This window comes from Rana temporaria, chromosome 4 (genome assembly GCF_905171775.1).
Source record: "Rana temporaria chromosome 4, aRanTem1.1, whole genome shotgun sequence".
NCBI classification, from domain to species: domain Eukaryota; kingdom Metazoa; phylum Chordata; class Amphibia; order Anura; family Ranidae; genus Rana; species Rana temporaria.
The window spans coordinates 228656689-228717636 of record NC_053492.1 but is presented as its reverse complement, the minus strand read 5'-3'; the positions used below and the strand labels follow the sequence as shown (position 1 = coordinate 228717636).

At 44.8% G+C, this 60948-nt stretch overlaps 1 protein-coding gene across 1 annotated transcript; it reads left to right on the top strand.

The window, feature by feature from the left end:
- Positions 1-229: 229 nt before the first annotated feature.
- LOC120937033 (cyclic GMP-AMP synthase-like) lies at positions 230-37942 on the top strand. Its single transcript, XM_040349954.1, has 5 exons — positions 230-1135; positions 7615-7840; positions 16447-16677; positions 28755-28854; positions 34940-37942. The coding sequence occupies exons 1-5, from the start codon at positions 305-307 to the stop codon at positions 35280-35282; spliced, it is 1731 nt and encodes a 576-aa protein (XP_040205888.1). The 5' UTR covers positions 230-304; the 3' UTR covers positions 35283-37942.
- The last annotated feature ends 23006 nt before the right edge of the window (positions 37943-60948 follow it).

Genomic DNA, 60948 nt, shown 5'->3' with positions numbered 1-60948 from the left:
GGCTTCTGGTGTACATTTTTAGTAGTTAGAGACATGTCTTTGTTGCTTGTACACTTTCTTTCAATAATAATTTCAGATTAGGAACTGCCAAAGTAGAATTAATACATTTCTAAGGCAGTTTTTTTCCGTGATGCAGACAATAGGTCACATTTTCAGTTTCGTTTCTCTCTTTCCTATGCCTCTGGGGTGGGAGTGATCTTTACAAGAAAATTAATATAAAAGAGGAAGCACTTAATTTCGTAGTGTATTTGTCAGGAAGACGTGAGACCTGAAACAAGGCATAAAACACGACGCACAGCAAAAAATGGCAACTCGCCCAAAGAAACGAGGTGGCAATTCAACTGATTCAGGCAAAGACAGACATTCAAGAGAGATGCAGGAATCTAAATTATCTACATGCTCAGAGTTTCAACATTCTATTTCTGGTCACTCTGATGGTAATGGGAAAGCAAAACAAAAGACTCAACAACCCGGTAAGAAGAATAACTCAGCATCTACGGTCAGTGGCACAGATATCCATGTAAAAACTACGAGTGAATTCCTTGTTAAATGCAGTGCAAAGAATAAAAAGGAGGAGATACTCCAACATACAGCAAGTGGACAAAATGAAACCAAACCAAGTGTGAGTATGAAAGCAAAGGAGACTACCTCTAAAAGCTGCAGAAGAACAAAATCAGTGGAACAAAATGATCCTGGAATATCTCTGGATCAATTGGACAATGGTCATTTCCATCCAAAGGCGCCAAAGGAGACTAACTTTAATCAGGGGAGAAGATCAAAAACAACAGAACTACATGATCTGGATGCAAAAACTAGGATAGACCACTGCATGGAAAAAAATGTCCCCAAAAGAAGAGATAGCAAAATAAATGAGAATGAAGACACGTATAACTCTGCCAGAGATAGAGATGAGATTATAAGCCAAGCAAGCAGAAGAGACAGTTTGCCAAACTCCAACCTTTCCAAGCACTTGAAAAATGCAGTGGAAAGTTTGAGAATGAAGATGGGTGACATCTCCAAAGCAGCAGAGAAAGTTAACAAGATCATAGAGTTAATGATCGAGTCTACTAAAAGCCACCCTCTATTTAAGAGCATGAAAAAAATGTCAACAGGGAGTTACTACGAAGGCTTAAAGGTAATAAATATACTTTGGTTTTTATAATAAATATTTCACAATGCAAAATATTTTCTTCGCACTAGTGAGAGATTTAGAAAGAAATCACCGTAACCCCTGAAGCAGAAAACTTATAAAAATAACATTAAATTTGCATAATTTTCTAATAGCTGGCTTGGAGTCCTAGAGGTGAATACCATAGCATTGCTGCAATGAGGTCCTGACTAGTTCTAACAGGTACAGATCATTTGGATAGAGGCATATATTTCACAGTTCTCTGTTCAGCATTCCCTTGGTTTCCTCCCACAATTCAAAAACAATGAGCATGAGCCTTTACTAGTGTATATTTATGTGACTTCTATGTAAACTGCTAGTTGCAGGTATAATTTTTCTATCTTCGTTGCAATATATTCATAAAATAAAAACACACATACATTATAGCAGCTATGAATGCTTCTTGTAATTTTCATCATTCTGCATAAATATTTGTGTGTGCCTAGTGCATGTTTAAAGAGTAACTCCACACTTGTTGAGAAAAAAAAAACATTCCCCTCTGGGTGATCTATATACATTGCAAGGATTTTAACAAACTTTGTTGCAGATTCCTACCTTTTGCTATTCTGAAGTAAATCACAGATTGTTTGTGTCCATGTGCAGAATGAAAGTGTATGGGAGTGGGTTCATAATTATCAATCAGCTGCTGCACTTGCAGGGCTCTAACAAGGAAAATTGCCGGGTCTGCATCCCTTTGTGATTTCCCATTGGGAGTATCTCACCAAAAATTGAATTTGTGTTGCAGGGGATGACTGAAATCCAACTTGCATCTTGGTGCAGACTTCTGGGAAAATCCACAAGCCAATTACACAAGCAGAAAACTATGTTTATGGGGGCGTTCTGTGTACAGAACTCCTCCAGGAAGCCATATTGCATTGTATTGCTGAAAATTGCAGCACTGCAGATTGAAAAAGGAGTCATTTTTAATATCATCCAATTACAATATGACTTGTATTGCAATTGTATACGCTATATTATTATTTTTTAATTTGCCATTTTTCCCCCCACTAAAGTGGAGTTACCCTTTAACAGACCTTAGTAACTGCAGCAAAAAGTATACTGTACAAACGTGAAGTGTGTCATCTTGCAAGCAAGTTAATATATACAGTACATCTACACACACACACCATTATTTCAAAAAATTGACAACTTATTTTTTTTTTAAACTGCTCTAATTTAAAACTGAACTTCAGCCAACATTTCCTTCCCACCCCCTGCCCTCCTGATACCTCGAGCAACCTTTTACAAACAATGCTTTAGACAGCCTTTAATCCTGCAGTATTTCAGTTCTTTATTTGTTCCTGCAAAGTCATGGCTTCATCCTCATCCCTTCAGTGAGAGCTGTTCTAATGCTGGTCATTAGAACAGCTCTCACTGTTCCTGGGCATCCCTTGTAGCACTGCATTGGATGTAAGGATGCTGAGGAACAGTCCACAGTGGGAGCATTGGGAACCCCTATGTACCAGAGGAGTAGGATAGAGGAAAGAGTAACCGCTCAGATGAAACAAAGAGCCCTCTGACTGGATACAAACCATGGGTGCCGGCAATGCAATGATAATGAAAAAATATAGAGGAAAACTTGGACAGCCGCACTCCAAAAAACGTTCCTTTTATTAAAACTGGTCACAAAAAAAGCTATTATAGTAAGTGTCACCGGCGCAAAAGAAATGAAAAAAAACGTGATCTGCTGCAGTACTGTGTAGACCCTAAAAAGGGTTAAATGTGCATATAAAAGAAAAGTGTTACTGCGCTGATCTAATTTATCCAGAGAATTCAATCTCTGGAGGTGTGAACTGTAAACTGGTTTAGTGCACTATCAACCATATGTGACATATATTATATCAAGAACTGAATATACCCAATACTCAGTATAGATAAACTTATGCGGATCAATTAGTCTAAATACAAACAATCTATAAAAAATATATATATTATGCAAGTGTTACAATAAACTCAATGCTTTAAACATGACCCCAAAAAGATTTTTTGGTTGGTTTTTCAGCCTACACATCTATATGCCATAGTACTCCTGTGTAGGGAAAAAAATGGCTGCTGATGCTACTCTAAGCTGACCAATAGTGAAAACAATCATAAAATAAAGTGAAATAAAATCAAAACAAATCAGAAAAACCCAAACAAAAAAATAAATAAAAAAATGTGCAATGTGCCAGCTGCACTGAAAATAGTCCAATGACAGACAGTCTTGCTTTTACACAATAGATTCCAATGGGCCTGATGACGCAATAGCGAAACGTGTAGAGGCTGTCTGGACACACACACGGAGGGAGAAGCACGCCAGGATTCCTTGTAGAAATACATGTGGAGAGTAGCGGGGTATGGCTGGCTCCCAGTTGATGGTGGCTTCACATGTGGACTCTCTGACCAGAAGTGCATTCTTTGATTAAAAGTGCCTGAGTTAAAAACCAGGTCTTCATTATTTTTTTCAATCACTGATCCAGAACAAGCTTGCAGCTAATAAAGTTGGAACTCTTGATATATAGATTCAGCGGTGCAGCAGGTGCCCTCATCTTAGTCTGCTCACCCCAGGGATAGTGAGAGCAGGACGCTCTCAAACGAGTCGGCTCTCCCCAGGGATAGTGCAGCCAGGCAGGGTCCTCCCAGCTCTCGGCTGCTGCATACACAGCACAAAAAAACAGGACTCCCACCCCCCCCGCCAATTGATCCAGGGTTGCACCGATCACTGTTAAGGGGTCAGGAAGGAATTTTTTCCCCCGATCGCTGCAGATTGGCACAGCACGCCTGGGGTTTTTCGCCTTCCTCTGGACCAATCGGGGAGAGAAGACTCAACGAGTGACGGCTCACTTGGACAGTCTTCCACCCATCACCATATAAGACCCCCCCAATCAACATTACTTCCCTGCGACCATGGGTTACCTAAAATACTCTGCAGAAACCATCCAGGAACTACAACCATTTGCCTCTATACTCCCAGTTGTCACCAAAAAAGCTCTAAGGAATGAGCGACTGTTGAGAATCAATCGACGATCAACAGTCAAAAACTATGCGCAGGTACCCCAGCCCAAGCGCATAATATGCGCTTTGGTCAACACAAGATCGGCAGTAAAACACCAACAAGAAATCTATGATTTCATCCTTCAACACGATCTAGACTGCCTCTTCATCACAGAGAGCTGGCTGACAGCCGACTGCAACACCATTCTAGCAGAATTGGTGCCAGCAAATTATCGCATTCAAATGCAAAACAGAGTGGGGCAAAGAGGGGGGGGCCTGGCGGTGATCCACAAGACTCACCTCTCGATCACCAAACCAGTCCTTCAAAACTCGCTTCCATTCATGGAAACCCTCACTGGACCCTGTAGCCAACACCTGCATCGACCATCTGGAAGGATTAGGTCTGCAGCAACTAATACAAGGCCCCACTCATGCCTCAGGCCATACGCTCAATCTCATTTTCAAACAAGATTTGGAAATTGACGTCCTGGGAAATGAGCCGCAACCATGGACCGATCACCATGCCATCAAATTCACAATCACCAAAAATGCCAGCCCAAAAAAAACGACAAAACCGGTGACAACTCACTGGACTAGATCTCAGAAGAAGCTCCACTCGGAACTCTTCAAAACAACACTAGGGAACAAAATAAAAACCACCCAACAAAAACAAACAGCCACAGAAACACTTGACGCCATCAACAAGGCGCTACTACAGTCAGCTGACTTAGTAGCACCAAAACGCAAAACTTGCATCCGGAAAAACAACTCCAGCTGGTTTAATGACCAGCTGACGTTGCTAAAGCAAGAGCGTAGAAGAGCAGAAGCTGCGTGGAAAAGGTGCTCTTCAGATAAAAACCACACCATTTACAAGATAATAACAAAGAAATATCACAAAGAAATCTTCACGGCCAAAAAAAATCATTTCTCCAACATCATCGCAAATGCCCTTAACCGCCCCCGAGAACTCTTCAAGCTGGTCACTCAGACCATGAATCCAGCTTGTTTAGAGGCCCCCAATTCTGATTCACAAGAATTTTGCAACGAATTATCGGATTATTTCATTAACAAAATTGAAAAAATCCGTTAAAGTGTTCAGCAAAATGGAACCGTCACCAACTCCCCCCCAAATCACAAACCTAATACCCACATAAATCCGTCGCAACCACCAAAGTTCACTCTAAAACCCATTTCCATCGATATACTGGCACCAGCTATCACGCAGCTCATTAACCAATCATTCAAGGAGGGCATGGTGCCCACCTTGCTAAAACAAGGTACAATAAAACCAATTAAAAAAAAAACTACCCTCGACCCCAAAGACCCAAACAACCGGAGGCCCATAACAGCTCTAAATGTCTTCTCCAAGGTAATGGAGAAAGTAGTTGTACAACAGCTGCAACTGCATTTAGACACCCATAAATTACTCGATCCGTTTCAATCAGGCTTACGTCCGGGTCACGGAACAGAAACGTCGCTGCTTAAAATATGGGATGACGCTCTAGAGGCCGCAGACGAAGGAGAATCTTGTCTCCTGATACTGCTGGACCTAAGCGTGGCTTTTGACACTGTAGACCACGGACTACTACTGGCTAGGCTAGCTGAAGTAGCCGGAGTCGCTGAATGTGTTTTACCCTGGTTCTCCTCCTTCTTGGAAAACCGATCACAAATAGTGAAACTGGGGTCTTTCACTTCTGAAAAACGTACGGTTTAATGCGGAGTCCCTCAGGGATCTCCCTTATCGCCCGTATTGTTTAATATCTATCTTCGCCCTCTCTTTGAAATCATCAGTAACCAGAAGTTACTTTACCACTCCTATGCAGACGACACACAACTGTATTTCCGCATCTGCAACAAAAAGGATCATTCTCTTGGACTAGAGAAATGCCTCACTCTAATAGATAACTGGATGACAAACAGTTATCTTAAACTCAATGGTTCGAAAACAGAACTTCTCCTGTTTCACGCTAACCGGAAAAATCACCCCGCGTCAACATGGACTCCCCCACCCATTCTGGGTAAAACTATCACCCCTAGCACCAAAGTCAAAAGTCTCGGAGTCATTTTCGATACCTACATGACAATGGATGCACAAATAGGGTCAGTAGATCCCACCATCTGCTGCGCCTACTACGCAGACTCATGCCCTTTATCCCGAAAGAGGATATTGCAGTCGTGGTGGGAACAATCATCAATTCCAGACTCGACTACGCAAATGCCCTCTATCTAGGACTCCCCAAATACCAAATCACTCGTCTGCAAGTCGTTCAAAATACGGCCGCTCGACTAGTGACTGGGAAAAAAACATGGGAATCAATCTCACCTTCACTGAGATCCCTTAATTGGTTGCCAGTAAAAGACAGAATCACTTTCAAGGCACTCTGTCTAATACATAAGTGTATTCAAGGCAACGCCCCCCAATATCTATGCGAAAAAATAAAAGCCCATAACCCCAATCGCATTCTGCGATCCACCAATCAAAACCTCCTCCAGATACCCAAGGCCAGATACAAGTCCAAAGGAGATCGAAGATTTGCAGTCCAGGGACCTCGCCTGTGGAATGCACTACCAACCACCATCCGACTGGAGTCGGACCACTTGGCCTTCAGGAGAAAGATTAAAACCCATCTCTTCTGAGGTCAAGGGGTTCCTTACCCATGAAATGGATACAGCGCCCAGAGGCGATTCAGTTCGCATGTGTTGCGCTTTACAAGTCTCTCTCTCTCACACCTTCTAAGACGCCAATTAAATGCTGGTCAGCGGCTTTTAACGGTTGACACTGTTTTGATTTGATTTCACTTTATTTCATGATTGTTTTCACTATTGGTCAGCTTGGAGTAGCATCAGCAGCCATTTTTTTCCCTACACAGGAGTACTATGGCATATAGATGTGTAGGCTGACAAACCAACCAAAAAATCTTTTTGGGGTCACGTTTAAAGCATTGAGTTAATTGTAACACTTGCATAATATATATATTTTTTATAGATTGTTTGTATTTAGACTAATTGATCCGCATAAGTTTATCTATACTGAGTATATTCAGTTCTTGATATTATATTTGTCACATATGGTTGATAGTGCACTAAACCAGTTCACACCTCCAGAGATTGAATTCTCTGGATAAATTAGATCAGCGCAGTAACACTTTACTTTTATATGCACAAAAAAAGCTATGATTAAGCACTGTGTAACGATGTGAAACGTGTCAGCTTCTGTTCTAATTTTTGCTGTGGCATATATTTTTTGTGACCAGTTTTAATAAAAGGAACGTTTTTTGGAGTGCGGCTGTCCAAGTTTTCCTCTATATTTTTGCATTTCCGGAGGAGTGGAGTACCAGGTGAGTGAAATTGCTTTTCTGTTCTCTAGATGGAACTAAGCACTTATCCGGAGGGTTGTTGGGTTATGTGGAAGTGAGGTTTAAAGCTATAAGAAAAATACATTGAACATAAAATAAATTCTCCCTTTTCTCCAGATATCAAACCCAAATGAATTTGACATCATGCTGAACATTTCATTTGAGAGTTACCACACAATTGAGTTGACAAGTATTGATGAGGGTGGTGCTTTCTACACGCTAGCATTTAAAAAGCGGAAACCATCAGCCATGACTCCATACATTGATGGTGAAGGAAATATACTGGCCAAACATATCTTGGATGAATTCAGAACTCTGGTCAAAAATGTCCTTAAACAGTCAGGTATGAAAAAATTCCTGTACATCTATGCCTGTGTATAAAACATGATTATTAAAAGCCAGATAGATTAGACAGAATATCTCATTCCAGTTTATGGCCCGGATTCAGAAAGGACATACGACGGCGTATCTCAAGATACGCCGTCGTATGTCCGAATGAGCGCCGTCGTATCTATGCGACTGATTCCTAAAATCAGTTGCGCTTGAATTCGACCAAGATACGACTGACGTAAGTCTCCTACGCCGTCATATCTTGGGTGCATATTTACGCTGGCCGCTTCCGTATATTTCCGCGTTGAATATGCAAATGAGGTAGATACGCCGATTCAGAACGTTGCTCTGATGCTGTATATGCAAAAATAAATTGCAGCAGAAAGGTGAGAAGGGTGGCATCTTCTTTTGACTTTTTATATATGGGACACTGGGGACTGTCAAAGCGATTACCCTTTCTAATTAGTGTAGAATATACACACAAACACACACACACACACACACACACACACATTATATATATATATATATATATATATAATGGATATTTACCGTATAAGGCGACCCGAATATAAGCCAAGGCACCTAATTTTACCACAAAAAATTGGGAAAACGTATTGAAAACTTATTGACTCGAGTATAAGCCTAGGGTGAGAATGCAGCAGCTACTGTAAGTGGAAAAGAGGGTCAACAATGCCCATCTGCATCCTCACTGTGCCCATATGCAGCCTCACTATGCCCATCTGCAGCCTCACTTCTTTCCTCCATATTATAAGATAACCATATCGCACTGGAAGCAAAGCTCTGGTCTCCATATTATACGATACAGATATAAGATGCACATATTATACTGTAAAGCTCTGTCTATAGTGTAATTAAACTGTCTGTTGTGATGGGAAGTTGCAGTGTCCTTGGTGACTTAATGTGATTTTTATCTATGGTGATACATTATTTTTCAAGGCACCTGCTTGTGGTTATGATCACGAAGAGAACTGCACATTTTCTTGCAGTTGAGAGGCTTTTTATTATACCCTAATGGTTTATCCAGCTTTTGCATACCTGATCAGCCGTGTTATTGCTCAGATGGCGGTGCTCCAGTGTAAATAAGCACCGCCTCCTCCTCCAGGTCCGTGATAGGGGAACACTCAGTTTCCCAGCAGTGAGTCAGTGTTAATTTTTCCACCTATCACGTATGTTCTCTCATCCTCGTCCGTGGGACGAGGATGTCCGTGATAGGCGGAATCACACGGGCTAATCTCACTGCTGGGAAACTAAGTGTTTCCCTATCATGGACCAGGACGAGGAGGAGGTGGGGCTTTTTTACACTGGAGCGCCGCCGTCTGAGCAATGACACAGGCTGATCTGCTCAGACAGCTGGGAAAGAAGGAGGAGGCACGGCTTTTCACTGCTGGGAAAGGAGGAGGAGGCGCGGCTTTTTTACACTGGTCGACTGGGAGCATGACACGGGCTGATCAGGTATGCAATGGGCACAAACTCGAGTATCAGCCGAGGGGTGCATTTTCAGCACAAAAAAAAGTGCTGAAAAACTTGGCTTATACTCGAGTATATATATATATATATATATCAGTGTTTCAACTCCAGTCCTCAAGGCGCCCCAACAGGTTATGTTTTAAGAATTTCCCTCAGATGAAATGGCTGTGGTAATTACTAAGGCATTGAAACTGATCTAATCACCTGTGCAAAATAATGGAAAGCCTGAAAACATGACCTGTTGGGGCGCCTTGAGGACTGGAGTTGAGAAACACTGATTATATATATATATATATATATATAGATGTATATATACACAAACTCACACACACAGTATCTCACAAAAGTGAGTACACCCCTCAAGTTAACCGGCGTGGCTACACGACATATGCAGTCTCCTTTGCTTCCCTGCATGTCTGCTGTGCTGCACGTATATATCCTATGAACATCACCAACATACACCTGAGGAGATCTACTGAGACTGGTCGTATTGGTCGGATTTATATAATGCTGGTAATTGCTACAATCTGGTGAGTACAACACCATAAGGGGAGCACGACAGAGTGAAATTTGGATTATCTGATTATCTGATTGGTGTCCTTTTTTTCCCACAAATAGAGCTTTCTTTGGGTGGTATTTAATCACCTCTGCGATTTTTTTTTTGCGCAACAACTAAAAAAAGACTGATTTTTTTTTTTTTAAATTACGTTTTTATTTTTTTCAGAATTTTTTTTTGTAAATAAGTTTTCTCTTTCAATTACGGGCACTGATATACATTGATGATGTAGTACTGATGGGCACAGATGAGGTGGCACTGATTGGCAGCGCTGGTATGTGGCACTGATGGGCACACATAGGCGGCACTGATGGGCACACATAGGCGGCACTGATGGGCGGCACTGATGGGCACTCATGGGCGGCACAGATGGGCACTCATGGGCGGCACTTATGGGTGGCACTGATGGATACTTATGGGTGGCACAGATGGGCACTGATAGGTGGGCACTGGGCATGGATGGGCACTGATGAACACTGTGGGGCAGCACTGATTTATCCATGTTGCCAGTCAGCGCCCATTTGTGGGCACCGATTGGCATCTTTTTTATTTTTTAATGCTCTTTTTTTTTCTCCCCAATGACTTTTTTTTTTGCCCCCTTTTTTTTTTGTTTGCCTTTCCCTGGTGGTCCAGGGTGGCGATCCGAGGGGGGGCTGCGCTGATAAAGAATCAGCGTGAACCCCCCCCTGTCAGGAGAGCCGCCGATCGGCTCTCCTCTACTCGCGTCTGTCAGACGCGAGTGAGGAAGAGCCATCAACGGCTCTTCCTGTTTACATCGTGATCAGCCGTGATTGGACACGGCTGATCACATGGTAAAGAGCCTCCGCCGGAGGCTCTTTACCGAGATCGGAGATGCAGGGTGTCAGACTGACACCCCGCATCACTGATCGCTGCGCGCCCCAACGGGAACGCGCGGCATGAAATCCTGCAGGACGTCCAGTCAGGATTTCAGAACCACTTCCCGGACGTAAATCCCCTATGGACCGGGCGGGAAGTGGTTAAATTTGGTAAAAAAATAATTGAATTTGAGACAAACAGGCAACACATTCGTCTCAACAACGTGCACCTAGTACTGTTACATAATGTATTAATCCAACAAATGTGATTGCTTGCTGGTTCTACCTCTTAAACACACAGCTCCCGGTCCTGTCAGGGGGAGAAATTACTGTTCGCTGTTCATACAATGTATGAACAGCGATCTGTCATTTCCCCAAGTCAGTCCCACCCCCCTTCAGTTAGAACACACCTAGGGAACATAATTAACCCCTTCCTCACCCCCTAGTGTTAACCCCTTCCCTGCCAGTGAATTTTTTACAGTAATCAATGCATTTTTATAGCACTGATCACTATAAAAATGCCAATGGTCCCAAAAAAGTGTCCGAAGTGTCCGCCATAAGGTCGCAGTACCAATAAAAATCGCTGATCGCTGCCATTACTAGTAAAAAAAAATATTAATAAAAATGCCATAAAACTATGCCCTATTTTGTAGATGCTATAACTTTTGCGCAAACCAATCAATAAACGCTTACTGCGATTTTTTTTACGAAAAATATGTAGAAGAATACGTATCGACCTTAACTGAGAAAACAAATTGTTTTTTTATATGGCCGCTCGCTGTATCACGGGAGCTTGCCCACAAGGACTACACACAATGCGAGCTCTCTCGCATGAATGTGTGTAGTTCTTGCGGGGAGGACCAGAGACAGCTGCCGAGGGACCCCAGAAGACGTGGATCGGGGCCACACTGTGCAAAATGATCTGCACAATGGAGTAAAGTATAACATGTTTGTTATTTATTTATTTTTAATTAAAAAAAATTGTTTACAACCCCTTTAAGTGTTGTCTCAGAATTGTATTACATGTGAAGGATAAAAGTTATTAAAACAGCAAAATTAATTAAGGGACATAGATATTATGGAGAAAAATAAAAGTGGTGTTTCTGGGAAAATTGAAAAGCATTTCAATAAACCATGTTTTCTGATGCTGCTCCTCTTTCCTTTTTATAGTGGCTCTTAGGTACAGTGGAACCTTGGATTACGAGCATAATCCATTCCAGGAGTATACTCGTAATCCAAAGTACTCGCATATCAAAGCGCGTTTCACTATTGAAGTCAATGGAAACTAAAATAATTTGTTCCGCATTGACTTCAATGGGGTGCAATACCGCATGCGGACAGAGGCGGAGGGGGGCGCCGGAGAGCCTCAGAAATGGCCAAAAAGGCCCGAGGACACTTCGGCAAACCTCAGAAAGACTTCCTACCTGAGATTTGCCGAGGTCAGCCATGCTGTCCTCGGGCCTTTCTGTGAATTTACGAACGGTGCTAATCACTGTGATCGGCGACATTCAGGTCTACTCAGTCGCCCCTCCACCTCAGGCCAAAAGCGGTACTGCACACCGGTTTGGCCTGAATAGTGCTCGTTTTGCAAGACAACACTCACAGTGTCACGTTTGTTTTAAAATACAGTGCTCGTATTGCGAAACGCTTGTTAACCACGTTACTCGCAATCAGAGGTTCCACTGTATTGGGGTAAGGTGCAACAGAAATGCCTCAGGTCAGTTCTGTATTTGAAGGTTGGGCAGTTTAGCCATTATATCTTGAATATTTTCCCAAAGCAGATGTATTAACAAGCAGTCCCCAAAAATGTGAAGGTTCCACGTTACCACTGACCCCTCTAATATAGATATGGAGTGGTGGGGAACATTTTATGTGAGAGGGCACCCTCTACCATCTGGTCAGACGCTTACATCCAGCTTCCAGGAATCTGCTTGAGATGTACAACTTATGCAAAAACAAACAAAAAAAACAACATGAGCCCTTTATTTGTAAGAGTGAGCCCTAGAACATTCTCCCATATACTAAGAAAAGGCAGTGCATACCCTTCACCCAGGCAAGAAAAAAGGTTAATAGGAGATCAAGAGTGCATGCTCCAGGGGCAAAACATCAGTACACCGATTCTCAACAGCAGAACACAGCTTCATTTTGACAGTCTGGGGTTTGATGGCAGAAAGATAGTGTTGGACAGGAAAGGCCTACCAGAAGTTCAGTGGAGGAGTGACATGATCATTGATTGAATTTACAGAAAACTATTTCCACAACACTGTAAACCATACATTGATACTGATAATTGGTTAGTAGCTGGGAAAGACTGAAATAGTGGGTTGACAGACACAGTAGGGAAACCAGCAAAGCTGATAACCAGCGTCATTCCTGTTGGTCCTGCAGAGGAGGATACAGCTTAACCTTAAGAGTATTACCTATTAGTGGGTGGAGCTTTACTGGGTGGGAGTGTAGAGTATTTCCATGGTAAAGTATGTAGTGGTAGCGAGGCCATTTCTTGCTCCAAATCTACCCATCTTAATCCAGTCAAGGACTCTAGCCATATAGACTGCTTGGCAGGGCAGGTCGGGGGGGGGGGGGGACAGGGGCAATTGCCCTCCCCCCTGAGAAAATAGCGAGCAGGCTGTGCTGATGCTGACCATCATCAGCCGTTGCGGACAGGCTCTGTGAAGGGACACAGGTAGAGCTGCAGCTGCGGAGGGATTTCCACCCCTACTTCTCCTCCTTGAGCCGAGCATTCATCTGGCAATGCCCGCTCCTATTGACTAAATTCAGAGCAAATGGCTGGTAAACTTCAACCTAGAGGATTATGGGGCATGTAGTCCCGGATACCAGCAGGCCCCAGGATGATTCCCTGAGAGGACTGAAGACCTCAAAATGCAACCACCCTGTCCTCCCCTCCACCTGGCTACAACCACCCTGTCCTCCCCTCCACCTGGCTACAACCGCCCTGTCCTCCCCTCCACCTGGCTACAACCGCCCTGTCCTCCCCTCCACCTGGCTGCAACCACCCTGTCCTCCCCTCCACCTGGCTGCAACCACCCTGTCCTCTCCTCCACCTGGCTGCAACCACCCTGTAATAATAGAAATAATGCGTTCCAATTATCCTGACACCATATTAACCATGGTGCCGTGATGATTGAAGCGCTGACACCAGCCATTGCCCCTACAAATTGCCCGCAGTGCCCCTCCCGAGATTAGACTCTGGATCGCCCCTGCTGCTTGGTAATATTTGAAGGGGTCTGGGAACCCTATGCCTCCCCTTTCCTTAGGCAAAGCCAAGAGTCAGTATGCAATCCCCTCCACCTGGCTGCAACCACCCTGTCCTCCCCTCCACCTGGCTGCATCCACCCTGTCCTCCCCTCCACCTGGCTGCAACAACCCTGTCCTCCCCTCCAAGTGGCTGCATCCACCCTGTCCTCCCATCCACCTGGCTGCAACCACCCTGTCCTCCCATCCACCTGGCTGCAACCACCCTGTCCTCCCCTCCACCTGGCTGCAACCACCCTGTCCTCCCCTCCACCTGGCTGCATCCACCCTGTCCTCCCCTCCACCTGGCTGCAACAACCCTGTCCTCCCCTCCAAGTGGCTGCATCCACCCTGTCCTCCCATCCACCTGGCTGCAACCACCCTGTCCTCCCATCCACCTGGCTGCAACCACCCTGTCCTCCCCTCCACCTGGCTGCATCCACCCTGTCCTCCCCTCCACCTGGCTACAACCACCCTGTCCTCCCCTCCACCTGGCTACAACCACCCTGTCCTCCCCTCCACCTGGCTACAACCACCCTGTCCTCCCCTCCACCTGGCTACAACCACCCTGTCCTCCCCTCCACCTGGCTGCAACCACCCTGTCCTCCCCTCCACCTGGCTGCAATCACCCTGTCCTCCCCTCCACGTGGCTGCATCCACCCTGTCCTCCCCTCCACCTGGCTGCATCCACCCTGTCCTCCCATCCACCTGGCTGCATGCACCCTGTCCTCCCATCCACCTGGCTAAAACCACTAGACATGTGCACAGCAAAAATTTTCGTTTATTTCTGTTTAGTTTCTGTTCGTTTATCGTGATTCGTAACAAGTCGTAATTTCGTAAGACGTTAGTTATCGTATTCGTACTCTTTAGTATTTTCGTAACACTCTTTTTTCAGTTTCCGTTTTTATGTGTTAGTTTATTTTTCGTTGAATCAAGATTCGTATTTTCGTTATATTTTGTATTCTGCCGCGTTCGTATTTTTAAAATGATTTTATTCGTTCCTTCGTTTTTACGTTAGTTTAATTCTCGTTGTTTTGCTATTCGTATTTACATTATATTTTCCATCATGCCGCATTCGTATTTTCGTAAGAAATATATTTTCGTTGCTTTATGATTATTCGTATTTTCGTGTCTAATTTCCTTTGATTGTAAAAATGTACTTTTGTAGATTTTATTGCATTCGTAATTCTGTTAGAATACATTTTACGTTTATTCGACACACTACTCGTTGCAATTTTGTAATTCGTACTTTACTGTGATTGACTTGACTGTCTTAGTTAGCACACACACCCTGTCTAGAATGAAGTCTGACGTAGAAGAAAACTAAAATATGTCAGATATTACAAATACAAATCTAGAAATTAGATGCACTGCAGTCTAACACAGAAAAAGACACAAGGAGCCAGGAGGTAATGAGAAAGAAGCTCATTGGGGGAAGGAACAAACCTCTTCAAAGGAAAGGGACAGCGCTCAGTGGCTATTGGTCAATGTCCAGAAATATTTCAGTACTAACGAAAGCTAATTTACATTATTTCGTATTTTCGTTGTTTTCATTTCTGTTTTCCAAAGATTCGTAATTTATTTTTCGTTAGTTTTGATTTTTGTTTTTTATTCTTTGTTCGGCATTTCGGTTGTTTTCTTTTCGGTCTTCGAATATTAGTAAGTTTGCATTTTCGGTCATTTTGTTTTTCGTAATTATTTTTTTTGGGTTCGGTATTTTCGTTGTTTCTATGTTTTCGTTGCTTTCATCTTTCGTATCTTCGTTGTTTTTCATATTCGTCATTTTGAAAATATCGTTATTCGTTATTAATTGCGCTAAACCGTTCGTTCATTCGTATGTTAACGAATCAACTAAAATAACGAAAAATTACGGAAAACGTATTCGTAACTTAAAAAATTGCACATGCCTAGCAACCACCCTGTCCTCTCCTCCACCTGGCTGCAACCACCCTGTAATAATAGAAATAATGCGCTTCAATTATCCCGACACCATATTAACCATGGTGCCGTGATGATTGAAGCGCTGACACCAGTCATTGCCCCTACATATTGCCCGCATTGCCCCTCCGGAGATTAGACTCTGGATCGCCCCTGCTGCTTGGTAATATTTGAAGGGGTCTGGGAACCCTATGCCTCCCCTTTCCTTAGGCAAAGCCAAGAGTCAGTATGCAATCCCCCTGGAACCATACGCCATGGAAGAAATTTGTGAATTCTGCTTTGAATGAACAGAGGAGAAACAACATTGAAAAAAATAAATCTGTAATCTGCCTGGTGTGCCAGAGGGCCTATGTTTAGTTGTTCGTCTGCAATTCCATTTTAGACTGATGATTTTGAGATAAAAAAATTCACGTCTGCATGAATGATCTACAGTCTCAAATTCACAAGTAGGTGACTCTTTAGGTAAATATGAAGATTGTGATAGGTTTATTTATGAGACTACCAGATAGCACTTCACAAGTACAAACAGGTCTGTCTTCACAACAGGTAATCCAGCCTCCTTAGAGAGGAAAGACCCTTCAAGCCCTGCAATTACTCTGACTATTTTTAATGAACCTGAGAATATATCGGTGGATCTGGTTCTTGCTCTTCAAATACGACAATGGCCTGAAAGTGCAAGCAATGGAATGAATATTGACGGCTGGCTTGGCACAAAGGTAAAACAAGATTATAGAAAAGAACCATGCTACATGGTAGCCAAACAGAAAGACAAAAAAGGTAAGATGTATGATTGCTTGCTTAGATGTGTAACACTAAGGACATAATTGGAATGCATAAGAATTATTTTATGTTCTAGTTAAGTAAAGCCAGTCTTGTGAACTTGGCACCCCTGCCAGACAGCACAGCCAGTGTATAAATGAAAGAGAATTGAAACACTAGTGAAGTCATAGCCTCTTTTACACGTTCAAACTGTTAAAAGGACAGAATTGGCTGAGTTCTGTTCCTCCCTCTGCTGTACAGAGGCCAATAGGAAGGTAATATAAAAATTAGGGCTGGACAAATTAAAGATTAATTCCTCGATTAATCTTTAATTTTTTTGATCGATCAAAATTCTTTTGATCGATCAAAATTCTTGACGTGACCGGACAGCCTGGACAGTAAGACTTACCCTGCTGGATGCGAGCAAACTGCACCCATTGGATTGAGGTACCTTTGCATCTGTGGAGCAGGAGGATGCATCAGGCTCCATCAGGTGAAGGGGGCAAAAATAACCATTGTTTTCCTGTCCTAAGCAGTTTTGTGCAGACAATTCTTTGTATATCGGCAACATCTGTTCCATGCGAAAGACTGTTCAGTTCTTCAGGGTATATTGTCAATAAAATGCGATCATGTCTGCTTCCAGAAAATGTAAACACTCTGGTATGTCTGCATGACTGGCTAAAGTGATACCTACTTGCCTACTATAAAGTGACTGATAGTCAATATACTAGATAAGTTTTATAATTAAAGTTAAACTAACTTTCTACATTTTTCTTAAAGTTTAATAAGAAAAAATTACTTACATCAGTGCTACAGTTTGAATTTAAAACGTATTTGTGTGAACTGTGAAGTTAAGTCATGGATTGTGAAAACTAACTAGTGTCAGGTGATTGTATATAGTGTATACGACATTTACCACTGACTAATGCAGAGTTGCAATGCAAGGAGATCAGCTCAAAGTAGTTCTATCTGTATGTGCGTTATAATTAATCGAAATTAGTCAATTAATCGATTAAAAAAATAAATCGATTAATTGAACACGAAAATTTTAATCAGTAACAGCCCTAATACAAATATTCTCTCTCTCTCTCCCCACACATAGGGCCAGATCCACAAAGTACTTACGCCGGCGTATCTCGAGATGCGCGGCGTAAGTGTATATATGCGCTGTATCCACAGAACTAGATACGCCAGAAAACAGTCTTCTTCCGACCGACGTAACTTTCCTACGTGGGCGCATATATACGCTGGACGCATCTGGCGCTCCCATTGATTCCCTATGCAAATGAGGGAGATACGGCGATCCACGAACGTACGTGCGCCCGACGCTGGCTATGCGTGCCGCGCGCAAGTTGTACGTCCGGCCTAAAGTTACACCTCATAAAAGCAGGGGTAAGTCAGCAGCAGACATGCACAGGTCAGCCGGAGAGCAGCTGCAGCAGCACTGTTACGGACGAGCTGAGCATCCACACTTGCAGGACAACAATCTGTATGCCAACATGCCAGGGGCATCCGTGGTCATAGCTATACTAATGGCTTCACAGGCGCGTAGGAGGGCACGGGAGAGGATATACCGACTGCGCATAAACGTCTTTGGCATGGGTGATTCGGAGGTGTATCGCATTTTCAGATTCAGCCCTGATGCCATCCTGGAAATAGCCACAGCCCTGCAAGATGACCTCACCAGCCAGACAGATCGCTCACATGCAGTGGAGCCACTGTTCAAGGTACTGGCAACACTCCATTTCCTTGCCAGTGGCTCGTTCCAGTGTACAAGTGGAGTCGTGGCTGGGATGGCACAATCCTCCATGAGCAGATGCATGCACCAGCAGGTTGTCCCCGCAATCCTCCTACGCATGTCCCACCACATCATCAGACCCACCCAGGAGCATCTGCGGCAGAAGGCAATGCAGGATTTCTACAGAATTGCCGGATTCCCATGCACCGTGGGGGCCATTGATTGCACACATGTGGCACTACGGCCCCCCCCCGTGACACAGAGCACTTATACCGCAATCAGAAGCATTGGCATTCCATCAACGTACAGGTGATAGCCGATGCCCAATGCCTCATATGGCACGTCCGTGCCAAACACCCAGGGGCCAGCCAGCTACATATACCGTCAAAGCAACATCCTAAGGGAATTCCAACAGATCGTGTACAGGGAAAAGCTGGCTGGTTGGTGAGTGACATGGGTGTCAGGCATGACTGTCTGACCCCATGATACAAACATCACGAGGGGCACATGCACGACTAACATCCTCCTATCTTTTCCCTTCCAGGTGACTCTGCATATGCACTTGGGCCCCATCTCATGACTCCATTCTGGAATCCCCCAACCAGAGGAGAGAGAAAATACAATGCTGCACACATACGTACCTGTGGCATCCTGAAGTCCCGTTTCCGATGCCTGGATAAGTCCGGGGGGACCCTGTTGTATTCCCCAAACTTCGTGTGCCAGATCATCGGTGCATGTTGCATGCTGCATAACTTTGCCGTGAGAAAGGGCCTGGAGATTGACATACATGATGACCTGACCCCCGAGCCACACAGTCCCCCCCTAACCGAGGCTACCCTGTCTGCTGAGGGAAGAGCAGTCAGGAGATGCCTCACAGTAGGCATCTTTGCACGTTAAACACACATATTCATCATGGCACACGGACAATGCACGCATGCACACCACTGTGGTCCCTAGCTCACACACACCACATCCACATCACATTGGATTAGCCCAAGTCCACCATGCAGGACTTAGGAGCAGCAACGCCGCGCCAAGGCTCCAATTATGTCGCTGTCCATTCATACCACGTTCACACGGTCGTGGGGATAACTTCTCCCCAACGACCGAGGGTGACACCCCTTACTGGCAGGAGTGTCACCCCCCACATTCACACACCAGTCACACTGTAGCAGCACTACTGACCGTGTGCTGGGTCTACAAACAAAAATAACTCACAACCTGAGCATGTAGAAAAAAAAAAAAAAAAAAAACATAACCTGAGCATCCCAAAAAAAAGGCACTCATCTGCTCTTTCGTGGCCCACGCCTGGTGCCACAGCCCTGTCTCCTTAACTGCATGGTGGGAGCCTCAGGTGGGGGGAATCAGGAGGAGGAGGAGCATGCCCTGGTCTCTCCCTGGCTGGCTGCCTGCCCTCCAACGCCAGGGCGATGCGGGCATTGACATCTGTCGCAATCTGCAACAGGATCTCCTCCTTCTTGGCCTGACTGGTGGTGCCACTCTGTGCACCATGGAGGTACACATCATACCTGGACATGGCCCTGATGATCACATCCTTCTCCTGGTCCGAAAAATTAAGCTTCCTCCTCTGCTGCCCAGTAGCTGGAGCAGACATGGCTCTAAAACAAACCGCAAGCAAAAGTACCTTGACTCAGGGGGGGAAAGAAGCGGATGTACTTTTGCGCTCGACGGACGCATGTCTCGGCGTATTTATGCCCTGGGCATATCTCAGGGGTTAAGACGGGCCTAGTTGTGAGCATGCGCAGAGGTGTGCGGGACATACGTCAGCGTCACGGCGCATGCGCCGTTCGGCCCTTCATTTGCATGGGGTCACGGTTCATTTAAATGGAACATGCCCACTTCCTTCCTACTTTGAATTACGCCGGCTTACGCCTATGAATTTACGTTGCGCCGGCGCAACGTTGGAAGCAAATGCTCCAAGTATACGGTGCTTGCCTCTATGAGTTGAGCCGGTGTAGCGGAAATGAGATGCGCTACGCCGGCCTATATACGTGGATCTGGCCCTGAGTGCTTGGTATAGCCTTTTCTAATGTTATTAATGTGTTCGTTCAGGCGAACCTGCAGGGGGCCTTTGGTCCTGCCCACGTACTTCAGGCCTTATTTAGCTGTACACGACAGGGATCCAAATAACATAATTTTTTGGGGTATAGACAAATTTAGCCCTCATTGGAGGGGGAGCAATTTGGTACGAAATATATCCAAATTAGAAATGTCATGGGTGTATAAATTAAAATGTTATATCCCTTTTGGCCTAAATATAGATGTCGATATCAACTGTTTCATTGACAATTCCTAAATGCATGATTGTGAAACATTGTTTTCTGTTTTGTTGATATTGTCTGTTACATCTACCGATTCCCCCTTTATTTGGGCCTTCCTGATGCCACCCACTGGCAGAGGAGTGAATTTATGTTGTAACATTGCAAAATTGGGTGTAAGCTTGATGTGAGTCCCATCCAGCTGTTTTTTTACTGTTTTTGTTCTATCGGTTTGAACACCTAAAGAAACTAGTCTGGTGATAATTAGATGCCATCATTTTTCTTAACATCTTTTGGGGTTCAGATTTTGAAGCTGTGCGTTAGTGCCTGCTCTAAATAAAGCATTTTGCGGGGTTTATTGGCCCTTGCTTCATTGAATTCATTATGTGTCTCGGTCCGACAGACAGTGTACGATCTCTGTCTTGCTGGACAACATTGGACGCATTGAGGTTTATAGGGCTTACGTTTAATACCCTTAGCGTTTTTTTGCTATTTTTTTTTTTAGTATTGACATAATACAAAGGCTCATTTGCCAGTTTTATGTTTGATTGTTTCTATTGAGTATATATGCCACATAACGTACCTAATGGTGTACGATAATTTTATGGGAACATGAGTTTATTTGCTGGAAGGTTCACCTTCTTCCCGTTTTTAACTTAGAGTAGATTTAGTAAAGTAAACTTTTCTATCCATGTACTTTTTCCATCAACCAAGATGGCGTAGGTGCGGCTGCTCTGTGACTCGAGGCTGCACCATATGATTTGTGTACAAATGCGGTGATTCAGAACGCCGCCTGTATCCCGTGACCACGTCCCCTTTGAGATGAAACGTAGGGAGGCGATGTTCTCACGTCACCGTGCTCAGTGATCAGACCCGGAAGATACGGGCTGCATGTTTGGGGAGCCAGCCAGCTTGCTTTTATTGAAGATGCTTTATGTCTACTGACCTGATGTAAGTGTACATCTGTTTTTACTATATATTAAAACCAAAAGGATTTTATACTATGCAAGTTCCTTCTTCCTTCCCATTTATATTCCTTGCTGGCATATTGATTGAGACCATCTATCACTTGATTGTCCCGGGTTAGAGATACGTTTAAGGATACCATCTTGCACGCTGTTTATGATCTCCTATCATTTAGAGATCATACATTTTCGGTAAGAGGCAGTGTGTGATCTTGGTGGAAGTGCTTCTCTCATCACTATTTCCTTGGACGGTTTTGGGGACCCTTTTCACTTGGGAGTTTATCTATTATGAACATTCTTCCTAAATTTTTTTTTTGGACTCTTCTTGAATATGCTCTTACCACTATGGATCCTCAGCCAACTGGTGTACTCCGTCCGGAACTTCACTTGATGTTATCTCTGTGAGAAAAGATGGCGTTGTCACACCGCGTGGCAGCTCCGGACACTCCAACAGGTGAAACTGCTTCAAATGCTCTGAACCACGGACCGATCCACCTGCTCGACCAGCAGGGCTGTCCTCCAAAGATCCCTCTGGGGCGGAAGATCCGACTCTCAGCTGCAGGCTGCAGTCTCACACTTCCAGTCACACACACAGACCTCTTGCTGGCAGTTGAATGGCGTCCAGAGAGGCCGAACCGAGGCCTACTTGTCCTTTTATCTGGCAACCCAGCAGGCTGTTCAGTGACACTTTGCATTCTGGGGCTGCAGCTTGACACTGTGGGTCTGTAGTCCTCAAACTTATTTACGTAATATGAGTCACTTCCTCATTAAACTAGACATCCCACAATGCATTACTGTTCATCTCTTAAACAGAGAGAATATCCTGATAACGTTCAGTGGTCACCAGAGGGAGCCGAACCCTTTACTAAATAAACAATATATGATAACTTTCCAGTAGCAACCCTTTGGCTACACATAGCTTAGAGTCTTTGTGGTATTTCCAGTCTGAGATTCTGTTCATAACTATCGCTAAGAATTAAGTCCGGTAAGGCTAGACCCCCTTCTCTTTTAGATCCGATGAGCAAATTTCTAGCAATTCTAGGTCGCTTACGGTTCCAAACGTATTTGCCAACTATCAACTTCAACACCGTAAAGAATCCCAGAGGGATCTTGTATGAGATCATTTGAAACAAGAATAGCAGCCTGGGTAATATGTTAATTTTCATGACACTAATCCTCCCTAACCATGAGTGTGCGACCCGAGTCAATTTCTGCAGGTCTAACCTAATCGTGTTTAGCAGGGGTATGAATTTTGGATTCTATATCACTTTCTTTGGTCAGAATGTTATGTTCTAGAAGATCTAGTTTTGCATTTTGATTTCTGCCAATTGTCTGTTTCTAGCATCTTGAATATCATGCTTAGTAAGTCGATGTGCTTTTAAACTTCTATTCTGTACAACTCATCTTTTGTGCGTTGCATATAATCTGGTTGTTGTGGATGGGCCTCCTAAAACCAAACTGGCAGCCACATAAGTTGGGGGGTCCTTCTCTAAAGGTACTTTCACACAATGGGGTAGATTCAGATACAATGGCGCAACTTTACACCGGCGTAGCACATCTTATTTCCGCTATGCCGGACCAGCGCGGAGAGGCATGTACTGTATTCAGAAAGATATTACTCACCAAGATGCACCAGCGGGTCGTATTTTCGCATAAGGCAGCGCAACTGTAAGTGGGCGTCACCCCATGCAAATGATGGTCCGACCGTGTCGCAGAGAGATACGTTGGGCGTATCTTAAACGGCACATGCGCTGTGAAGTCGCCGGGCTGTCTGCCCCCATCTGCGCATGCGCACAACTGCGCCCGGCGTAACCCCTAAGATACGCCGGCCCACTGCCTACGCCCAGTGCATAAATACGCCCAGACATGCGCCCGTCAAGTGCAAAAGTACCCAAGCATTTTTTGTTCCTGCTAGGTCTTTTGCATCTTGATTTTTGGGTGAAGTATGGCTGCAGCAGAGTCTTCAGGTGACCGAAGGATGTCAAATTTCAGCCCAGAGGAGAAGGCTGTTATTATAGATGGGCTCTCCCAACATGGTGCCCGCCTCTATGGGCCACAGAGTGGCAACACTGGCAGAGCGGTCAAAACCCGCATCTATGCGGAGCTAACCACACAGGTTAATGCTCTCGGTGTGGCGGAGAGGGAGCCAAAGCATATCCGCAAAAAGATTAATGACCTGCGGAGACAGGTTAAAGAAAAATTAGTGGCGAGGAAGAAGCATGCCAGTGGCACAGGTGGAGGACCAGCCACCAGGATCACCCTGACGCCAGAGGACATGGTCGTGGCCAGGTTCCTGGATAGGGAGCTTGTGGAGGGCCTGGAGGGCTTCGATTCTGGGGATCAACCCTTGAGGACAGGTAAGTGTGTTTTATCTTCTTTCTGGTGTGTAGCATGTGTGTGGGGGGGGGGGGGAAGGGAACATGTGACAAGTGTGTGGGTCCACCAACATGTGAATGTTTTGTGTCATCCACAGATGTGCAGGATGGAGCTGGGCCGTCATCGGCTGCAGGGAGACCCACCCCATCCATGGTGGAGAGTGCCCCCACCTCAGTGCTTAAGGAAGGAGGAGCACGTCGGGGTAGAGGAGGATGCGGTGTATCTGTTGGAGGAGACCCCCATACCTGGCCCCCCCAATGAGAGTTACCCCCTCACGGGTCTCAATCCCTATCAGGGATAGCCCCTCACGGGACACCATACCCTCCAGGGATTCCCCATCAAGGGACACCATCCCATCCAGGGATTCCCCATCAAGGGACACCATCCCCTTCAGGGATTCCCCATCAAGGAACACCATCCCCTCCAGGGATTCCCCATCAAGGGACACCATCCCCTCCAGGGATTCCCCATCAAGGGACACCATCCCCTCCAGGGATTCCCCATCAAGAGACACCATCCCCTCCAGCCGGCCTCAAGCCTTTCCGGCCCCTAGGAAGGCTACCAAAAAAAACGCGTGGAGTCCCTGAGGAGTTTGAGGACCATCTGGCAAGGGACCAGACAAGGCAGACCCGCCATATTGGGTGTCTTGCAGGGGATCTGCATCAGGTCGCAGATAGCCTGGCCTCCTCGGCCGAGAGCCAGGCTGCCTGCACTGTGGCTGTGCAGGAGGCCATCACCCAGCAGGCTGGCCAGAGTCGGGACATAAATGAAAGCCTGCAGGACGTGGTTGGGAATGGGGCAGCCCTTCTGTCCTGTCTGGTGGACCTGCAGGCCACAACATCTGGCCTGGTCTCAGAGGTCCGGAGCCTGGCAGCTGCTGTCCGAGAGGAGGGGAGGCTGACACGGCGCCAGCAGCGCAGCAATACAACCCCGCCGGCTGCGGATGCAGGCTGCGACAAATTCATACCTCCACCGGATAGCCGTGGCAATGGAGGGCAGCCAGGGAGACTGGGGGAGGTTGCACCACCAACCCCCCCACCTGAGGCTCGCCCCAGGCAACTGCGCACCAGGAGCCTTGGGACAAGACGCAGCCCACGACAGGGCCGTTGATTTATTCTTAAATTTCTTTGATACTCAGGTTATGAGGTTTTTTTTATTTTTATATCCCTGCACACGGTCAGTAGTGCAGGCTACAGTGTGACTGGTGTGTGAATGCGGGGGGTGACACTCCTGCCAGTAAGGTTTGTCACCCTCAGTCGTTGGGGAGAAGTGATCCCCACGACCCGTGTGAATGGTGTATGAATGTACAGCGACATAATTGGAGCCTTGGCGTGGCTGCTCCCAAGTACCGTGCGGTGTACTTTGGTCTAATCCAATTTGATGAGGATGTGGGGTGTGTGTTAGGGACCACAGTGGTGTGCATGCGTGCATTCTCCTTGTGCCATGATTGTGTGTGTTTAACGTGAAAAGAAGCCTACCACGAGGCATCTCCTGACTGCTCTTCCCTCAGCAGACGGGGTACCCACGGGCAGGGGGGGAATGTCTGGTTCGGGGGTCAGGTCATCACGTAGGTCAATCTGCAGGCCCCTTCTCATGGCGAAGTTGTGCAGAATGCAACATGCACCGATGATCTGGCACCCAAAGTTTGGGGAATACAACAGGGTACCCCCAGACTTTTCCAGGCATCGGAAACGGGACTTCAGGAGGCTAAAGGTGCGTTCCACCACTCCACGGGTACATGCATGTGCTTCATTGTATCTTTGCTCTCCTGGGCTTTGGGGATTCCGGAATGGAGTCATGAGATGAGGTCCAAGTGCATATGCCGCGTCACCTGGAAGGGAAAAGACAGGAGGATGTTAGTCGTGCATGTGCCCCTTGTGATGTCTGCATCATGGGGTCGGACAGTCATGCCTGACACCCATGTCACTCACCAGCCAGCTGTCCCCATACACGTTCTGTGGGGATGTTGCTTTGACGGTATATGAAGCTGTCATGGCTGGATCCTGGGTGTTTGGCACGGACGTGCCATATGAGGCATTGGGCATCGGCTATCGCCTGTACGTTGATGGAATGCCAATGCTTCCGATTGCAGTATATGTGCTCTGTGTCACGGGGGGGGGCCGTAGTGCCACATGGGTGCAGTCACGGTGCGTGGGAATCTGGCAAATCTGTAGAAATCTGCCATAGATGCTCCTGGGTGGGTTTGATGAAGTGGTGGGACATGCGTCTGAGGATTGCGGGGATAACCTGGTGCACACATCTGCTCATGGTGGATTGTGACAAACCAGCCACTTCTCCACTTGTTCTTTGAAAAGATCCACTTGCAAGGAAATGCAGTGTTGCCAGGACCTTGACCAGTGGCTGCACTGCATGTACGCGGTGTGTCTTGCTGGTGATGTCATCCTGCAGGGTTGTGGCTAAATCCAGGATGGCTTCAGGGCTAAATCTGAAGATGCGATACACCTCCAAATCACCCATGCCAAAGACGTCAATGCGCGTGCGGAATATCCTCTCCCGTGCCCTCCTACGTGCCCGTCGACGCAGTAGTGCTATGACCACGGCTGCCCCTGGCATGTTAGCATACAGATGTGTTGTTCTGCAAGTGTGGTTGCTCAGGTCGTCTAACGGTGCTGCTGTAGCTGCTCTCCAGCTGACCTGTGCAAGTCTGGTGCAAAGTTACCCCTGCTTTATGAGGGGTAACTTTGCGCCGGAATTTCCAGTTACGCGCACCGGGCGTAGCCTGCGCTGACCAAACGTACCTTTCTGAATCGGCATATCTCCCTCATTTGCATATTTGAATAAAAAATCCATGGGCGCGCCAGATCCGTCCAGCGTAAATATGCGCCTACGCCGCGCCGGCGTAGAAAAGTTACGCCGGTAGGAAGAAATCGATTTTGAGGCGTATCTGGTTCTGTGGGTACGGCGCACATTTACACTTACGCCGCGCATCTAGAGATACGCCGGCGTAAGTGCTATCTGAATCCGGGCCAATGTTTTTAAAGCTATTCTCTGCTAGTGGGGCGCTTTTATTCCCCGCTAGCGGCTGAAGGGTTAAAAGACCATTCGAAAGCACTGCCCATTCATTTCAATGGGCAGGGATGGTGTGGAAGTGCTGTATACAGCGCTCCCACACTGCCCCAACGATGCTGCTTGCAGGGATTTTTTCCCGTCCCGCAAACGCACCGCCCTAGTGTGAAAGCACTTGGGCTCTCACTGGAGAAAGCTTAGGAGGCGCTTTTCAGGCACTATTTTTAGCGCTAAAACGCCTGAAAAGTGCCTCAGTGTGAAAGGGGTCTAAAGTATCTTCTGGCCAGACATAAAATTTGTGCAGTACTTTTATTAAACACTTCCATCAGGCCAGTTATGTTTAAGAATTTAGCTTCTGTCCCCCATGTGCAAGCTATTCTTCACGTTCTTCATGTTCTTCAGGCCACAGTAGGGGGCAATAATCATGCAGAAAGGTTTGCCATGCGTTTAAATCAAAAAAGTGCCTTCAAGTTTTAAAGTCTTTCCCTTTTGTTCATTCTACTCATTTATCTAAGGCAGTGGTTTTCAACTCCTGTCCTCAGGTCCCACTAACAGGCCAGATTTTAAGTATTACCCTGGGGAGATGCAGACTAGAATACTGCAATCACTGAGCAGCAAATGATATCACCCGTGATGTATTTCAGTTATCTTGCAAACCCGGCCTCTTAGTGGGTCCTGAGGACAGGAATTGAGAACCACTGATCCATGGACTCTCAATATATGTGGAACTGTACCATCGGTTCCCTGACCCTTCATTCCCTTAATTCAATACCCATAATGACTGGCTAGTCCTTTCTCTACTTTTGCCTATACCCCTCTTGCCTCTAAAAAAAAAAAAGTACAACAGATCTGCAGTTTTACAAGCATAGTCTCCAGTTACTTGGATAGAAGGGGTTTACAACAATGGACAAAATACGCAAGAGTCCCTCATCTCTTTTCTGTTTTTTATTCTAACCATACAGTGCGTCTCTGACCAAGCGGCGCTGAGGGGTCAGCGTAGGGAGCTGCAGAGGTTTATCCTTGTCCAAAACTCGGTCCAGCTTGAAAAGGGGGACACTAACAACATTCACACACATACAAGTTTATCCAACCAGAAAGCAGGTCTGCTTTCCTTGAGAACTAACAGGACGCAAAGGAAGGCAAAATATAAGCTTAAAGGCAACTTACCTAGACAGCATACTGTATATCTGCATTCCTGATGGTCTCAATTGAGGCACAGTATCTTCTGGAAACTCTGTCATACCTTGCTCCTGACTCACCAAAACGGTTATGACTTATTAAAACAATGAAATAAATATATGCAAATGCAAAGAACAGATAAAACAGGAGACTATGCACTAAATTAAGTCAAAGCATCTGTTCTAAAGCATTTTAGATCTAATTTTATACCAAGAAAAGGGTGGTGTGCATTGTATTTAAAAGCCAGCAAATAGTCGTATTTCATACGTCAGCAGCGATCTCTAAAAGTTGCAAAACGAAAAAAAAAAAAAATTGAAATGGAGGGGGTGAGCGAGAGTAAGCATAACATTTATTTCTATATAGAAGATAGACAACTGCAAAACCATTATACAAAATAGATGCTCTTGTGCTTGAATGAACAATACAGTGAATTTCCTTGTCAATTAGTACAATGCAAACCTCCCATTTCACACAGTCCTAGCATCATTTCTTACAGTTCATGTAGATGACCGTTTCCCTTTTTCTTCCCAGATACATGGCGTATTTCCTTTTCAAATATTGAAAAAGATATAATAAGCCATCACGGAAGCGCAAAAACCTGCTGTGAGCGTCAAGGATCCATGTGCTGCAGGTAAGTGGTGGAAATGGTGCTACAGACATATTCACAACAAACATTACAAGTGGAACTCCAGCTTATATCTGAAGCTTTGAGTAAAGTGCAGCAGAATTTGATAGTCTGCTAGATCTTCACTGCTATTTGTGACCTCAATCTCACTTTGACATCTGTGGGCTCAAATTCTGACTCTCAACACATTCATATCTGTAATGTCCTAGAAGTGTATATGGCATTTTTTAAGAATACATTATGTCACCTTCTAGATATTAAAATATATAAATAGCTGAATAAAAGTAAAGTACTAAACCACTTCAATACTGGACATTTTCACCCCCTTCCTGCCCAGGCCATCTTTCAGCGCTGTAACATTTTGAATGACAATTGCGCAGTCATGCAACACTGTACCCCAATGATTTTTATATATTTTTTCCCCCACAAATAGAGCTTTCTTTTGGTGGTATTTGATCGCCTCTGCAGTTTTTATTTTTTTTGCGCTATAAACAAAAAAATAATGAAAATTTTGAAAGAAAAAAAAAAAACAAAATATTTTTTACTTGTTGCTATAATAAATATCCCAGTTTTTTCCCAACACGTAGATGATTGGTTTGCTTACAAAATTGGTTATTGATTCACAAAATTTTCATTTTTTTTACCAGTAATGGCGGTGATCTGCGATTTTTATAGTGACTGCGACATTGCAGCAGACAGATCGGACACTTTTGGGACCATTGACATTTATACAGCTTTCAGTGCTATAAATTTGCACCGATTACTGTATAAATGTTACTGGCAGGGAAGGAGTTAACAATAAGGGGCGATCAAGGGGTTAAATGTGTTACCTAGGGAGTGATTCTAACTGTAGGGGGGTGGGACTGACTGGGGAAGGAGACCCATCGGTGTTCCTATATACTAGGAACACACGATCAGTCTCCTCTTCTCTGACAGGATGTGGATCTGTGTGTTTACACAGATCCTTGTTCCTGCTCTGTCACGATCGATTGCGGGTCTCCGACGGACACCACGCCTGCCAGGCACCGGCTCCTCTGCGCGAACGCCCTCTATACCACCAGGAAGCCGAGGACGTAATGATGCCCACCCAGGATGGGAGACCCCATCTGTGGACGTCATATTACTATAGGTGGGTATTGAAGTGGTTAAAGAATTCCAGGTATGAATAGGTTTACATAGGTTACATTGGTCCAAATTGGACCAATGTAACTATGCACATTACTATACCCAAGGGATCACATTACAGTGATCTCCACTAGCTTTCGGGTATGGTGGTGAGCAAATGCTCTGCTGCATTGTGAACACAAGAGGTCGCTTGCTTGGCAAAGTGTTCTTTGATTGAACGTGGTGCAGCGGTGACTTTACTGCATAACAGCTTAATGGGGGAAGTTTGATTTTCCATGGGACAATCTCTGAAATTTAGATGTGCTAACTGCCACCTACAGGAGGATTAAGACACTGACAAATATAAAACCTGTAAGTCCGCCCAGGATAATCCCTCCTACCACCAGTATGCCTCACATTAGTAGCAAAACAATATGGAAACTATGATCATAACACAATGGGCCTGGTACCTGTTAGGGATTGACCAATATTGTTTTTTTTTTTTTTAGGCCAATACAGTTTTTTCGGCTGCCTTTAAGACCTTTAGCTTATATCAGGTGCCGATATTCTGTAGATTTAAAAAATTTAAGTTTCACACTGTCCTTTTACATTTATCACTTTTATTGCCGTCATAAGAAATGTAAATATCCCTTGTGACAGTAATAGGCATTGAAAGGTATTCTTTATGGAGGGGTCTATAGTACCCCAAATCTCTGCACTTAAAAGCATTCAAAATGCCAAGTTTGGCTGTTTTGTATACTGTAATTTTATTAAAACACGCCTTTAAGGTGGCAGTAATCTGGAAGTGATGTCATGACATTGGCTTACAGGTTACTGGATCCAAGACCCGACAAAGCAAATCGGATTTGTTCAGGTCTCTGCCAGCCGGTGGACATGCCGGCTGGTCGCTCGGGCCTCCCAGTGGCACGGGAAACACGGATGGAACGTCAGAAGGGGGGGACAACGACATCCCCTATCGCTGCTTGTGAGAACTGCCAAGTAGCTGCTTAGCCACATCAGTTATTACAAGAAAGCCCACTTGAAGCCATAATTGGTAAGATTAAAAGAAAAAGAAAGAATTGGTCAACCCCTAGTACCTGTGCCCTCAATGGACTCCAAAAAAATGAATTTTTGGTAAATATGGTCTCTCTCATCCATTAACTGCTTGCTGCCCAATGTTCATATTAAACATCCTGGCAGCAAGAGGTTATACCAGGATAATGGCTGCAGATACTGTGTTTTTCTTCTTTTGAGCCCACATGTGGCTTTCCTGTAAAAATGATCCAATTACTTTTGGGTCGACTAGCACAGATGAGATGGAGGCGCACCTCCCCCCCCCCCCCCCCCGGGGAAGAATGAAGCCAGAAGTGACTAGGATTGTGTCACTTCTGGTTTCAGAGCTGTCCTTTTCCTATCTTAAAGGGGCTTGTCCACCTCTTTATGATAACATTAAATGAAAGTGTGAAAAAAATGCACACAAAGGGTCACTACATGCAAGAGCTGAAAAACCTTAAAGAGATTGTAAACCTTCAGGGTTTTTCACCTTAAAGCATCCTATGCATTAAGGTGAAAAAACACAGTGCAGGTGTTCGGGCCCCCAGCGGGGGGGGAGTTTTACTTACCCGAGCCTGAATTTCCGTGGGCACGTCCCTGCCATCCTCCCTCTCGTAGAGTTCCGGACTTTGGATTGGACAAATTGGAGAGTAGCGCAGCCATTGGCTTCCTGCTGCTGTCAATCAAAATGCAATGACGTGGGGCGCCGGGGGGACGAGTCTCTATGCACGCCGAGTGTTGACTTAGAAAAGCACGCCGCAAGGTAACGCCCCCTCGGGAGAGCACTTCTCTAGGGGGTTATCTAATGCGGGAGGAGGCCGCAAGGGCCCCCAGAAGAGGAGGAATCAGGGGCCACTCATGTGCATAACAAGCTGCACAGTGGAGGCAAGTATGGACAATGTTATTTTTTTTTTTTTTGGGGGGGGGGGGGGGGGGGGGGGGGGGGGGTAACAAAGCTTTAGTATTACTTTAAGTTTGAAGCTGACATCGGATGAGGTAAAAACATCCATCGGGTAGAACTTGGAGAATGTTGACCATAAGGCCAGATAGCAGCCTTACATATATCTGAAACCCAATTCCAAAAACCCAAGAGGTGCTCACAGATCAAGGTCAAAAAGTGTTTTCTGTAAGATTTCCAGTTCAGATAATAGTTGCAGAGGTGATGGCTACAAGGAACTCACCTTGTGGGTGAGAGAATAATACTGCAGTAGATGTCCAAAGAGTTCAAGGGTAGTTACTGAAGTGCAGAGAGAACCAGTCAGATACCACTGGGAAACAGATTGGGAGACCTACTGTACAAAACCTTAACCAAAAAGAGTAAGGGGCCAACAGTCTATGAAATGGAATAGAAAGGGCAAACCTGGCCGTTGTTAGAGGCGAGTGGCAGACGCTGGTCAATCTGGATCAGAGGGCTCTCTAATAGGTGGGTTCAATGCAGAAAAATGAAAAAGGATTCCTTTAGAGATCATGTACTCTATACTGACAGGGTGCCTAGAACTCCGCCTCCCCAGCCCAAAATTCTGGCTTCTGTCTTGAGAATCTTCCAAAAGGTGTGAAGAGAAGATTCCCAACACCAGAACCATTTTGCTGAGACATCAGGTCAGGAGTAGCCCAGTCTGTCCAGAGACAGGATAGATTTCTCGCACAATGACAAATCGGTGTGTTGCACGTGTCTAGAGTATATTGGGCAGAAATATTGGGCAAAGGGAACTGCCTCAAAGAAGGCTACCATCAGCCTTAAGACTCGCATGCAGAAGCAGAGAGTTAAGCCTCGTACACACGATCAGATTTTCTGATGGGAAATGTTTGATGACAGGCTGTTGGCGGAAAATCCGACCGTTTGTATGCGCCATCAGACAATTGTTGTCGAATTTTCCAGACAAATGTTGGCTGGCAGGCTTTAAAATTGTCCACGAACATCGGTCTGTTGTCGGATTTTCCCGAGCGTGTGTACACAAGTCCATCGGACAAAAGTCCAAAGTACAAACACGCATGCTCGGAAGCAATGCTCACCAAACACAACATTAGCAGAAGGTGTCCAAAGGGTGGCTCTAAAGAGCTAAAAAACGACGTAGTACGCAACTACGTTCGTGTTTGTTGGCCGACAATTGTGTGCCGTTTGTATGCAAGACAAGTTTTTTGCCAACGCCCTTTGGACAAAAGTCTGAGGCTTTGTCTGCGGAAAATCCGATCGTGTGTACGAGGCTTTACATGACTTCTGGACTGAAGAGTGAAGGGTGATGCCAAGACTAGATTAAAAGCAGGAAACTGCCCATTCCCCCCTCCCCAAATGTCTAGAATTGGACACGCAGCATGGTTAGCTTGGCTCAAACTAAGAGGCAAGGAAGGCCTCAAGTACTCACACAATTTTGCCAACTGGTAGCAGGTGAGGATCCGTGGCCAGATGGCCAAAAGTGACAATTTTGTGGTCACGTAACATCTGTACCCAAATGAAAGTTTTATCATTTTCTTGAGGTAGAGAGCTTTTAGTGGTAAACAAATGAAACAAGCTAAAACAAACATTTTGAAAAAAATAAAAAGTTTTTCTTAGTTTCTGTTATAAAATATAGCAAATAGTAAATTTTTCTTCACTGATGTGCACCGAGACTGGCCCTTTACTGCAATCTGATCATCTGTGTAGGGCCGAGGCAGTCACAGAACATGCCTGATGTGCACCACAGGGGGAGCACTTCTGGGAAGACATCCATGGATGCTCTCCCAGAACTGAAGAGCCGCGCTGTAGCGGTCTTTCAGCTATAGCACGGTAGGGAAGTGATTAAAAAAGCAAAAGCTAAAATATGTAAATTCCCTAGGAAACAAACAAAACACGGAGGCATGCTGGTAAGAGTGATTATACTAACCTGAGCTGTTTTTTTTTTTGTCCCATGGCCCAATCTTTTTCTAGGAGTAAGTACAACCCAAACATTTAAAGTGACAGTAAGGTAAAGCCCTGTTTTTTCTTTTCTTAAAACAAACGTGTTATACTTACATTCTTAGTGCGATGGTTTTGCACAGAGTAACCCTCTTCTTGGGCACTCCCGGCTCCCCCCCATAGAAAGTCTTTGCTCGCGGATCCCGGGAACTCACTTTTTTCAGACGGCCCGCGATTGCGGTCGACAAAGGCAGAACAGGGGGATGCCTTTGAAAACAAGACATTCCCCTGTTCTGCCTAGTGACGCGTCAGGGATCTACTGTTCCCTGTGGTCGGGAACATTGACCAGTGACGTGTCACTGGTAGCTCCCCCCCCTAACAGTAAGAATCACTCCCTAGGGCACACTTAACCCCTTTAGCACCACCTAGTGGTGAACCCCTTCACTGCCAGTGTCATTTTTACAGTAATCAGTGCATTTTATAGCACTGATCGCCGCCATTACTAGTAAAAAAATAATATTAATAAAAATGCCATAAAACTATCCCCTATTTTGTAGACGCTATAACTTTTGCGCAAACCGATCAATAAACGCTTATTGCTCATTTTTTTTACCAAAAATATGTAGAAGAATACGTATCGGACTAAACTGAGGAAAACATTTTTTTATATATATATTTTCTGGGGATATTTATTATAGCTAAAAGTAAAATATATTGAATTTTTTTCAAAATTGTCGCTCTATTTTAGTTTATAGCGCAAAAAATAAAAACCGCAGAGGTGATCAAATACCACCAAAAGAAAGCTCTATTTGTGGGAAAAAAAGGACGCAATTTTGTTTGGAAGCCACGCCGCAGAGCCACGCAATTGTCAGTTAAAGCGACACAGTGCCGAATCGCAAACAGTGGCCTGGTCTTTGACCAGCAAAATGGTCCAGGGCTTAAGTGGTTAAGGACTACCTGGGTCCCTCAACAGATGAGAAAGAATATGGAGGTTGTTTCACATTTTTTCCTTACAGCTCCAATTTGTTTTTTGCATGTTCTGACTGTACAAATATCTTTCAGGAAACCATGTCTTAAACTGATGAAGTATATACTGAAACAACTCAAGGAGAGAGGAAATCGGAAAATGAATCAATTTTACTCATACCAAGCAAAGACTGCTCTACTGCATGCATGTGTTCAGTACCCAAAAGATGAAGACTGGAAGCTGGAAGACCTGCATATCTGCTTCAATAGATATGTTGAATACTTTCAAAAATGCCTGAAAAACTATTCTCTTCCAAACTTTTTCATACCTTCCCAAAACCTTTTTAGTCCAAATGAAGTTGATAAAGCAAGCTGCAAATACCTTCTTGAAGAGTTAGAAATGGAAAAGGTTAAAAACTACCCAATATTTCACACATAAAGAGTATGTAAACCCAACATTTCACATTTCTGATATGTGCCTGCTGTATGAAAAAGAATCCTGTTTACTTTGAATTGCTTTTTTTGTGTGTTAGTCCTGGTGTCCCACTGCTTTCCTATTATAAACTGACCATACTAAACAGAATACACCAAGGTCAGTTCTCTAGCTGTGCTCTCTTCCAATAATCAGACTTGTCCCAACATATGCACCCACCCCCTGCACAGTCATTCACTGGGTGCTGCCGTTTCTTCTCCCCCAACTCTTATGCAGCTGAGAACAGGGGGAATGTGATCACTTAAATAATGGGAGCGGGGGAGCATTTATGTTTTTTTTTATATCCATATAAAAATGTTTTGCCTTTCATTTCTATAGCAGTCCACAGGATCTCCCAAGCTGTCACTGGATGCTGAAGGAGAATAAAGCTGGCCATAGCCAGTTCGAATCTCATCTGGTTCAGCAGTGACCAGCTGACATTTGAACCACGTATGGACAGGCTGAATGTACCCAAATGATCGATAAACTTAGGTACACAACCAGACTATCAGATTTTACAGCTATTATAGCCGCTAGCAGTAATCACCATATTCCTCCACTTGGAGTTCACAATGAAGAACTAAACAGTCAATGTTAATGGGAGAATCAAGAGATTCTTTTTTTCCTGCAACCAGTGCTTGCAGGAAAGAAAATTGCTTCATCTATGGCCGGTTTAACTCCTTGGTTTGCAGCCACTGAGAATTAAAAGTCCTCCTTGGGCTCACACAGGGCCTACAGAACTTAAATAAACAGTGGGCAGCAGTATGCATACATAGCTTCTCAGCCTAAGGCTCCATACAGACTGGGTTTAAAAAAACACCCTTGGCAGAAAAAACAGGTCTTTTGCTGTGGCTAATCGCCGAGCTTAAAATATGCCTATCATCGGCCTAATATGCATGGACACATTGGATAATATTGAGCTGCTTCTACAGGCAGAACTCCTGTAAAAGCAGTGATTTTTAAGCCAGTGTGCATGGACCCTAAAGCCTAGTACACACAGGCCAATAGTGGGGGTAATCAGCCTGTGTATGGCAGCCGGTCTGACAGAAGCCAGCTGCTGTTGGATGAGCATGCCGGAAAACCAGCAGCCGACTGGCTCCAGATTGGCTGAGAGCGCTCCACTGTCAGAACACAATAGCTCAGTGGGAAAGATCACTCTACTAATGTCAGAGCGTTCGTACAGTGGCTCCAAACGCAGCTGTCAGTTTGTTTGTTTTTACCATTAAACCCACTGGGATCAAGGGATTTTTTTTTGTTTTCAAGATCTTTTTATTGATTTTCTAAACATTATTACACAATACACATACAATTTTCTCAATATCTATACACGTTATTCTATTCAACTGACCATATTTTATATTTGGGGACTGATAGCTCTCACTTTCCTCTTCATTCTTTCCCTTATCAGATTGTTAGGCTCCCTTTAAAATTCCTTTATTTCTCATTCATTCATATGAACATTCGAACACAAAAAAAAAAATAATAATAAGAGTTTTCCCCTATGTTCCCCTTTATAGATATTTTATTAAGTTCACTGAGGACCGGAATTCATCTCATTGTTGCCACATTTTTGGCATTCGATTTTTTACAAACCCTTCATCCCTTATCTGTCTTTCCATATGTTGTATTTCGTTCATTTACATACCCATTCCATTATTGTTGGGGTTTATGTCTTGTTCCATCTATGGGCTATTATTGTTCTGGCCGCTGTTATCATATGATGAAAGATATCTGATTTTATAGTTTTTATTGATCTTGATGTTATAGATAATATTATAACCTTATATTTGGTTGAATCTCTTACTCCTGACACTATATATTTTTAGTATCCTGCTCCAAAAATTCCTCACCAGTCTACATACCAAATATGTGCCATTGTTCCCCTATCTCCAGCATGTTTCTGTATTCTCTTTATTTTGTTCAGAGCTACTGGACTCCAAAACCACCTCATCAAAATGTTATAGTTTCTTTCTTGATGTTTTACTACTACTGATGTTTTATGTCTTATTAACATTGCCTTCTCCCATTCTATCAGCAATATTGAAATCTCTTCCTCTTCTTCCCATTTTCTCATATATATCAATTCATTAATAGGTCCTGAGGGAAGTAATAGTCTTTGGAAAAGCTTTTACTCGCTTTTTGATCTTCAATTAGTAAATGTTCAAAATCGGTTAAGGGTCTATTTAATACTGATAAGGGATGTTTTTTTTTTTTTGTGGAAACTTGCCATATGTTTAAGTTACTTTGCACATTCTCTCTCCTACTGCAGGAGATATCATTTCAAATTGGAAAAAAAAAAAATTTTCACAAAAAGGTATACTTTTCCCCTGCACTCATTTTTTTTTTTTTTTTTTTTATTGCAGTTGAATAAACTAGACCTATGCTCTTTTTTTTTTTAACTTTGTGATCTGCACTTGGAGTACACAGAACCAAACGTTTCTTTAGGTAAACAAAATTGACCATTCAATGTGCTGTCTGCATCTTGTCATCTCTGAATTGGAAAAGATACTTAAAACTACAATATTTTGATCAGAGTTCTTCTATACCATTTCATCCAACCTACTTCCATTATTATCCAATCTTTTTGTGAAAGAAAAAATAAAATAAAATCAGGTTTACTATTTACATTGCTGGGTTTTTGATAATAATTTGTTAGGGCATGGGGCACTATGATACGGTTTATATCGGAATCAACCAATGCATCATAAACACCAATCTTCTTATCTAGATACTGGGCCAGATTCAGATAGGTCAGCGGATCTTTAGATCCGCTGACCTATCTGATTTACGTTACGCTGCCGCAAGTTTTTGAGGCAAGTGCTTAATTCAGAAAGCACTTGCCTGTAAAGTTGCGGCGGTGTATCGTAAATCCCCCGGCGGAATTTAAATTCCGCGGCTAGGGGGCGTGTAAAATTTAAATCAGGCACGTCCCCGCGCCGAACGAACTGCGCATGCGCCGTCCGCTAAATTTCCCAGCGTGCATTGCTCCAAATGACGTCGCAAGGACGCCATTGGTTTCAACGTTAACGTATATTACGTCCGGCCGTATTCGAACGACTTACGCAAACAACGTAAACATTTCAAAACTCGGCGCGGGAACTACGGCCATACTTAACATAGGATACGCCGGACATACCCCTCATATAGCAGGGCTAACTTTCTGCCGGAACGCAAACGACGTAAAAAAAATGCGCCGGGCGGTCGTTCGTTTCTGAATCGGCGTAAATGCTCATTTGCATATTTGACGTGTAAAAGATACGGAAGCGCCACCTAGCGGCCAGCCTGGAATTGCAGCCTAAGATCCGACGGTGTAAGTCACTTACACCTGGCGGATCTTAGGGAGATCTATGCGTAACTGATTCTATGAATCAGTCGCATAGATACGACGGCCGGACTCAGAGATACGACGGCGTATCAGGAGATACGCCGGCGTATCTCTTTTCTGAATCCGGCCCACTGTGATTTTCACAATGTATGTACAAATCAAGCTATATGAAATGCAATAAATGATTCAACAATTACAATCTTTGTTGTGTCATCATTTTCTGAAAGATGTGATTTAGGCTGGGTTCACACTATTGCGAATTGGATGTGGTTTTCTCCACATCCAATTCGCATGTCAGGAGCCTGTGGCCGGTTCTCTATGGAGCCGGTTCACACAGCTCCGGGATGGCTGCAGAGCACATTGCACAGGAGTCCTGGAATTCTTCTGGTCCCAATTCAGCCAAAAATTCAGACTGAAACCGGACCTGAACTGGTTTCAGGGACGCACCAAAACTTTTGGATAAAAAGATTGATGGCCGGTAAACACTTGTTCTTGAAAGAACATACAGCTTGTACCTACCACAGCTATAGGACCAATCTTTACCTTGGAATGATGGGTGTGTAATCAACCAGCATTCTGATTTGATATAGAGCATATGTAACCATTAGGCCCCTTTCACACTTGTATGACCCGAAAGTTGTGCGACTTAAAGAAATGCCTGTGTAATCTTGAGGTCTATGGACCTCAAGTCGCATCAAAGTCAGACCAAAGTAGTGCAGGGACTACTTTGAAGTCACATAGATATGAAAGGTACTCATTGGAAATCATGGCGTATGACTTGTCATGCGACTTTGCAGTCCCAAGTTTCATGACAAGTCGCACCGTTCAGGTCCGCCTGTCAGTTTTTTAGGGTATCACAATGGCACCCTTTATTCATACTGTACTGCTGCAGATATCAGCACACTCTCTGCATCAGTGAGTACCACTCAGGCAGAGAAGAGACCAACAGGCAGAGAACCTTGAGCGGTCACGTGCCTTGCCTGGACTGAAGACCAGTGGCAGTGCGTCTATAGAGGGCGCCGGAGTGCCGCCCCTCTGGCTCTCGCACCGCTACTGATTACAATAACATAGATTCATGCATTGCATGAATCTATGATATTGTTGCCGCTGCCGCCGACTATTCAGATGGCCGGATGGTGAGCGCCGGCCACCTGAATAACGGCAGCTGGTTGGCTGTGTGGAAGTGCCTATCAGAGCCAGCGGCTTTCCGAGTACAGCCCTCAGGCAGTAGTCGGCTTCCGGAAACTTATCTAAGGGAGGTACTGTAGAGCGTTCCTTGGATAAGACTGACAGGCGTCTCAGCCAATCAGGTTCATGGGTTCTGATTGGCTGAAGTGTCATCGAGGGCGGGAGAAGACATCGAGGGACGTGTAAGGAGGATGGCTGACCCCCAAAAAGGTAAGTGCCGGGCGGGGGGAGGGGCATTTTACAGGGCACAGCGGCGACAATGGGCACAGTGGCGACAATTAAAGGGCAAAGTGGCGACAATTAAAGGGCAAAGTAGCATCAATTGGCACATTGGCGACAATTAAAGGGCACAGTGGCGACAATTGGCACAGTGGAGACAGTTGATGGGCACAGTGGCTGCGTTTGATGGCATGGCACAGTGGTGACAATTGATGGCACAGTGGCTGCGTTTGATGGCATGGCACAGTGGTGACAATTGATGGCACAGTGGCTTCATTTGATGGACCCAGTGTCTGCATTTGATGGGCACAGTGAGGCTGCAATAGTTTTTTTCGTTTGCGCCCCCCAAAAATTTTGAGCACCAGCCGCCACTGCTGAAGATGCCTGAAACTGGTAAGATTAGAAAAATTACAGATGGAGGGACCACAAGGAGGGGGGGGGGCAATGAGATAGGATTCAAATCAAAGTTTTAGGCTTGCAACTAAACATATATATATATATATATATATATATATATATATATTATACACACACACACACACACATTATTAGTGATTGCAGCCACAGTTGCTGGTTTCTTCCCAAACTAGCATACAATAAGTCCATTCACTGCATGCAAAAAAGACAATAATTCTACCTAATAATTTAGAGATGGCTGGCCATCAGAAAGGCTGGATTTAGATGTATGTTCTGGTAATGTACTATAAAGTGCATGTTTTACTGCAGTGGTTCGCAAACCTCAGTCCTCAAGTACCCCCAACGGGCCATGTTTTCAGATTTCCTTTACTTTGCACAGCTGCTTTAAATCAATATCAATGTATTAATGAGAGCTAATTTATCTAAGGAAAGTTCCCAAAACACATAAAAAAATCGCATCACAAAGACAACTTTGCTTTTCTGGTGCGATTCCATTGAGGTTTATTACATGCAAAATTGAGAAAAAAGGTCCTCGACCCTTTCCAAAAATGCACCAGCTGCAAAAAGATTTGAACCTAGGGTTAAGGATGCTGCGGCCGGCTTCCAAGACCTGCTCCTTAACCAGCTATTCACTGCGCCCCAGTTTTGGGCAAAGCTTAGAATGCAAATTCAGGTGTTCGCCAAACGGGCAAACAGGCGATGTTCGGGCTGAACGCTAGCTTGGCCCAAACTATTCGCCCAACTCTACCGATGAGTTAGTAAAAGTCAAATATTTTATTTAATTTTTTTACTAGCTCACATACTGGAGAATATAAAGACAGAGGGGCAGATCCACAAAGCACTTACGCTGGCGTATCTCGAAATGCGCGCCAGTGTAACTATTCGCCGTATCCACAAAACGAGATACGCCTGAAAAATAGGTTTTTCCGACCAATGTCATTTTTCTGCGCCGGCGCATCGTGGGCGCAAATATACGCTGGACGCACCATTGTTTTGCCATGCACACCACTGTGGTCCCTAGCACACACACCCCACATCCTCATCAAATTGGATTAGCCCAAGTCCATCATTCAGGACTTGGGAGCAGCAACGCCACGGCAAGGCTCCAATTATGTTGCTGTACATTCATACACCATTCACACGGACCTGGGGATCACTTCTCCCTGGTCGTGGGGATCACTTCTCCCCAACGACCGAGGATGACACCCCTTTTCCGGCAGAAATGTCACCCCCACATTCAAACACCAGTCACACTGTAGCCTGCACTACTAACCGTGTGCTTGGGCTACCAAAAAAAAAACCTCCTAACCCGAGTATAATCCAAAAATAAACATAAAACACTCATAACCTGAGTCGAACAGAAAAAAAATGAAAAAATATTAACGGCGCTGCCGTGCCCCACGCCTGCCGCGGCCCCGGGTCCTCATGGGAGGGGGGGATCAGGAGGAGCATCCCCTGGTCTCTGCACGCCTGGCGGCCTGCCCTCCAATGCCAGGGCGATGCGGGTGAGGACCGCATTTGTGTCCTCCTGCAGCCTCACCCCCGCCTGGATGGCTGCAGTGTTGGCCCTGACAGCCTCTGTCAGGGCGTAGACCTCCTCACCCACGCCTGCTGTGGTGGCCTGCAGATCAACCAGGCAGGTGACCACAGCTGAGGAATTGCAGCCAACATAGTTATAGTTAGTCAGGTTGAAAAAAGACACAAGTCCATCCAGTTCAACCACAAAAAATAAAAAAACAAAATAAAAAACACAGTACAATCCTATACACCCAACTCCATACCCACAGTTGATCCAGAGGAAGGCAAAAAACCCCAGCAGAGCATGATCCAATTTGCTACAGCAGGGGAAAAAATTCCTTCCTGATCCCCCGAGAGGCAATTGGATTTACCCTGGATCAACATTACCTACAAATCTTAGTACTCCGTTATATTCTGTACATTTAGGAAAGAATCCAGGCCTTTCTTAAAGCAATCTACTGAGCTGGCCAGAACCACCTCTGGAGGGAGTCTGTTCCACATTTTCACAGCTCTTACTGTGAAAAAACCCTGTGAAATTGCTTTTCCTCTAGACGTAAAGAGTGCCCCCTTGTCCTCAGTGTTGACCGTAAAGTGAATAACTCAACACCAAGTTCACTATATGGACCTCTTATATATTTGTACAGGTTGATCATATCCCCCTTATTCTCCTCTTCTCAAGAGTGAATAAATTTAGTTCTTCTAATCTTTCCTCATAGCTGAGCTCCTCCATGCCTCTTATCAGTTTGGTTGCCCTTCTCTGCACTTTGTCCAGTTCTCCGATATCCTTTTTGAGAACTGGTGCCCAAAACTGAACTGCATATTCCAGATGAGGTCTTACTAATGATTTGTACAGGGGCAAAATTATATCTCTGTCTCTGGAGTCCATACCTCTCTTAATACAAGAAAGGACTTTGCTCGCTTTGGAAACCGCAGCTTGGCATTGCATGCCATTATTGAGCTTATGATCAACTAAAGCCCCCAGATCCTTCTCCACTACAGATCCCCCCAGTGGTAGTCCCCCTAGTATGTATGATGCATGCATATTCTTAGCCCCCAAGTGCATAACTTTACATTTATCTACATTAAACCTCATCTGCCACTTAGTCGCCCAATTAGACAGAGCATTGAGGTCGGCTTGTAAATTGGAGACATCCTGCAAGGACGTTATTCCACTGCATAGCTTGGTGTCATCTGCAAAGACAGAAATGTTACTTTTGATCTCAGACCCAATATCATTTATAAATATATTGAAAAGTAAGGGTCCCAGCACTGAACCTTGGGGTACACCACTGATAACCTTGGACCATTCAGAGTAAGAATCATTAACCACGACTCTCTGAATTCTGTCTTTCAGCCAGTTTTCTATCCATTTACAAACTGATATATCCAATCCTGTAGACCTTACCTTACACATGAGCCGTGTGTGCGGAACTGTATCGAACGCTTTTGCAAAATCCAAATATATCACGTCCACAGCCACGCCTCTGTCCAAGGTTTTACTTACCTCTTCATAAAAGGAAATCAGGTTTGTCTGACAACTTCTGTCTTTCATGAATCCATGTTGTCTGCTGCTTAAATAGTTTTTTTCCAGCAAGAACTCATCCATGTGGTCTTTTATTAAACGTTCCAGTATCTTCCCAACTATAGAAGTTAAACTAACAGGTCTATAGTTACTTGGTAAAGACTTTGTTCCCTTTTTAAATATGGGCACCACATTGGCCCTGCGCCAATCCAGTGGTACTATTCCTGTCTTTAATGAGTCCCTAAATATTAGATACAGTGGCTTTGAAATGACAGAGCTCAACTCACCTAGGATCCGTGGATGGATGCCATCAGGTCCAGGTGCTTTATCCACCTTTATTCTGTCTAAATATTTCTGGACCATATCACTTTTGAGCCATTGTGGATTTGGGGCTGTGTCACTCCCACCCCCATTTTGGACATGAGCTCCCCCATGCTCCATTGTATACACGGAGCTGAAGAAAGCATTTAATAAATTTGCCTTCTCTTTGTCCCCAGTCACCCACTCTAGATTATTTTGTAAGGGGCCTACATGCTCAGACTTCACCTTTTTACTATTAATATATTTAAATAATTTGTTGGGGTTTGTCCTACTATCTTTTGCAATCTGTCGTTCGTTTTGAATTTTTGCATCCTTGATTTCCTTTTTACATATCCTGTTATATTCTTTGTAACATTTAAACAACACTAGTGTTCCTTCATTTTTATATTTTTTCAAAGCTACTTTCTTATTGTTTATAGCTTTTTTAACTTTGACCGTGAGCCACATAGGTTTTATTTTTAGCCTTTTAAACTTATTGCCCATGGGAACATACTTTGCAGTGAGGTTCCACACAGTCTTTTTGAAGAATTCCCATTTCTGTTCTGTGTTCATCTGTGCCAATAGTCCCTCCCAGTCCAAGTCCTGGAGAGCAGCCCTCATCCTTGGAAAATTTGCGCTCTTAAAATTTAGTGTTTTAATATTTCCTGTATGTATTTCTTGCTTATAGTTAACATTAAATGAAATCATGTTCTGATCACTGCTACCCAGGTGTTCCTTTATCTGAACATTAGTAATAAGCTCTGCAAGGTTTGAGATTATCAGGTCCAACAGAGCATCATTCCTAGTTGGGGCCTCAATAAACTGCACCATAAAATTGTCCTGCAATAGGTTTTTAAATTTTTGTCCTTTAACTGTCCCAGAAGTGCCATTAATCCAGTCAATTTCTGGGTAGTTAAAATCCCCCATTATTATCACCGTCCCAGCCCTTGCAGCCCTTTCCAGCTGTGCAAGGAGCTGAGTCTCCACCTCCTCATTAACATTGGGTGGTTTATAACAAACTCCAATGATTAATTTTGAACTACGCACATCTGTATGCAGTTCCACCCATAATGCTTCAGCCTCATCACACTCTCCATCAACCAGGTTCTCTTTCACGCTTGCTTTGAGGTCACTTCTCACATAGAGACAGACCCCTTCACCTTTCCTTTTTACCCTGCACAGCTTCCTTTAGGGAGGCCATGCGGTCCATACTCAGGACAACCTCACCCAGATGGCGGGTCTGGTCCCTCCTGAGGTGTTCAGGCAGAACGTCTGCCACCCCCTTGTTTTCCTGGGTCCTAATGTGGCTTGGGGCCTTGGAGAAGGGGAGACCCTTGGGGGGGAAGCCCTGTTGGGGGAGGAGTGGGAGGGGCTACCCCTGATGGAGGACTGACTGGTGCCAGCCACAGGGGAAGACTCCTCCAAATGGAGCCTCACCTCATTCCCACTCATCACCTCCTCCTCCTCAACCACCTCCTGAGGAGAGGTGTGGCCACTCCCTTCCACTGAGGACTCCGGGCTTGCCAGGTGGTCTGACTCAGACTGATGTCCAGGGGATGGTGTGGACTGGCCAGATGGCCCAGCACCCTCCTGCACATCTGTGGATGACACAAAACATTCACATGTTGGAGGATCCACACACTTGTCACATGTTCCCCTCCACCCCCACAAATGCTACACACCAGATAGGAGATAAAACACACTTACCTGTCCTCAAGGCCTCCTCAATGGAGTCAAAGCCAGCAACTCCCTCCACTTGATGCCTGTGGAGACACTGGGCAACCACCTGCTCCTCAGGAGTGAGCATCTCGGTAGTTGCTGGTCCCCCTCCAGTGCCCCTAGCATGAGTGGACATCCTGGCCAGCTTACCTTTGACCAGGCGCCGCAGATCGTTAATCTTTTTTAAAATGTCATTGGGGCTCCTGGTCTCACTCCCCAATGCATTGACACCAGTGGCAATCTGTGCCAGGATCTCCTTCCTCCTGGCCTGGGTGGTATTGGCACTCTCTGCCCCATGAAGATACCCATCATACTGGGCCATGGCCCTGATAATGATCGCCTTCTCCTGTCGGGTAAAATTGAGCTTTCTCTTCTTCGGAGCTGCTGGAGCAGACATGGCTCTAAATCTAACAGCTACAAACAAAAGAACAAAAGTACCTTGCTTCAGGGGGGGAAACAAGCGGATGTACTTTTGCACTGGACGGGCGCATGTCTGGGAGTATTTATGCCCTGGGCGTATCTCACTAATTACGCCGGGCCTAGTTCGTATCTCACTGATTATGCCGGGCCGAGTTCTGAGCATGCGCAGAGAGGCGCTGAACATAGTCAGCGTCACGGCGCATGCGCCGTCCGTTCGGCCCTTCATTTGGGTTATGGCGCATTTCAATGGAACACGCCCACTTCCTTCCTACTTTCAATTACGCCGGCCTAGGAATTTACGTTGCGCCGTGCATCGTCGGGAGCAAATACTCTGAGGATACGGTACTTGCCTCTCTAAGTTGAGCCGGCATAACGTAAATGAGATGCGCTACGCCGGCCTATATATGTGCCGATGTACGTGGATCTGCCCCAGAATATCTGTGTACGGACAGGCTGGAATCTTAAGATTTTCTGTAGGTCCAACAGAAACTTGTCCTCCTCCTTTCAAAATCAGCTCACAAATTTGTGACACTTCCACACAAGCATTAACATGCACTGAGGCAAGTCAGCCCAATAATATTTAAATGGGCTGCCAATGCACCACGTCAGTGGCATTGCTATGGAGGTGCGGCCCACAGAGTGGAAACACAATCCAGAGGGCAGCTGATCCACCGAGGGTCCTGGAGGCAGGGCTCTTTTCAGCCGGAAAATCCTGTGAGTGAGACTGCTCAGATTGATTCATAACAGCTTTGTTGAAGCAGTGATCATGTGGGGCGCAGCTTTCCCATATGTCTGAACATATGGGTAAGTCGCTTTGCTTGTACATGCCCCTTGCCTGCAGTAAATGTACTGTGGGCGGCTGGCAAGTGATTAATCAGGATATTGTACATTTATCTTTCTGTCATAACCATCCATTGCTTGGATATGGTACAATCTATTTGTGTGCACCTCTCAGCTACAGTTTCCTTTAGTCTCTTTGTTTCCTTCTTGAGGGTCCCTGGAAAAGGCAAACTGCTTCTTGCTCCACTTTATAGGTCTCTATATATACGATTGACAAACTTTTCCAGTCAAGGTGCAATCTACTAGATCAGTTAAGTGCTTCCTAGGTTTTTCGTCATCAAGCAACTATTTCCCAGATTTGCAAGCCCACTACCGAGTCTTCTCTTCAAAAGTTTTACCAGGTACATTCTCAAACATCTGTTGATGCAAGGTTTGTCTGTAAGGTCCTATGGCAGCCTTTTAAGCTGCAGACAGCCCCTAGTGTTTACTTTGTTTTTTCATTTGGGCTGTTAGCCGTATCGCTTATACATTAGCTGTACTTCTTTGGGTCAACTCAATGGTTTCAGACTTAATCCTGTGTCCCTTAATAAACGATTAGGAAAACAGGATTTTTGTAATCACCATAAGATCATTTTCTTGGAGTTTATTAAGGGACACAGGTCTCGTTTCTGAACTGAAGCTTCATGGCTGAGGATATGCTTGGCTGAACAGTGACTTTTTTGTTTGCCAGTGTCTACATCTTCCTAAAGGTAGCAGTATAACCCAGTGGTCTCAGATTCATCCAATCCTCTGTCCCTTCATGAACTTCAATAAAATGATTTTACCGGGAACACAAAAATCCAGTGTTTTCTTTTGGGTGTGAAACACCAGCAATGAAAAAAAAAAAAATATAACGGAAGCCCATTTAACCAAGTTAGGTTTGGACATACTATATTCAGTTTATTGACCTGGTAGTTATTTCAACATAATTTGTCCTATCTCCTGAAAAAGGTTTTCCTCATTCACTTCACAAACAACAATGTTGTTTAGAAGTGGAATCCCTACTTTTTATTGTTAAAACATATTTTTTTCTTGGCCACTTGGCCACATTACATGGCTTTTTTTATTAAACAAACATCTCACTGAAACTCATGGTTACGGCCATCTTAAAGCATTATGTTATATCAGGTGTCCCTAAAATTTTTAAACAAAGGGCAAGTTAACCGTACAACAGACTAATTGGGAACGAATTGTGGCCAGAAAAAAAAGAAACACGTCATGGCTGGGACAACACTGCTTATTTTTTTTTTTACTGTATGCTTTGTATTGCAAACTCCAATAAAAGTTTGATTACAAAAAAATAAAGTTTATCTTGAAGGGCATCATCATGGTGGGAGCCAATATTTACCAACCAGCAAAGTTTGAGGACCATTGTGTTATATGAAAGAGCAAAAGTCAATGTGATGGTTTTTGTGAGGTCAAAACACCTCACAAATGGCTAACTTGCATACTGTAACAATAATTTGCATGCAATTAAATTATATTAGATGTAACCATCCTAGCTTTGTATAATTATGTATTAGCACGTCCCGTCTCTGGGTGGCTGCCTTGGAGACCTAGCAGGAAGAAGTGGAGAGAGAAATGGGTGTGGAGACCACATGTCCCCATGGGGAAACTGTTGCTATTCCAGACCAAAAGCAGGGGCTATTGGGCAAGTGTTTCTATGTTAATATTTTACTATTGTGTTTAGCTTCTGGGTGTATATATTTATTGACTGGTGACAGAAGTATATCTGTTCCTGTGTTATCTCACATGCATTATAGCTCAGTCAGTGATATAGTGTGCGTGTGTAGTGGTCACCTTGCTGTAGGTTAGTAGGTCAACCTGTTTATTGCAATGGAGTTTCTGTGCAGCTCCGGTTATTAACCACTTCCATACCAGGTACTTACGCAGCTTCCCGCCCAAGCCAATTTGCACTTTGAATGGCAATTGCGCGGTCATGCTACACTGTACCCAAACAAAATTGGCGTCCTTTTTTCCCCACAAATAGAGCTTTCTTTTGGTGGTATTCGATCACCTCTGCGATTTTTTTTTTTTTGCGCAACAACTAAAAAAAAGGCTGAAAATTTGGAAAAAAAATTACGTTTTTATTTTTTTCTGTTAATTTTTTTGTAAATAAGTTTTCTCTTTCAATTACGGGCACTGATATGGCGGCACTAATGGGCACCGATGAGATGGCACTGATGGACATCGATGAGGTAGTACTGACGGGCACAGATGAGGTGGCACTGATTGGCGGCGCTGGTATGCGGCACTGATGGGCACACATAGGCGGCACTGATGGGCACACATAGGCGGCACTGATGGGCACACATAGGCGGCACTGATGGGCACACATAGGCGGCACTGATGGGCACACATAGGCGGCACTGATGGGCACACATAGGCGGCACTGATGGGCACACATAGGCGGCACTGATGGGCACACATAGGCGGCACTGGGCACTCATAGGCGGCACAGATGGGCACTCATGGGCGGCACTGATGGATACTTATGGGTGGCACAGATGGGCACTGATAGGTGGGCACTGGGCATGGATGGGCACTGTGGGGTGGCACTGATGGACACTGGGGTGGCACTGATGGACACTGGGGTGGCGCTGATGGACACTGGGGTGGCGCTGATGGACACTGGGGTGGCAGCACTGATTTTTGCCAGGTTGCCAGTCAGTGACCATTTGTGGGCACTGACTGGCATCTTTTTTCTTTATGCTTTTTTTTAATTTTATTTTTAGACTTTTTTTTTTTTTTTTCTGTCATTTTTTTTTTTTTTTTGCCCACCCTGGTGCTCCAGGGTGGGCAGTGTGGCGATCCGAGGGGGGGCTGCGCTTATAAACAATCAGCGCTAACCCCCCCTGTCAGGAGAGCCGCCGATCGGCTATCCTCTACTCGCGTCTGTCAGACGCGAGTGAGGAAGAGCCATCGACGGCTCTTCCTGTTTACATCGTGATCAGCCGTGGTTGGACACGGCTGATCACGTGGTAAAGAGTCTCCGCCGGAGGCTCTTTACCGAGATCGGAGATGCAGGGTGTCAGACTGACACCCCGCATCACCGATCGCCGCGATGCGCGCCCCCATGGGCGCGCGCGGCATGAAATCCTGCAGGACGTTCTAGAACGTCCTGTCAGGATTTCATAACCACTTCCCGGACGTAAATCGGCCATAGGCCGGGCGGGAAGTGGTTAACATTAACCCTGTCCCTTCTGGTCTGGTCTAGTTTTAGCTCAGGGCTCAATTTGCATAGGCTAGCGCTAGGTAAGGCATCCAACAGCCACTTCTGGTGTTTAGCGGTCCGATTGAGTAGGTTTGACTCTTAGATCCAGTGCCACACCACAGTTTCTACTGGCGAAAAGCTGTGATCCTGGCTGGTTGATCAATGGCTGGAGGCTCTTCTCATCACTACAGATCTTGTCTTCAGGTTTTCGACAACAAGACAAACACCATATCATGATCATCCTTAAAGGCCCCTGCAACTGGACTTTGCCGACACATTTCTCTGGCGGTATCGATCAATACCTGTGTATAAGACACTACTTTTTTTCTAAAATTATTAGACAGAAAATCGAGGGGTGTCTTATACACAGACAGTCAACCAAGGAGAGAGCCGTGCAGGTGCGTAGCTGCCCATACCTTGTCAAAAAGGTTTCCTCCAATCACAAGCCTTGTTACTGACGTAAGCTGATGCCATAATTACAGGTGGATGTGGAGAGTGTGCAGATGAGATCCCATTGGAGGTGGAGAGTACGCAGATGCAACAGAGACCAAAGTTCTGAGCTCATAAAAATGTCACAAAAAAAATAACAGTAAGCGATTGTCAGCAGGGCAGAGGAGAGGACTGGGTGACAGCAGGGGACAGGCCGACAGCAGAGGGCTGGGTGACAGCATGGGAGAGGACTGGGTGACAGCAGGGGAGAGGACTGCGTGACAGCAGGGGAGAGGACTGGGTGACAGCAGGGGAGAGGACTGGGTGACAGCAGGGGCAGAGGACTGGGTGACAGAAGTGACAGCAGGGGAGAGTACTGGGTGACAGCAGGGCAGAGGACTGGGTGACAGCAGGGCAGAGGACTGGGTGACAGCAGGGCAGAGGACTGGGTGACAGCAGGGCAGAGGACTGCGTGACAGAAGGGCAGAGGAGAGGACTGGGTGACAGCAGGGGACAGGGCAACAGCAGAGGGCTGGGTGACAGTTTGGCGGAGGACTGGGTGACAGCATGGGAGAGGACTGGGTGACAGCATGGGAGAGGACTGGGTGACAGCAGGGCAGAGGACTGGGTGACAGCAGGGCAGAGGACTGGGTGACAGTATGGCTGAGGACTGTGTGACAGAAGTACAGAGAACTGCGTGACAGCAGGGCAGAGGACTGGGTGACAGCATGGGAGAGTACTGGGTGACAGCAGGGGAGAGGACTGGGTGACAGCAGGGGAGAGGACTGGGTGACAGCAGGGGCAGAGGACTGGGTGACAGAAGTGACAGCAGGGGAGAGTACTGGGTGACAGCAGGGCAGAGGACTGGGTGACAGTATGGCTGAGGACTGTGTGACAGAAGTACAGAGAACTGCATGACAGCAGGGCAGAGGACTGGGTGACAGCATGGGAGAGGACTGGGTGACAGCATGGGAGAGGACTGCGTGACAGCAGGGCAGAGGACTGGGTGACAGCAGGGCAGAGGACTGGGTGACAGCAGGGCAGAGGACTGGGTGACAGAAGGGCAGAGGACTGGGTGACAGCAGGGCAGAGGAGAGGACTGGGTGACAGCAGGGGACAGGGCGACAGCAGAGGGCTGGGTGACAGTTTGGCGGAAGACTGGGTGACAGCATGGGAGAGGACTGGGTGACAGCATGGGAGAGGACTGGGTGACAGCATGGGAGAGGACTGGGTGACAGCAGGGCAGAGGACTGGGTGACAGAAGGGCAGAGGACTGGGTGACAGAAGGGCAGAGGACTGGGTGACAGAAGGGCAGAGGACTGGGTGACAGAAGGGCAGAGGAGTGGGTGAAAACAAAACAGCATTTTTAGAACCTTTTTTTTAACCTGCTGCTCTGCCCAGAAAGACCTGCTATCATTCCTGAGGCCGCCCACTCCGCTCTCCGTCCCCCAGTGAAAGGCGGGATCATCCCTTGCTGGCCACACCCCCTCACGAGTCCCAACCATGAAGGAGGCGGCCCAGCTCCTCGGCATCAGAGCCCTGAACCGCCAAACAACTCTGCCGCTGTAGGAGCCGGGGAGGGACCTGTCAGTGTGCTGCATGTGGATGTGATAGTTCCCTCCCCGCGCCCCTGCACTATCCCCGGCAGCAGACATTCCCTCTCCTCCGGAACTCCAGTACACACCGCACAGGGACAGCAGCTCCAGAGGTTACATCCAGCGGGGATGAGTAGGTGACATGCCATGGCTGCGCCCTAGGCGGCAGTGCGCTCTAGGCGGCTGCCTAATCCGCCTAGTGGTAGCGCCAGCCCTGAGTAATTGTCATTCAAATTGTGAGAGCACCGAAAGCTGAAAAATGGTCTGGTTATTAAGTGGGTTTACGTGCCTGGTGGTCAAGTGGTTAAAGGGGGCAATACACGGTATTAAGAACTGGGGTATGTAAACTTTTGATCAGGGTCATTTGGTTAGTTTATGTTGTGATTATGAATTAAAAATAGTAAACACAGTTGATTGATAATAAATGGCTTCAGCCAAACACTAACCATGAGTGAAAGAATTTTTTTGTTTTATCAATCATATTTTATGAAAAATGCCCAAGAAATCATAAATTCGGCCAGGGTATGTAAACTTATGAGCACAACTTTGTTTAGATTTTTGGATATGTTCCCAGGAAGGATCCACTCTGTTCACAGGGTGAAGGCAACCCCATTATTAAAGTGGAGTTACACCCTCCCCCCCCCCAAATAAATCTAAAAATAAATAGAAAAAAAATTGAATTTATTTTTTTATACTCACCTGAAAGGGCGGTTGCTATGCAGAAGCAGCTCTTCTGCCTCTTCCGCCACCACGGTGGTTCTTCTGCCTCGTCCTCCATCGCAGTGTCTTCTGGTGAATGGGGCACGCTGCCTTCTGGGAACTGTGTGAATCCCAGGAGACAGCCGTCCATTCACAAAGCTCCGCGCGAGTCGCACATGCGCAGTAGGAAACGGGCAGTGAAGCCGTAAGGCTTCACTGCCTGTTTCCCTTAGGATGGAGGCGACAGGACCGAGTGATCGCTGTCGGGGGACCGACATCGCAGGTGACTAGAAGAGGTAAGTGTCCTTATTAAAAGTCAGCAGCTACAGTGTTAGTAGCTGCTGACATTAAAACAAATAATTGCGGGTGGAATCCCGCTTTAAATCCACATTTCCACTTAGGAAAGGTTCTGGCTCTTTAATTTACAAGTTTAGAGAAATATCCTGTTTAGAGACCAAGATAATATATTTCATAACATTTAGTTTAGATCCTCAGATAAAAGCAGTGCTGTGAGTTGTTCAGTCCTTAAAAAGTGTTTTTTAACCTCTGCATGGTTTGAGATGACCAGGTCCAGCAGAGCATCATTCCTAGTCAGGGCCTCAATTAACTCGACCATAGAGATGTCTTGTAATAGGTTTATACATTTTGGCCCGTTAACTGTCCCAGCAGTGCCATTACTTCAGTGAATTTCCAGGTAGTTAAAATCCCCCATTATTATCAGTTATTGCAGCCCTTTCCATCTGTGCAAGGAGACGATTCTCCACCTTGTCATTAACACTGGAAGGTCTATAACAAACTCCAATGATAACCTTTGTAGTATGCACCCATATGTACAATTCCACCTATAATGCTTCAGACATCAACTAAGTCCTCTTTCACACTCACTTTGAGATCACTTCTCACAGAGACCACCACCCCTCAGTTTTACCATGTCTTTCCAAAAGAGAGCATAGCCAGGAATAATAATAGCCCAGTCATGAGAAGAATGAAGCCAAGATTCTGCAATACCAATTACATCTTAGTTCTCCTCGTGCACCAAAGCTTCCAACTCACCTATTTTACTTGGCAGACCTTTGGCATTGGTGAACAAACACTTTATTTCATGGTGACATTTTGCAAACATACAGTATTTCTCACAAAAGTGAGTACAAGTTAACTGATAAAGAATACGAATTATCAGTTATTTTGATAGGCCAAATACAGTTATTTACCACCGATTGTGCTTTCTTTACAATTCCAAGTTATACAAATTCTTGAATAATGGCAGAAAGTGGATCAATTGATTCTAGTGGTACTTCATACTGATTAAAGAGTTCTGGATCTTTTCCCTCAATATTCAGTTCGGTATTTTTCAAAGTTGTAATTTTTTAACACAAACTTGGAAAAGGTACCATTTCCTTTAAAGCACAATTACCATCAGTATCAGGCCATTTTTGTTCTGTAGACATATTGGTTATTGAACCAACATTACTGTATACTGAGGGATCAATAAGCACTAATTTGGGCCTAGATGGATCCTTCCAAATACTTTTATTAGCCAAATCAAACACCCACTTTTGTTTATCGATTACATCAATGCCAAGTATATTCTCTGCATCGTGACAGACCAAAATGTCAATATTAGTTTTCACTAGTCCAGATACTTAAAATGTTACATTATATACCTATCTAGCAGTGGAAATAACCATATTATTAAAACCCACTATATTACACATAGGAGAATTGGGTTTCACAGATATGTTTTCTCTGGTAGGGCTAATCTCAGATCCACTGTCAATGAGACAATTCATATTTTTACCATTCAGCAAACCTTCTACCATTCTCAACCAATATAATTGGTGCAACATATTGTAATGGTAGAGGAATGGACTCCCTGCTGTCAACAGTCAAATTACTGATCTGTTTGAATTGCCTTAAGTCAATGAAGTTGGTCAAACTTTTATCTTGACATAAAAAAAGCAGGTTGTACAAAAGCTGATTTGTCATTCTCCATACCTTTAGTTTTTATTTGTGAGTCTCTTAAATTTACAGCAATATTTCCTTATATGGCCAAATCTATGACAGTAAAGACACGTGATAGACTTTCCTTGCCTCACTTATCTGCATCTGTTGTCGTCATTTTTGCTGAGACCTGTAGTTTCTGACATGTCTGTAGCCTGACTATTTGTCACATTGTGTGAGATTGCATTGCTTAAATTTTCTCCTAATTTTATCAATGAAGCTTACTACATCATTTAAATTTTGTCGTTCCTGTGCTGCAGCTAAATAAAATAAGTTGGAGCAAGGTATTTAAACTTTTTTATGAAAGCGATTTTCAAACCTGGGTCATCGTCATTGTCTACTCCAAATATAATTTCATATTCCTTGCAGAATTTGATTTTAAACTTAAAGGGGTTTTCTTCTGCAGTAGTCTGTAATAGGTCTAACATTTCTATGGTCAGTTCTTCACCGGTCATACATAGCGGCAATTGTCGCAGTCTGTCTGTCGCGTCATTGTCTCTCCTGAGCTTTGTCATCAATAACAAGTGAATTAATTCGTTTAGCAAAATTGACAGGTACCCACGGCTGAAATATGCAATTGCGTTGATCATTTGACAGATTAAAACGATCCAAATACATCTCAAATAAATCCCAATTAGAAAACATGTTTTCCTCAAAATAATAAACAGGAAAGTCTTTTATAAGACTTTCAACTATAAGAATCTTGGGACACATTTTCATATATTCCTGTGTTCTGTACATTGTTAGCCTCTGTCTGATTTTGTGTACACACATTTTTGGCAGGTAAAATAATAATCATTCAAATATTCTAACTTTAAACACATTATTTATCTTTTTCCGTAATTTGTGCACAGTAAATCTGGATTTGTCAATCTGTATTAACCTGTATACATTCATTGTACATATACAGTCATGGCCGAAATTGTTGGCACCCCATACATTTTTCCAGAAAATCAAGTATTTCTCACAGAAAAGTATTGCAGCAGCAACACATGTTTTGCTATACACAAGTTTTTTTCCTTTTGTGTGTATTGGAACAAAACAAAAAAAGGGAGGAAAAAAAGGAAATTGGACATAATGTCACACAAAACTCCAAAAATGGGCTGGTCAAAATTCTTGGCACCCTTTCAAAATTGTGGATAAATAAGATTGTTTCAAGCATGTGATGCTCCTTTAAACTCACCTGGGGCAATATAAAAATCACATCTGAAAGCAGATACAAAGGAGAGAAGTCCACTTAGTCTTTGCATTGTGTGTCTGTGTGTGCCACACTAAGCATGGACAACAGAAAGAGGAGAAGAAAACTGTCTAAAGGACTTGAGAACCAAAATTGGAGAAAAATATCAACAATCTCAAGGTTACAAGTCCATCTCCAGAGATCTAGATTTGCCTTTGTCCACAGTGCGCAACTGTCATGATCTGTGTCATGGCTTTGGTCACCTGCTGGTGGCACTGTTTCTCCCAGTAACAGGGGTGCAGTTCTGGTGTCCACCAGCGGGTGTCTCCCATGGAATGACTCCTCTCAATTAAGGTGAACTGCTACAGGTATATAATCCCGCCCTTCACTACAGGTCAGTGCTTCAGTATTTTGCTTGTCAGCCTGTTCCCTGCCTGATCTGATAGCTGTAGCCAACCTGTTCCCGATTTGCTCCCTGCCCTGAACTCTGGTTCTTCCCTTTGTCGCTTATTGACCCCGGCTTGTACTTTTGGACTTTGCTGCTCTCTCCTATCCTGGACCCCCGGCTTGAACATTGGGCTTGCTTGTGTCTCATCCCTGCATTACCTGCTAGTTACGCTCTGATTTCTGGTATATATTCATTCACTAGTTCTGGTGGTTTATAGTTTGCTGTGTCATGCTTGCTTGTCTTGGGGGTTTTCTATGATTGTTTTGCACGTGTGCTTAACCTTTAATAAACATATATTTTTCACTATCTTGGTGCCTATTTCCGTTAGTGCAGCCCACTGACCTGTTACCCAGTACTCAGATGCCTGCGTAGGCATCCCCTGACAGCAACATTATCAAGAAGTTTGCAACCCATTGTAGCTAATCTCTCTGGGCGTGGACGGAAGAGAACAATTGATGAAAGGTTGCAATGCAGGATAGTCCAGATGGTGGATAAGCAGCCCCAAACAAGTTCCAAAGAAATTCAAGCTGTCCTGTAGGCTCAGGGAGCATCAGTGTCAGCGCAAACTATCTGTCGACACAGAGACATAAAAAAGCAACACAGTTTGCCAAAATGTAAGCCAAATCCTTCTGGGAAAACTCAGACATGCGTAGGCATGGAAACAAACATATAGCTAAAGAAGATTTGTCCAATAAAAGAAAAGGCATTGGCTCACATAAAGAGAGCAATTCTTACAACATGGAGTCAGAAAGACCAGCTGAAAATTGATAATAAATAATCATTAGATTATATATTGTCAATTAATGTAGGAAATAGGCTAAAAAAAGGCTATATATGTATTGACTTTTTTGCAAGGTACATATATGTTATCCGTTTCCATGCCTACGCATGTCTAAGTTTTTGACTGGACAGCACAATGCTTTTAAAAAAATGTTCTCAATTATAAATATGTTATTTTTGATTTTAGATAGTAAGATCCTTTTCCTCGTTCTTGCAATTATCGAATCCTGAATGCGTCTTGAAGAAGCCTTAACGGCCAAAAACGCGTTGATACACTTGGGCTCACATTATATACTATGTATTTCTATGTGTATGATTTTTAAACAGCTCTTATGTCCTTTTGTACACCATGTGTCTATGCTTTATTAAAGATTGTTTTTCTATATCCATTTACATTTAGCTTAGTATAGTCAGGTGCCTGAGCAATATGTATGCCCAAATAATTAATAGTCTATTCTCTGTAGGGGAAGGTGGGCGTGAAAAGAAGCCAAAATGTTCTATTATGGCCAATGCTGTATAGAGTGCATCTGTAGATCCGTCAATGTACAGTAGGGTGACATCCGTGTATGTGCTAACCTTCTCTGTTATGGGTCCCACATGTAGCCCTACTATGCTGTGAGGGCATACAAAAGGGGGGACAAAGGGCACCCCTGTCGCATGCCTCTGGTAAGGAGAAACTGTTCAGAAGTCCACTCGTTGGCTATCATTTTAGCCGCTGGGTTCTGATACATTTGCACCCATTTAATGAATTTGGGTCCCAAACCAAATCTCTCTAGGCAGGTCCACTCAACAGAGTTGAATACCTTGGCGGTATCCAAGGCGACTACCATTCTGGAACCCATGTTATCAGGATTGGGCCCAATCAGCCCCTTGCTTCTCCTGTGTGACCCCCTTCCCGTGACGTCATGTGCGTTCCACGCTGGACCAGGCCTCATCCTGATGGCCACAGGACAAGGCTGACGAAAACAGACTCTGCATCTTCTACATCTGTGCAGCCCATGGACCCAGGACAAGGACTACAGGATTTTTACAGATGAGCCTTCCTTTGCTTTCTTTCCTGTACGTGTGATTGATATTTGTGTCATTAAAATAATTTTTTAATACTGCACTTAGGTGGCGCTTCTTTTTTCTCTACCCTTTGTTTACTACAGAGTCCGCACGATGAGGACAGCTGCTGCCATCCACCAGCCATATTATCTGCTTTTTAACCCTTGAACTGCCTGTTACTATTATTATTTTTAACTGACTCATTGCTATATCACCATTTACTTATGCACTTTGTGTTTGCGCTAACAGTTACCTTTTCCAGAAGTGAAGCATTAAAGGGTGGAGGTGCATATAATGCCAATATCAAGATCGGTTCCCCATAGATAACTGCATGCAGAAAAACATATCTACCCAGTGGATCAACCTTTGAACCCTGGAGCTCAAAATGAGTGGATTTAGCTATTAGGTAAGGTATAGGTGGAGTGATATGCCCATCCTATCCAAGGGCATTTGAGCGCCACCTGTAGACGTCCTTCTATATGGGTTTCAACTAGGACTATTATGTCATTTCGCTGTTTTTAAAGGGAGGAGAATATAGCTGACCTCTTAATTTTATTGTTCATACCCCGGACGTTCCAGGTGAGGAGTTTCAAAGAGGCCATGGATCAAACAGAGAAAATCATGAAGCTCTTGTGTTCTTGGCATCCTTATCACATCTTGTATATAGTATAGAGGAATAATACTCTAATATTCTGTATTTTCTGTACCATTTGTCTCCGACCTGTACATAGTGAACCATTGTGACTCTAACCAATAGAAAATGCAAATCCCCCCTCCCGGACCTGCACTGTCCCCAACTTGTGCGGGCATTATACCCAAACTGCCAACATAGGTTAAACATTGTCTGATCTGTGGAGGAAATACAAACACAGGTTACTTAAAGAGTCAGGTGGGGGCAAAACTTTGCTGTTTAATGAAACACAACATAGGACAAAGCCCACGTAGCCAGGCGGGCATCCTGGCAAATTGTTTATCTGCTTCCACCGGAAAAAATTACATTCTGGACCAGCACCATAAAAAAAGGGGTGAAGAAAATGGCCTGTCCCTGAGAAAAATGGAATGTTTCTAGATGTGCCTGTAAACAGGCTGAGTAGTATGGAGGTGTTCAATTGTAAGGCAACAGTGACCTCCAGTGGTGAGTATAGGCAAGTACCAAATTAATATATATATATATAAACATACAACTGTGTGGATAAGACAGATATGCAATTTCCGCATATCCACCTGGAGGTAAAACAAACAAACAGGGGAGCAAAACCTTGTATCCATAAGGAATTGGAGGTATTGAAAACAGAGCAGTTTAGCAGCATCAAAAAACTAAAATAAAATGAATAGTGGGATGACATATAATCAGAGATGCAACGCTGTAGAGTAGAGGGTTAGTCAAGTAAAGGATTTAAGGAAAACACAAAGATATGCAATAAGGTCACTTGGGTTTTCCTGTGTTCAAGCCAGGAGATGGCTGCATCTGAATCATCAAAAAAGTGAACTCTGTCGTCGCCCTCCACCCGGAGGTGGGCAGGGAAAAGAATGGCATATTTGATGTGTTTAATATAGAGGCGTCTTTTAGCTTCTGTGAAACGTTTGCGTCTGCGCTGGACCTCAGCAGAAAAATCTGGGCACACCGTGATCATCTTGTTGCCATAGGGAATATTTCCCTTCTCTCTGCTCAAGAGCAATATAGTGTCACAGTCTCTATATTTAAGAAATTTTGAAATGAAAGTGTGCGGTGGGGCCCCAAACGGGGTGGGCTCCCAGACATGCGGTGGGCCCATTCCACAACAAACGTGGGGGAAAAAGCCTCCTTACCATATGTGGTGTACAGAAGTTGCTCCAAGAATGAGGGGGGTCTGCTCCCTCTGGCAAACCGATAAATCTCAGATTACTCCTTCTAAGCCAGTTCTCCATTTTGTCCTGCTTCTGTAGCAATTTATTTACTTGCATGCTGTCTGTAGTATTCTGTAGGGGCGGGGGAGTCTTCCACAGTGCTCAGCCGAGTTTATGTGTCCTTGACCCTGTCCCTCAGTTTCTGGAAGTCCTGCCTTACCAGAGAGATGTCTACCTTCACTTCCTCAATCCTGGTAGTCAGGGGGTGGTTTGGCAGGACATGGTGGCTTCCTGGCAGGCAGCAAAAGCATCAAGCACCCTCGCCGTGTCAGCCCCTGCAGCTGTCCCCTCTACCAGCATGGCATCCCTTTAAGAGCTATGGGCAGAAGTGACGTTTTGATGTCGCTTACCTCCTGCAATGGTATGGAGTCGGGTGGGGGCCATCTTCCCCTCACTCAGCTCCTGTCATGGATATGCAATAAAGTCTGGGAGCTTACCTGATCTCCATGTGTTCATTAGAGGCCTGACCCTCCTGACTGTCTTATCACCTTCCTCCCTGTTTGGCTCCACCCTAGGCCATCACGGGTAGCCTATATTAACCACTGCACTGCTAGTCTGCTTTGCTGTTCAACTGTGTTGTTAGCTTTAGTTCCTGTCTACGATTATCTTCCTGTGTACCGTTTTTGGCTCGTCCCTGACTTTTCCTGTTTGCCTGTGATCCTGACCTTTTGCCTATCCCTCGGTTACCCTTGTCTGCCTGTTGCCCTGACTTCGGCTTACCCATCACTATCGCTTGTCCTGCTTGCTGCTTCCCCTCTCTCCCTGTGGAGCGTGACCTTGGGGACCCCAGGGGTTGCGACCTGCATCCAGCTGCGGCGAAGGCCATCCTCACCACCAGAGGCTCTGGTGAACACAAAGCTGGGTCTTAGACTCCGCGCCCTGGGGAATCTTGGGCTCACGTTTCCTCTC

Coding starts and splice junctions, on each gene's coding strand:
- LOC120937033 (XM_040349954.1), top strand. CDS start 305: ATGGCAACTCGCCCAAAGAAACGAGGTGGCAATTCAACTGATTCAGGC. Junction 16,678..28,754: donor CAAACAGAAAGACAAAAAAG/GTAAGATGTATG, acceptor TTTTCTTCCCAG/ATACATGGCGTATTTCCTTT. Junction 28,855..34,939: donor CAAGGATCCATGTGCTGCAG/GTAAGTGGTGGA, acceptor AATATCTTTCAG/GAAACCATGTCTTAAACTGA.